The 72,089-nt window shown below is 36.1% G+C and overlaps 3 protein-coding genes across 3 annotated transcripts; 1 reads left to right on the forward strand and 2 right to left on the reverse strand.

Moving 5' to 3' along the window:
* Positions 1–30,086: 30,086 nt before the first annotated feature.
* Positions 30,087–35,952, forward strand: LOC131649304 (uncharacterized). The gene is made up of 7 exons (XM_058919074.1): positions 30,087–30,648; positions 30,741–31,182; positions 31,274–32,190; positions 32,282–33,502; positions 34,138–34,356; positions 34,438–35,295; positions 35,375–35,952. Exons 1-7 carry the CDS (start codon positions 30,087–30,089, stop codon positions 35,950–35,952), a joined length of 4,797 nt encoding a protein of 1,598 aa, XP_058775057.1.
* A 620-nt stretch (positions 35,953–36,572) lies between these two features.
* On the reverse strand, positions 36,573–37,541 carry LOC131651222 (uncharacterized). The gene is made up of 3 exons (XM_058920889.1): positions 37,433–37,541; positions 36,980–37,330; positions 36,573–36,889 (listed from the first exon to the last, which is right to left on the reverse strand). Exons 1-3 carry the CDS (start codon positions 37,502–37,504, stop codon positions 36,635–36,637), a joined length of 678 nt encoding a protein of 225 aa, XP_058776872.1. The 5' UTR covers positions 37,505–37,541; the 3' UTR covers positions 36,573–36,634.
* Positions 37,542–38,059: 518 nt separating this feature from the next.
* On the reverse strand, positions 38,060–42,319 carry LOC131651221 (uncharacterized). Its single transcript, XM_058920888.1, has 6 exons — positions 40,731–42,319; positions 40,124–40,456; positions 39,825–40,004; positions 39,463–39,702; positions 39,210–39,345; positions 38,060–38,626 (listed from the first exon to the last, which is right to left on the reverse strand). The coding sequence occupies exons 1-6, from the start codon at positions 40,772–40,774 to the stop codon at positions 38,372–38,374; spliced, it is 1,188 nt and encodes a 395-aa protein (XP_058776871.1). The 5' UTR covers positions 40,775–42,319; the 3' UTR covers positions 38,060–38,371.
* Positions 42,320–72,089: the final 29,770 nt, after the last annotated feature.

Below are 72,089 nucleotides of genomic sequence, written 5' to 3' on the forward strand. Positions count from 1 at the left end.
GCATATAATATGTATCCTATAGTTTCTATTTTTTTTTAATTTAAAATGATGATAATAATTAAACACAATTTGATCATTAAATTCAATTTAAAACAAAAAATGAAATAAAAGAAAAGCTAGTTTAATTTATTAAAAAAGAGTAAATAAGAAATTCGAAATGACAAAAAAAGAACTCAATATGCAAAAATGTGATTATGAATTATTTTAATAAAAAAAACAAAATTAAATTAATTACTAATTGAAAAATATGACAAATTAAAATCACGAATTTTATACTAATTAAAAATGCAATGCGCGGAGTCGAAACTTAATATGGATGCAGATGAATTGACCAATGCTAATGTGAATGAATCAGATGAAAAAGTTTAGGGCAAAATTAGGGGTATGACAGTCTCCAAGTGACGTTATCATGCATTGTGCGGTCCAGGTACCCACGGTATGGTCCCACTACATTGTTCCCCCTCTGGAGAACGTATCTGGCGGCCTTGGGCATGGCATCATCGTACTCAGGATCAATGTGGAAGCCGTGGATGCGGGAGAAGTAAGAGATGATCCCGCTCTGAAACACAAACACGATAATGTATTAAAATAAATACGAAACATAAATAAATACGAAACAATTAAAATGAAACATACCGTAAGTAGTGTGCAAGATCCGGTCAACTGCCTCGTCCTCCAGTTGGAGGCCTCATTCAGCTTTTGGTATAGGTATGCCAGAGTAGCTGCCCCCCAGTTCCACTGGTGAACGGTGGTCAAGTCCATGAAGTAGCGGAGGTAGGTCACGTCGACGTACCTCGCACTCTTGTCCACAAAGATCGCAGCGCCTACCACAAACATGTACCAGCACCAGAGAGCGCAGCCACGGTGATACTGTGTAAATAGGTCGTCACCCGCATCCTCGGATTCGGCCGCCGACACCAGGTGGTGCTCGAAATATGCGCTCAGTGTGGTGAACCGGATATGAGGCCCAGATGTCGTGATGAACTCATAGTCAGCAACTTCGGGCTCCATACCCAAATAGAGCGCCATCCACTCACCGGCTTCGACCCTCTGGATTCGGGAGTGGGTCAACAGCGCCCCCCTAATCGGCAGGTGGTGAAGACACTGCACATCATGCAAGGTGATCGTCATCTCCCCAACCGGTAAGTGGAAAGAAGACGTCTCCCTGTGCCACCGCTCCACAAAGGCCCCCTGCATGCCGTGGCTGATGGTGGTATACCCCATCATGCAGAGCCCACTAAGCCCTGAAGCTCTCACCGCGTCGTTAAACCACTCAGCAGTTGGTTTAAACAGACTAAAAACCTTCCGGGAGTGGTTCACCATTTTCAAAGGCTCTCTCTCCTGTTACAAAAAAACAAATTAAAAAATATGTTAAATAGACCGTTAAGAAAATATTGAATAAACAGCTAAATTATAAACGGTTAAATAATATAGTCGGGCAAATTATAAAAAATACCTCTCCCTCCCAGATACGCCGAGCGACGTGCTCGTGGTAGGTAAGCAGCACGGAAGTGTCACTGGGCCCTCCCGGGTAGCCCTCCTCTTGCTCATCCTCCTCCCTGAGTGGAGGGTCAACATCCAGTACCTCCTCCGCCTCGTGGTGTGGCACTGCCTCCTCCTCCTCCACCTCCTCCTCCTCCTCTCGCTGGCGGAAAAAAGATACCCGAGCCAGACGACTCCTCGATCCAGATGTAGAGGTACCCTCGTCCATCTGCACGGGAACTCGCACACGTCCCCGGCCCTGCCCTCGTCCCTGCGTCGACGCCAGTTGCGCCACCCGCTCGCGTCTAGCCGACGCAGTCTGGGTCTCTCTACCCTGTCTGGTGCGTGCTTGGTTGCCTGACATGTTCCTGAAAACAATTGAAATCGATTAATATGCGAGACAACAGAAAAAACTAAAAAAAATTGAAATTCTGATACACTTCGAAAGTTCATTTCTGAAACTGGGAATGGAGGTGTTTTCGGAAATGAACTTCCGAAACACCCCTGCGAAGAAGTTTTCTGCAACTTCCATGGCAGACCCCAAAATCCTAAATCATAACAAATTTTATTCATTCTAAACAACCTAAATAGCAGTTTAGAGTTTGAGTAATGGATCTAAACAACCTAAACAACCCTAATAGAGATATAATAATGGATCTAAAAATTGAAAAAAATTGATAAACTTACCACTAATAGAGTTTGAGATGATTTAGGTTGAGATTGGAAGAAGATGTTGGCAATCTCTGATACTTCACACTTGCTTTTTGCAGAAATTTTGAAGAGAGGCTGAGTTTGGAAGAAGATTAGGGTAAAATGAATGGGGGGTTGTTTTGCTTAATCTGCAAAACGCGCAGTATTTCGGAAATGAACTTCAGAAATGCTGTTTTCGGAAATGCATTTCCGAAATAAGACAAATTTTGAAAAAAAAAAGGCGCTTTCGGAGATGCATCTCCGAAAACACCTTTTTCTTTCATTTCGGAAATGCATTTCCGAAGTCAGGGGTATATGTGATTTTTCACCAGAGGTGACCTAGAAGGTTGGGAGTGGGCAAAGAAATTACCAAAATTAATTGAAGAGTAGAAAGATAACTAGCTGTAAAACAAATAAAGACTTAAAAACAAGTGTAAGGAACTTGTAAAACAAATAAAGACTTAAAAACAAGTGTAAGGATTTAAGAGCACTCGTCTTAAATTATTTGGAAATTCTGTTTTAATTTTAAAAATTGATCTTAGTAAAAAAAAATAATTAATAAAAAAAATTATATTTTATTAAAATTGTAAATAACATTAAAAATTAGAGAAAAAAATAAATAATATATAAATATTTCAAATAAAATTTAATTTATTTAAAAATAATTTTTTATTTTTTATGTGAAATTCCTTCGCTTTAAGAAAAATTATTATCATTAGGTAAAAAAAAAGTAGTTCATTGAATGGTCAACAAAAAATAATAATGAACTGTTTTAATTAATAAACAACAATAAAAAAATAAAATTGCAAAATGTGTATTCTGTCTTTTTTTTATTTAGTTCTCACAATCATGATCAAATGTAACTATAAGTCAATTCATATCGATAACAAATATAAACAGTAAAAAATTCATATTTTTAAAATATTTTTAAAATTATGACATCTTTAAAATTTTATTATATTGTGTTAATAGTTTCAATATTGTAATTAGAATTGGTATAGTAACATCAAGAAACTTAAAATAATTAAAAAAAATTATAAAAAATATGCTATATGCTAGATTAATTCGGAAAATTTTTTTTAATAATCAAATTTTAAAAAAAATATACATAATTAACCAATATTTCAAAAAAATTACCCCAATAAGGCAATAACCTTGTTTGGGGGTATTTCACACGTTGGCGCCACTCTATATGGCGCCTCCTATTTTTTTTCAAATTTTTCCAATTACTTTAGTGTTACCTGCGGAATTACCTGCGAATTTACATGCAGAAAATTTTAATGTTTGTTCTGCATGTAAGTCCGCAGCTAAATTCGCAGGTAACACTAAATCCGCAGGTAACGGAAAAATATTGAAAAAAAATAGGAGGCGCCATATGGAATGGCGCCTACGTGTAAAACACCCCCAAACATGGTTATTGGGGTAATTTTCTTGAAATAGGGATTTGTTATGTATATAACTCTTAAAACTTGGTTAGTAAAAAAATTTTCCGATTAATTCATGATAGATTGTTTAAAAATACCTTAAACCTAATAATTTACTTATCTATTTATAATAATAACTTAAATAAAAATAATTCTAAACTTACTAGTAATTTTTTAAATTTTGATTAAAAAATAAAATATAACTATAAATTTCTACAAATAAAAAAATAATGATTAAACAACATATAAACTATTATTTTTCATCATAATGGTTTTGATGATAATTCAAAAAATGGACTTCTAAGATTTGATTAATTAACCTGTAATGGCATCACATCAATAGTTGTTGTTGGTGCATTTGATTCGATTTAGATGATTGGACACCAAGCGGTTCATTTATTTATTGAAATATTTCGGCAATTTTTGTAAAATAATTCATTTAAATAAAAAACTAGTCTACATGGTTGGAACTCCCAACCACATTGTAAAAAATCAAAAGCTCTACCATTGCACAGCTAAATAAACTATGATATTTTCCCCACTCAAACTATTAGTATAATATTACTAAAACATTTATAATTATAAATTTTTTTAGGCCCCCATATTTTAGAGGTCCTGTGCAACAGGCCAAAAATCGGCCCTGCTTCAAGCAAAACTTCTCTAAAATTTGACATTTGAGCTCTTATAGCTTTGACACTATTTATGTGACTCTCCCAACAAGTGGATGATAATGATTTTGGAGTAAGCCCTTTTACATTAGTTTTCAAAATTTGCCATCTCTTAGTAGAATTTGTAAAAATTGTATAAATGCGTTGAACAACTCCAAAAAAATCCTTAGCTTTAATATACGAGTTAGCCATATCATGTCAAATTAAGACTAGGACAACCACAAGGAGTATAAAATGCTCTCGGATTCATGTCTACAAATTTCTTCTGTACACATTGATGTTTTCCTTTCATATTTGACCCATTATCATAATCTTGTCCTCGCACATCAAATATGTTAAGATCAAGATTTTTCATTTCATCTTGCAAAACATCAAAAAATCCTTGGCCAGATGTATCATTCACATTCAAAAATCCTAAAAGTGATTCCTCAATGCTAACAGAATTTGAAGAAACGTCCACATATCGAATTATCAAAGACATTTGTTCTTGGTGACTAACATCTAGAGTACAATCAAGTATCACTGAAAAATACTTTGTTTGTTTGGGTTTTCTAATGATTTCATTTTTTATTGCAGAAGAAAGCAAAAGTATTAATTCGTTTTGAATGTTATGTCCAAGAAAATGAACATGAACATTATCATTTGTAATACGTCTAACATGTTCTTGGACAATTGGATCAAATTCTGCCAACATTTCAATTAAACCCAAAAAATTGCCATTGCTATTTTGATACAATCTCTCATTAGAACCACGAAAGGCCAAATTATGTTTGGCAAGAAATTTCACTATTGAAATAATTCTTTTTAAAACACTCTTTCAATGATCATTTTCTTTGTTAATCAATCGTTGAGATGTTTTATAAATTGTTTGATAAAACACTTCTCTGCATTTGATAAAACTCTAGTATACAAATTAGCCGTAAACTGCCTAGATTATTTATCTTTAGGACCCTTCACTATAGAGAAATATCTTTTAGGACCTTTTGATCGGTCACCATTTCTACTTAATTTCTTCATAAGATCGTCATACTTGGTAACACTTTGTGGTTGTTATTAAGAGTTTTTCTTTGACTCATCTAGTTCTAGTTAATTTGTGTGCATTTTGTTTTTGTGCCATTTATCTTGTCTATTAGGTGCTTTTGATCTCGTTTGGTAATCGTTGTAGGTTGGCTTTGGATTGAAGAAAGATCTCAAGTCCAAGTGGTACACGGAAAGGAGAAGAAGGGCAAAAATGGAGTGGATAGGCAGAGGCTGACACGGGCAGCCCGTGTCACCTGACACGGCCGTGTCAGACCTCCTGAAGAAGCCTCCCCAAAGTGTCAGCTGGTGCGGACAGAAATTCTGATTTTTTCTATTTTGATATTTCTAAAGCACCAGGGGCATTTTGGGTGTTCTGTCTTGGACCTGAAAACCTAGAGAGATTAAAAAGTGATTTGGAGACAAGGAGAAGGCACTTTTTGCATCATACGGTAGAATCCAGAAAGTGGAGAAGATAGCTTCATCAAGGGTTTCGGAGACGGAGAGATTCAAAGGTGGACACCATTGAAGATCAAAGTTCCCAATTATCTTTGTAATGTCTAAATTCCTTGCTTTGTGTTTCTTGAATATTATGAGAGGCTAAACCCCCCAATGCTAGGAGTGTCCCTGATTTGATCTGTGATAACTCTGGATTTGGTATTTCGTTAATCAAAAGTTTTTATTATTCAATTCGATTGTATAATGTTTTTAATGTTTTCTTTATCGGATCAATAAGAATTATTTTGTGGTTAACAATTTGTAGGACTACGATTGTTAAGGTTTGTATACAATTGAACCTTATAGTTATCACCTAGGACCAAGGATACCGTAAGGTTATTTAGAAATTCTTGATTAATCACAGATTTGGTTTTCTCCTATTTCTCTAAGGACTTAGGTAATAGGATTATAAACCAAAAGGTTTTCACTAAGGACTTAGGAAAACATCCTTAAGAATAAATAATTGAATTCCATGAACTTGTTAAAGAGATCTTAATCCAGAGGAGTTATAGATAAATCACACACCTTACCTTGGCATTATTCTCATATTATAAAAAGCTCAACTTTAATTTCAGCTTATTTATATTATTTCAACTTATTTCATTGATAAGCAAAAGCACCCCTATGCTCTTTTGTTTAAATGACTCATTATAATAACTTATATTTTCTACGCAATCCTCGAGATCGATACTTAGGGTAAAACCCATTATAACTACGTCATTGAAAATAGTACACTTGTTATTTTTCCGATCACCTTTTGTAGCTAATAAACCAATCATTTCAGACTCAAGAGAATCCCAAATTCTTGGATCAAGTATATCTTCACGATTGTTATTAGGGTTAAATACGTTTTTAGTCCTTATAAATATGCGACCCTGCATTCTTAGTCCCTATAAAATTTTCCTTTAATAAATGGTCCTTCTAAAATTTTTATGCATACAATTTCAGTCCATGCTATTTTCTAAAATTTTAAAAACTGTTTAATTATCCTTTAATTTTTAAATTTTTGAATAATTTTTTTTATATATGTGTAGAATATAGTAAAATATTTATTTACCAAGTTTTAGAATTTTTTAAAACGAGAAAAATTAAATATGAATTTTTCGAATTTCAAAAAATAATGATAAAAGTAATGAAAACCTCAACTTAGAAATTAAATTCTGAGTTTCTTTTTTTTTTTTCAGAAACTTTTTAAAACATTATGAACATGTCTGCAAAATACTCATTCTAAAATACACACTGGTTTGATAGTAAGGACAGAAACTAGGTGCATAACAATTTTATAAGGAGTTTTCATTGAAGTGAAATTTTATAGGGACTAAAAATGCAGGGTCGCGTATTTATAGGGACAAAAAACGTATTTAACCCTTGTTATTAACACTATCAACATTTTCATCATCTAAATGACCAGTTTTAGTAGCATCATTTTCAGCATATAAATGATCAGTTTTAGTAGCATCAAAATCAATATTATCTTCCATAGTTTCAGCAGTAACTAATTCTTCAAAATTTCTTAAATTCACATTATCAACATTCATCGGCCCTGACCCCAACCATAATAATTTTTGGTCTAATTTTATGCAAAAAGTTGCAATCCTCCTTCTATTCCAATTCAACAAAACAACTCATATTTTGAAAATGCATCTCATAACCCAAATAAACTTCATAACCAAAATTTTGAAAATTCTTAATCCAAATCCAAAAATTAACCCACATTTTAAAAGTTACCCATATCTTACACCACCTTACCCATATCAATATCAACAATTTCCTTCTCAATCAACCAAACCCACCATGTCTCATAGAGTTCAAATGGTTGGTAGTGACATGCAATCTAATGATAAAGAGATTGAAACATCACAACTTCCCACACAATGAGGGTTGGAAACTTTTAATTTTGGTGAAGAAATTGGCTATGTGCTAATACGAATACACTGATCCGCTGTCGCACGGGAATCAAAACGAGTAATTTTTAAACTGTAGTATAGCGACAATGGCTTGAGTCGTATTACAAGGATTCTTGTACTTTCAACCAAATTAAATTGAATTGGGGGGGGGGGTTTAATTCTTGAAGGTTATGAAAACACTTAGAAAGGGGGGTTTGAATAAGTGGTTTCTTTTTCGGTTCGATAAACTAAAAATTAACACAATAATTTTATCCTGGTTCATTATAACTCAACTACTTCAGTCCACCCGCCAAGGTGATTTCGCCTCTCTCAATCGAGGACTTAATCCACTATAATCAACACTGATTACAACTGTACAACCAATTTTCGTGACTAACAATGCAAAAACTATATGCTTGTGACTAACAACCTCGCACAAACCAACTGCTTGTGACTAACAACTTCTAAGACTAAAATAGTCCTAGAACTCTTGATAAATCTGACCCAACTGGTCTCTCAAGCAACTAATACAAGTTAACAATAGTGTTTAAAATTTACTTCTTAAAAGCTTTAATCACAACTCTGATATTTCACTAATTGTTAAGTACAGAAATTGTGAACTCAGGATAAAGATAAAGTTCTTCAGCGTAAGAGTTCTTTGAATATGAGCAGGTGGTCTTGCTTTTGTTTCAACTCTCTTGTGTTTTGTTATTGTATGCGTGTATCTTGTTTGCTCAAATGATCTTCTATTTATAGCGTTTAGGAGATTCCGTCCGATGCTGGATAATAGGCTACCGTAGCCTTTCATGTTTGCGTGTTATCTTGGATAAACTTGCTTTCCATGCTTCTTGAGACTTATAACTAATTATGCTTTTAGCCGTTAATAATCATTATGTCTCCAACGGTAATCTTTCTTCTGTTAGAGTATTTTATCATTGTATTCCTTCAAGAAAACTTCTTTTCTGACTTGTAAAGATAACGTCTATTAGAGTTATGCTTTAGCGGTTGGTGCTTAACGAGGCTTCTTCATTAGAACTTCTTCAGCATGACTGTCTTTTAGCATATGTATTTTGTCCAAGTTCTGATGGTACTAATTTTGTTTGATCTTCAGCATACGATTAGAACACTTTCTGAAATAAGAGATACATAATTAGAGTATCATATTCACTTATACAAAATTTACTTAATTGTTATCATCATACCACACTAAGATAAGATTAGAACCAAACTGTGTTCTAACAATTCTGAATCGATTTATAATAAAAATTGATTGACAAAAGTGATTATAAAATAAGTTGTTATGAAATAAGTGATTATAGCGTAAGCGGATTCACTGCCTCGGGTTCTACTTATCATCGATTGCCACAACTACAATCTCTATCCTTTTTGAACATAATATCATTCAACAAGCGTGATCGACATCGTAAGATATATATTCCTATTGCCGGATTAAGCATACAGTTAAAGATATCACAATTTAACGGTTAAGCAGAGTTGAATTGCAATCAAAAGTCAAGAACATATATCAATCAAATTTAATCAACAATATTACATGGAAATTGAATTAAGAAAACAAAGATCATATAATATTATTGAAAGGAATAGAATTCTAGTTGCCGTTATACAACAAATCCATCCAGAAGGTATTAGTTCTCCATGAGTTATACAAAGCGTATAATTTTTCTCGTGAATAGTGAAAAACGTGACGATGAACAGTGTGCGACCGCCTAGGTATGCATGCACACAAGAGAATTCGGGTCAAAACCCAACTGGGTCAAAAACATAAAATGAACGAGCCCAATAACTAAATTATTCTAAAGGCAGAAACTTCAACGAAATAATTGATACTGTTTTACTCTGAATCAGCTCTCAACTTCAACATAAAAGTTGTAGCTCTTTCTCTTAGCTTTCCAATGGTTACTAGAACGCCTCAATCGGATTCTTGTAGCTCCAGTTATGACCTTTTCCGTGAAAGCTGCTAATGCTGAAAATTAAATACGAAAATCAAATAACAATAAAAATAAACTCAAATATAAAAACATAATAAAATAGAAAAATAAACAAAGCAAAGTATGGATATGCATAAGTATAAACATAGTGGAATGCGCATCAAAATGCCCTGATCAAATTCCCCCACACTTGAACTTTTGCACTCCGAGCAAAATAAAGTGAAAACTCAAGAAACACACAACATCAGTTACTCATTCCAGTCTACAAACTCTTCTTCGGTTAAGGTTGCATCAATAGGTACTAATTTTGCACACTAAGGATATTGTAGGAACACTAATCCACTATTGTGCATTCATAAGCCTCCTGAACACACAAACCATTTCGAATCATGTTATTATGCCAAAGCCTAACATACTCATCCTCCTTTTTACTCTTTTTCATTCTGGCGCAATCACATTAATCCCACTATCTCCACACACTCATAGTATGGCTACTGGTTAGTGACTTTGATCCTTTTTTGTATGGGGTTTTGTTACCTGAGTGGTATAACCCTTTGCTTCTCCAATTGTAGTTGCGGGGGATCGAACCGTAATCCGCCCTACCAAGTTCAGCACCAGAAACCTTTGAACTAACTAACAACGAGTTTTACAACCTTTGGGTTAAGTGACCGAGTGAGGGTCACCAAACTTAGAAGGTGCATTCCTTTTCTTTCCTTTTTTTTTATTTCAAATAAAATTTGGATCACTCACTTATCTTCATCAGCTTCCTTACGTAGAGCATGTGTGAGATGGTGCCGACTCCAAAGATAAACTACTCAAGAGCTATTAGAGATTGAGAATTCAAGGCTATGTCATAACAAGGATTCAAAATAATTTCCATACTTAGGAGACTTACGGTGTTAAGACAATACCGACCTTGCAAACTTTTCCCAAGTCTCCACAATTAACCTCAGATTAATCTCTTGCCTAAAACTTTCAAAAAGATGAATTTTTTTATATAACTGAAAACAAAACAAAACAAAACAACGAAACAAAAGTAAAGAAAACAAAATGATTCCCTCCCCCACACTTGAAAAAAGCAATGTCCTAAATGAAAGGACATAGTTATTAAAGTAGAGAGAAAGGAATAAGAACTCCTTGATCAAGTTGCAGCGTAGCTGGGTGCTTCCAAAGAAATCTCCTCTATGCTTGCATCTTAAGGCGCTAAATTTCCATGAAATAGTTTCAGGCGCTGCCCATTGACCTTGAAAACTTTTTCAGTACCTGCACTTTAATTTCTACTGCACCATGAGGGGAAACATTAGTAACAACAAAAGGACCAATCCATTTGGATTGAAGTTTCCCAGCCATGAGCTTAAGGCGGGAATTAAACAGTAAAACTTGTTGGCCCACAGAGAATTCCTTCCTATAAATCATCTTATCATGGAAGTGCTTAGTTTTCTCTTTATAAATCCTAGAGCTTTCATAAGCCTCTAGCCTAAGCTCTTCAAGCTGTTGTAATTGGAGTTTTCTTTCAATACCCTCTTGTTGCATCTCCAAATTACAACTTTTCACCGCCCAATAAGCACGGTGTTCTTTCTCTATAGGAAGATGACATGCCTTACCAAAAACAAGTCGATAAGGATACATCCCAATGGGTGTCTTGAAGGATGTTCTTTGAGCCTAGAGTGCGTCTTCTAGACGGAGGCTCCAGTCCTTCGTGTTTGGTTGCTCTATTTTGTCTAAAACTTGTTTGATCTCTCTATTTGAGATCTCAACTTGCCCATTACTTTGTGGGTGATTGATCAGTGCATTTTGATGCACGTTTTTCCATGTTTGTACTCAATCATTTCTTCGGTTTGTTTTATTTATTTTTATGTTTTAATATGTTTTTATATTTTATTTTATTTTTGCACTTATTTGTTTTTCGTATTAATTTTTCAGCATTAGCGGTCTGCACGGAAACGATCATAACTGGAGTTCCAGGAGTCCGATTGAGGCATTCTAATAATCGCCGAAAAGATAAGAGAGAGCTACAACTTTCATGTTGGAGTCGAAGTCAGAATCAGGCTGTAGTAGGGCCCGAAAATTCGTTGAAGTTGCAGCACTAGTTTTATTTAAGTTTCGGGTCATTAGTTTTGGGCCTGGGTCGTATGTTTGACCCAGTTGGATTGTAAAACGTTTTTTTTTTAATTTTCCCATAGGGGAGAGCCGCAGCACTGTTCATACGGGACACTATTCACGAAAATACACTATTCACGAATTTGGAGAGTTTGCTTTGTATGATCATGAGGAACTAATTCATCAAGGATCAATCTGTTGTGACTCGGATTCCACTTTGAGGTTTTTATAATTCCAATTATTTGTTTCCTTTGATTTCTTCCTATAATTCCAATTATTTGCTTAATTTGATTGTTGTTATAGGATAGATTTCTTAAATTCGATTGTTGATTGATGATTGTGAATCAATTTCATGTTAACATAGCTTTTATATTATCACGAACGATCAAAGTTGCGTTTGCTTAATTCGTAACAGTTTTTAATCCGTTTGCTTAATCAAGAATTCAGGAACATCTGTCGTATAATTTCTATTGTGCTTGTCTGTAGTTGTTATAATCGAATAGGAACGAACGAACCCGTTAGGGAATTGGGATTTTATAAATCGATGATAAGTTGGGGGTTGATACAGTAGGTTGATTCGTTTTAGCTTAATTATTAATCACTTATTTTCATAAACAAATTATTTCCAGAATCACTTATTTTAAGAACTTTTTCTAATTCGACCACCAAACCAAACCCCCCGAATTCGAATTCAATTAGTAATAACCAAGAGTCCTTGAGAGACGATACTCGAGTTACCGTTACCGTCGTTACTACAGTTTTGCAAATTAACTCATTTTTGACCCGCGTGCGACAACGGATCAAATTGGCGCCGTTGCCGAGGAATCTTGTGAATATTAACTGATTTTATAGTCTTAGGTTTAGTGTTTGTGCGTTTTGGCCATAGGTTCCTCGCGGTTTCGGCCATAACGCCTTTTGAGTCGAAAAATCGGTTTTTGGTAAAATTACATCGTTTCAAAAATCTGTCCCGACAGTTAGGTGTAAAATAATTTAATGATTTATTTTCTATTTTTACTATTTTTAAAGTGTACATACTCTTTATTTTTTTCGGTTTCTACCACATCAGAAGAAGGTGCAAGTCAAGAAGGTTTAGATGTTACCTCAAGAATTTTTTATTTTATTTTTTCGGGGGCTGGTTCTGTGACCTTTTCGGACCTCAAAGAAATTGCACTCACATTGCCATTAGGACCCTTTGGATTCACAACTTCATGGGGACAAATTTGGTTCGATCCTTGGGCTTGCATGGTATTAATTGAAGTGGCAAGTTGTCCAACCCGTGTCTGCAAGGCTTGAATGCTAGATTTTGTTCTTTGTTGAAACTTAATATTGTTAACAGTCAATTGCTTGACCAAGTCCTCTAATGAAGGGCTATAAGGTGTAGGTGTCGTGGGTTGGGGAGTGTTATGTGGTTGTGGTAGGGGTGCAACTAATTGTTGTTGGGTGGGTTGCTGGTTTCCATATCGAAGGTTAGGATGGTTCCTCCAATTGGGGTGGTATATGTTGGTGGAGAGGTCATGAGTGTTGTTGTACCTATTCTGGTTATAAAGATTGGCTGCATAAGCTTGAGGCAACTCAATAATGGACTCATCTTTCAGGATAGGACAAGTATCAGTCAGATGAACATGAGTAGTACAAATACCACACACAGTTGTTGTTTGAGGTTTGGCTACTGCCAATTGTTTGACTAAAGCAGTGAGCTCTTCAATTCTGGTTTCTAAAGCTTTGTTGGAAAAAACTTGAATTTGATTCACGCCCTTGGTCTGGACATAATTGCCTCTAGTAAGGGCTCTGGTAGCAGCTGGAGTTTTATCGACAAGTGCTCCACCACTAGCAGCATCAAGAATGTTCCTATCCATCGGTAACAAACACTCATAAAAGAACTAAATAAGTAGTTGCTCGATAATCTGGTGTTCAGGACACCATGAAACTAACTTCTTGAATTTGTACCAGTACTCAGCCAATGACTCATTATCTTATCTAATACCACAAATTCCTTTTCTTATTGAGGCAGCTCTGGAGGCAGGGAAATTACTCTCTAAGAACACCCTTTTTAGAGCATTCCAGCTTGTGATTGAATTTGGTGCAATGAAAAAGGAAAATCTTGAAGTTTGATGTGATCTTCAGGGATCCCTTCAGGCTTCAATGGTGTAGAACACACTACCTGGAATTATTTCAAATGTTTGTGCGTATCCTCACCGACAAGACCATTAAAATTTGTCAACAAGTGTATTAAACCCGATTTTAATTTAAAAGGAACAACAACATCAATATATTCCATACACAAGCCATTATAATTCACATCAGGGGCAGCTATCTGCCTTAAGGTTCTTTGGTCATCCATATGAAAGAAAATTTCAGAATCCGAATCAAATAAGTTATGTAAATAATGCGACTCAAAATCATACTCAATTAAGTGTGGTGAACTATTGCTAGCCTTAACTGCTCTACGTCGTGTGTGTAAATTTCTCTCTACCATAGCATCGAAATAAAAAAGGTCAGAACAAGAAGACCTAGTAGCCAGGACTAGTGCATAGCAATGCAACAACAATTGTGAAAATGCCAACAATGTCCCTAATAGTCAAAAAAAAATTAATCTAATTAGACAAAATAAGAATTTTGAGATTTTTTTAACACTATGAAAACAGTAAATAATTCATTAAAAATAGAAAAAAAAGGGGTTTTTTTGGCGATTTGAGGCTGGAGACCCGTAACTACTCCGTTGTACGGGATAAATAAACAAAGAATTTTTCTACTCCTAATAGGCGAAACAAATTTTCGATCGAACTCAATTTTCCAAAGAAAAATGATTTTTTTACTCGAAAAGGCGTAATGGTCGAAACTGTGAGGAACCTATGGCCTAAACGCAAGAACACTACACCTATGACTCTAAAATTAGTTAATAAAAATGGGGGGGGGGGGGTGTCATACCCCAAATTTGACCGCCCTATTTCTAACATTCAGAATTTTTGAATTTTTTTTAATTTTATAAATATTTTTGCTCAAATTTTACTAACATTTTTAACATTAATTAAATTTTGCTTATTGAAAAAATATACAATAATTTACTTTAAAGTATTTGTGTTTTTTTAATAACAAAGATTTGTGTCATCTTTATATATTTTCAATTAGCTTTTTATTTCGAATGAATAACATAGCACAATTGACAAAACACATGTGAGAAAACCTGAGTTCAATTCCTCCCTTTTTGTCTTTATGTTTCTTTCTATTTTCTTTCTAATTGTTATTATAGTTATTAACTATTTTATTGTGCTATTTCGAGGATATAGTTATTATTACTTCTAATATTTTAACTGTTAATATAATTTATTTATTTTTATTTTTGACATTAATAACTATTATTTTTTATATATTTTTTAGTATAGAATTATATTTTATTAGTTATTACTAGATTTTTAGAATTATATTAATTTTACTAGTTTTTTAATCACAGGATTTGCACCCAGTTAAGTTTTAAAATCATATTGGTATATTATTATTATTTTATTTTATTTTTTCTTTTAATTCATCTTAGGTAAAATAATGAGAAAAATTAAATGTCGATGTCACGTTTTTAAGTATTTAGAGTTTTTTTTAGTGTTTTTTACTATTTAATTTTTATTTCATTTTATTATTATAGTTATTATTATCATTATTATTATTTATATTAGTATTCAAATCCACGGTTTCTCATCCTTGTCATGTATTAGTATACAAAATTTCAAATTGGTAAACAATTAAACCTCTTCATCACTTCTAAAGATTTATCCGACAAAATTATTCATCCTTAAAACAGCATCATCAAAAAAAATTAAAGAAAAACACACCGTAAAAGGGAGGAAACAGTAAAAGGAGAAAAAAAACCGAAGAATAGCAGCCACGCCCAGCCGATGCGACCCCTCGGATTCGCCTAGTTCCACCACTCGCAACCGTTATCCAATCTCCAATCGAGACCCTCATGCGAGCTAGCTGCAAGCAGTGGCACGCATAGCCTCTCCCTCTCCAGCCGCGGCCAGATCCAGCCACTCAACCCAAAAACCATCACCGGCATCATCGCGTTCAGCCCAACAGCCGCGGAAACTTACCACTTTTGACGAACCTCCACACCACCACGAAACGGCCGACATCATAACCGCATCGGTGCCGGAAAGTTACCGCGCGGGATCCGACCCGTTACTCTGTTCCTCTGGATTCGGTATTTTTCTCGCCATTTGTTTTTTTCACTTAATCTTTCCATTGGAAGTTGATTTATACTTTTTGGTGATTTTGTTTCATGGTGTTTCTTTTGACTGTGTTTAAGAAATGAAAAGAGTTTTGTTTTTTTTTCTTCAATTTGATGTTGTTGTTGTTACAGTAAGGAGAAAGAAGAATGACGAGAGAGAGAGAAGGATTATTTGCTTTTATTTCTAATTTCCTATCTTTTTTATTATTTATTGTTTTTCCTTTGAATTTATAATTTTTTTTTTTGTTAGAGTGAACATTAATAAGGTTAGTGGGATTAGTTTTTAAAAACTGAAAAGTAAAAATCAAAATACAATTTAGCCATTTCAGTTTTTTGATTTTTAAAAACTGAAAAATTGTGAAGAGTTTTTAAAAACACATTTGTAAAATATTATATTCAAACAAGTTTTTAGTTTTAAAATTTTCAAAAACTAAAATAGAGTTTTTAAAAAGCTTTTCAAACCGGCCCTAGCTTTTTAGGTTATTCAATATACACCCCTATGTCGAACTGGACCCCAAATGTACATTTGGGCCAGACTCTCTTACCATCAGACACCCTTGTATTACTTAACCGTTAACATGATACACCCTTCTTATATTTTTAATAAATAATTACAATAATTAATTAATTTAATAATTTTTGTTATTATTCATTAATTATTTTTCTTTACCCAAGAATTATTTTATTAAAAAGAAAATAACATTCACAATAATTAAATAAGTACATATGATGTAATTTAGATAAATAACATAATCGTATTTATAATAATTATTAAACTTTCTCTTCCAAATGCCTAATCTTATCTTAAATGTTTTTACAAACATTATTAGAGTTTTTTTTATATAGAATTTTATACATTAAAATAGCTAACCAATTTTATCTCCTTTTTTAATATATATATATATACTAACTTAATTATCAATTCAAACTCATTTCAAAAAAGGATTCTGAATTTATTTTCTAAATCAACTATGAACTATGTCTACGATTACAACCAATTCAAACTTAGATAAATTCAAAGGAGATTTTTAAAATATTTCGCAATCCCTAGAAAAACAAATAACCAACAACTTTAACGTGAACTACGATTACTCTGACTTCTTCACTGCACTAGAGGATATGTAGGCATAGGGTTTTGAAACCCTAGCGAGTATAACTATAAAAAATACCAACATATTTCTTTTTTATATTAATATAATTATTTTTGATACGGGTAATGTACGTTTACTGTATCTCAAGTTTAAAACCATAAAAAAATAAACATTTAACTTAATTCCCTTTAAATATTAATAAAAATCATTTTTATGATATAGGTGAACGTACGTTTACCGTATCCTCAATTTAAATATATAAAGAACCTAAACCTAAAAGGGGTCCCCTTGAATACAAGGGAAACAAAGGGTGCCTAACACCTTCCCTCCGTCTAACAGACTCACGAACATAGAATAATCCGTTTAATTCCCTTCCTTTAGGATAAAATAAATGGTGGCGACTCTTTTCCTTAAAATTTTAAGCCGGTTGCTACAACTGGCGACTCTGCTGGGGAATTGTTCCTTAAACTTAGAGTCGACCCTACTTTTAGGTTTAGGTTTTCTATTTGGGAATTTTATTATATTGGGTTATTTATTTATTTATTATTATTTAATTTATTTTTCATACTATTCATCTTTTATATTTATTTGTTTATTTTTACGTTTATTATAATTTTTACGGGATGACTATTGTGATGAGAAATAGGGGTGGCAAAACGGGCCGCCCGCCCCGCCCGCCGCCCGCCCCGCCTTATGCCCGTCAAAAAACGAGCGGGGCGGGCATGCCCGCCAAGTAAAATGGGCATCAAAATCATGCCCGCCCCGCCAAGATGGCGGGTTGGCGGGCGGCAGGCTTACCCGCCTATTTTTATGTATATTTTTTTAATAGATTAATATGCTTTTTTTACCTTTTAATTAAACTTTTCACTTATTTTTTAAAACAATTTTTTATAAAAGTAATTTTTTAACAAATTTACTCTAAAAAATATTACATATATTTATGAATAAATGTTTAAAATAAACCATCAAGAATTGCAATTATTAGAATTAACTAAAAAAAGAGTGAGTTTTGGAGGAGGAACGGGTTTTGGCGAGCGGCGGGCTTTGGCGGGGCGGGTATGGCGGGCGGCAGGTTTTGGCGGGGCGGGCTTTGGCGAGCGGCGAGCCTAAAATCCCAACCCAACCCGCCAATTTTTGGCGGGTGCGCGGGCGGCCCGGCGGGCTCCGGCCCGTTTTGCCACCCCTAATGAGAAATATGAAAGTAACCCTAGAAAATGAAACGTCAAGTGGCCACGAGGGCTAATCTGCCCCCTGTGCGTTGTTGCGACTATTTATCCTAGAGTCAGTCTTATCCTAAGAAATACCTTTGGAAAGAATATTCTTTCGGAGGTAGGACTTGGATTTGACCTACGACTCTTTGTAAAGCCAAAACAAAAATTATGGTGAGACCTTTGTACGACCTAAGAGACAAAATCTCAGTCTACAATGAGGCTCCACTTAAGGGAGGCCCTTGTGCCTTTTCCTTTGGTGTTATCCATAAATTCCTTAAGAAAAAACTACCTTTATAGGAGGGTAGATTGCCCGTAGAACTAACTTATGCACTTACATACTAAGGGATACTCTTTAACTCATCACTATAAATAATTTCATTCACTTGAATACAATTTAAATATTATTTTTGACTAAATCAATTATTCCTTTCCTTTTTGTGTTTCTATTTTATTTATTGGTGTTATTTCCATACTCGTTTTAATTGTTTATTTTATTAATTTATTTTATCAATTATTATATATATTGGTGGGATCTTTTGGTGTGAAAAAATGGAAGGAACCTTAGAAACGAAATGTCAATTGGCCACGAGGGCTAATCTGCCCCCGTGCGTTGTTGCGACTATTTCACCTAGAGTCGGTCTTATCCTAAGAAATACCTTTAGAAAGAGCACACTTTCGGAGGTAGGACTTTGGATTTGACCTACGACTCTTTGTAAAATCCAAAACAAAATCTCACGCTGAGACCTTGTACGACCTAAAAGACAAAAGTCTTGGTCTACAAAGAGACTCCGCTTAAGGGAGGCCCTTGTGCCTTTTCCCTTTCGTGTTATCCATGATACCCTTAAGAAAACCACCCTCATGGGGAAAGGTAGAATATCTGTAGGACGGACTTAAGTGCATACATACTAGGGTTACTTTCTGTCTATTTCTTTTTCAAGAAACCCGCAAGGTTTCTCTTTTGTTATCCATCCCAAAACCGGTATAGGGAATTATTACCCTAGCCTCTTTAGGGTATTCACTACCATAAACTCGTATGAGGAGTCCTTGTTTCTATCTCAAAGTTCGTATAGGGTATTCATTACTCTAGCTTCTTTAGGGTATTCATTATCATAAACTCGTATGGGGTGTCCTTGTTTTTATCTCAAAGCTGGTATATGATATTACTACCCTAGCCTCTTCAGGGTATTCACTACCATAAACTCGTATGGGGTGTTCTTGTTTCTATCTCAAGACTGGTATATGGTATTGGCTACCCTATCTTCTTTAGGTTATTCACCTAAAACCCATTTAAGGTGTTCGCATTTCAACATATTTCAAAAAAAAAACTGGTATAGGGTATTACTATCCTAACTTGTATATGCTTCAGTTTGTCTGTCATACTCCTTAGACTGTAGGGATTCCCTTTCATATGTCCTTATCCCTAGCCTATTAGGGTTCCCCTTTCTATATTATAGTCCCTAAGTTCTTTTTATATAACATTTTCCAAAAAAACAAATTCTTATGTTTCTTTTTGAGTCGAACTACGAGGGCTCTAACTTTCTCTTTGCACAACGAGAATACGTAGGCACAAGGTCCTGACACCTTGGCGAGCTCACCTAACAAAAATAATGTTTAGCATAGACCCAATGTTTTTTTAAATATTAAGATATAGGTGGATTTTACATCTACCGTATCCGTGAAAAATTAATGGATTAACTTTACATATTTCGTGGATTATGTAAATTAAAAGGGGAGGAGAATGCACGTACTCCCTTCATAACTTCATTTGGTCTGCAACTTGTCGCCATCAACTGGCCGCGTGGTGAGGTTGCTGTGGTGCAATCCTTTATATATCTCTACGGTATTCCCTAGCAAAAAGAGCTAAATCATATACTCTTTCTGTGTGTATCATCCGTTTTGATGGAGATTACTGAACTGTAATCCCATGCAGGCTCTCCACCATATTTTTCAATATGAGTCATCTGTCTCTCTGCTTCGATCAAACGCCTTTGAATTGACCTTAGGGGTCCACACGATCACCATCGAACGATGGTGGCGTGCTAGTGTACACTAATTTCTTTGTCTAATTGTCCTTCAAGCTAGCAGATTTTCGATACTCCCATATGAACTCGAGAAGAAAACTCAAGAGATACAAGTCTTATTGGAGAGAGGGGAAACCCTTTATCATACAAGTTAAAAACATACAATGTCTCAGATGCAACTACCATTGGGGATCCCCTATATCAAAAGCAACAATATCAACATCAATTGTCTTATCAACAAAATAGGTATGCCCAAGAAGAGTCAAAGATCACTCCTTACTTTGAAAAAATACAAGAACTAAGAAGGTATATCCTAAGATTGGTGTATCAACAACGAATCCCATCCATATGATCATTAGACTTTATCAATTTCGAATTGTAATTTCTTTGTTGCTAAAGTTGTATTTGGTGTAAACTTGTATCTTTGGATTAATAATTCTAATAAAATAATCATGCATGTTTTGAAGTCCATCCACTCATATCCATTATTTCTTATGCCATCAATTTCCATCTACAAAAAAAATCAAAATTCAAAAAAAAAATTCAATCAATTTGTTTTTTGCCTTTAACAAACTTCGAGGGAGAATGATGTAAATAATTTTTTTTTTGTTGCTAACATATGCTTTCAATGTAAAACCGACCTGATGATGTAAGGCATTATTTCAAATCCTAAACAGTGGAGAAATAAGGAAGTTAATCCGTAGTCAACCCCCCCGAGCCAGGAGTTGGAGTTTTATTCTATTTTCTAAAATAACCTTAATTTCAACTAGGGGCAGGGTAGATTTCAATTAATCCAATGGTACATTCTATACTCAGGAGAATTAGCCAATCTAAGCAAAAGTTCAAGCACATCTTTTTCCTTGCATTCATCAAAGATTGAGGAAACAATGAAGGTAAAGCTTATAACATCTCCTTCCTTAGTATATCATTCAAGATCAATGAAGAAATAAAGATGAAGCTTACAACAATCAACATGGCAGTCACAAATGTTCAAAGATCGAAAAATAAAAAGAAACTCAAAAATAAAGAAAGCCTGCTAAAGTCAAGTAAAAATCAAAAGAAACTTGACTTAGGCAAAAGATAGGGCATCCTGATGGACCGCAAATTCAAAAGAGTTGGCCTAATGCAAAAAAAAAGGGATTGAAAACAAAAAATTGTAGAACAATCTTGTGACTGCCACCTCAAAATCATTAAAGCTTCTCATCTTATAAATGATGTTGATGGGCGCTTGGATCTTATCAATGCTCTTCATTGGCGCTTGGATCTTTATCAATGCTTATTATCATCATCGCGACTACATCCATTGGATTAATTGAACTTAGGACTGGAGAACATCAAGGAGAATGGGGTGGATTTAAATAAAATTTGAGCCTTATATCCTTTGTTTCTTAAACCACGAACCATGGCCACGATACAACCCTCAAAAGCCCTAATTGAAGTTAGGTTAACTATGAAAGCATACTAAGGAAAATTTGTATTAAAAACTGACTCCTAATATTTGTTAAAATTATCACCACGTTGCCACGTCTTCATCTCTAATCATCCATTTCTTTTCAATAATCAATTTCGATTTCAAAACTTACATGTGCATCATTAAGAATTACTTTTCAAAATGTACAAATTTTTACATACGAATCAATACTTAGCATTAAGGAGATCTCAAAACAGACTTAATCAAAAGTGGCCCATTTCAAGATGTTCCTGACTAGGGGCAAAACATATAAGAAGAGCCCTATAATCAGGGGAAAATCCTAATGATCCTAGGGGCATATCGCATGGGGTGATCACTCTAAGATTCAATCAACTTGGGTCACATTTCAAAGCACCAGTCAATCATGGGCATACATTTCCAAGACCTTAATAATCAAGGGGCATCCTTCTAAGACTCGTAATTTGGGGCAGAACATATCAAATTCATCTTACGACATGTAGGATCTAAGTTCCCTTTCAAGCGAATTCAAAGAACAAACTTTTCAAGATTTGGATACTTGGGGCAAACTATATCAAATATATGTCACCCTGACACTTTTCAGATCTAAATATTGGGGCATACTTTTCAAAATTCAAATATTTTGGCAGACCATTACGAGGCTCTTTCAAAGAAATTGGGTAAAAAAAACCATTGGGGAAAGTCGTTTCAAGAGTCCATTAATCAAAGGCATAATGCCCTCAAAATACAAAATAGTGGGATCATTCATATTATGATCAAACTACATACGAGATCATATCAAGGAGAATCTATATAAATCAACAAATTGGGGCAAGATCCTCCACAAATGGGCAAGCTCTCTTCGTATCTTCTCAATCCCTAGTGAATCTCTTTCCTACGACAACAATCTCCGAGTTCAAAAAGAGTATCGAGAAATCATGTCAGCATAGGGACACTGGTAAAAAAAATCTTGAGTCAACTTCAAAGGTTTTAAAATAAATAACACTTATAACACTTAGTGCATCTACATATTCGTAACACCTTCGTTAAACATTATGCATAAACATTTCGATCATGACATGGGCCCAAGAATACTTTGACAGAATTCGGGACCTATTTACTAAGCAAAGCTAATTCAGATGCATAAACTACAAATTCAAATCTTAGCTTTCACACTAGTACAAATAGAAACCTCAATTAAAAATGGACATAATTATTAGAGGCGTTACAAATAGAGGTAATACTAGGCAACATACATGCAATTCATATCTAAAAACCTAGTCGTCATCAGCCTACAGATGTATTATTCAAACTTTTTAAGTCAAAATCATTTTTTTCAGATTCAAACTCTTTGAATTGTAAAATTTCATACTAGGTTGAGAACAGACACAACCGTCACAAACTAGTTACACTAGATAGCATGTCTGCGATCTAATTGTTCAACTATCAATTCAAACTTCAAACTCACATTATCTACCCCCTAGGTTGTGGTAGAAATATCTAATTTGCGGTAAACTTTATATGTTAGTCCCACTCCAGACATTAGTATGTCCTTTTTCAAAAAAAATCTTATCCCATACAAAATATATATTTTCCATTCTTATCATGTTAGTCCCCTAGAAGTGACCAATTTGGTAAACTACTTGGTGCAAACACTTGGTAAGAACAATTTGGGGAACATTTGGTGCAAATACTTGGTGAGAACAATTTGGGGAACATTTGGTGCAAACTCTAGGTGAGAACAATTTGGGGAACATTTGGTGCAAACACTTGGTGAGAACAATTTGGGGAACATTTGGTGCAAATACTTGGTGAGAACAATTTGGGGAACATTTGGTGCAAACTCTTGGTGAGAACAATTTGGGGAACATTTGGTGCAAACACTTGGTGAGAATAATTTGAGGAATATTTGGTGCAAACTCTTGGTGAGAACAATTTGGGGAACATTTGGTGCAAACACTTGGTGAGAATAATTTGAGGAATATTTGGTGCAAACTCTTGGTGAAAATAATTTGGGGAACATTTGGTGTCAACTCTTGGTGAGAACAATTTGAAGAACATTTAGTGCAAACTCTTGGTGAGAACAATTTGGGGAACATTTGATGCAAACATTTTGTGTGAATCATTTGGGGAACATTTTGTATAAACACGTGGTGTGAACAACTTAGGGAACATTTGGTGCAAACATTTGGTGAGAACGTTTACCAGTTAGCATAGGTATGATTATCTACAGTCACTATACTATCTAATCTTGGTTAAATGTAAACTTTATCTATCCTCTAGGCAGTGATAGATAAAGAATAGATTGGCGACTACTTGCTCTCTAGGATGTGGCAAGTCAGTTCTCCATCTTTCCTCAACTCTACTTGGATTAAAATCTAAATTAGAGTTGGAACCCGTTATTTCTTATTCTCTAGGTTGTGATAAGATATAAAGGAATCCATGATAGTTCGCTGAGCAGCAGTGGGTTATTTATTATGTGCTAGTTCTCCTCTAGGTTGCGATAAGTACATAGTATAATTCTTTGTGTCAGTCCTGAAACGACAATGAACTATTTGAACTTGTCTTATTTGTCTTTATGACGAATACGCAAAATCTATGACACAATCTGATGTGTTAGTCTCGAGTCTTTAGCAGGTTATCCTTTCCAAACTAAAGTCAAATTTTGGGGTCTTCTAGTATTTAATAACCCTTCGATTCGAATGTGCGAGAACTACGTATTCTCGCACCCTTCAATCAAAGAGTAATTAAATAGGGGCAGCTGCCATACCCCAAATTTGACCGTCCTATTTCTAACATTCAGCATTTTTGAATTTTTTTTAATTTTATAAATATTTTTGCTCAAATTTTACTAACATTTTTAACATTAGATAAATTTTGTTTATTGAAAAAATATACAATAATTTACTTTAAAGTATTTGTGTTTTTTTAATAACAAAGATTTGTGTCATCTTTATATATTTTCAATTAGCTTTTTATTTCGAATGAATAACATAGCACAATTGACAAAACACATGTGAGAAAACCTGAGTTCAATTCCTCCCTTTTTGTCTTTATGTTTCTTTCTATTTTCTTTCTAATTGTTATTATAGTTATTAACTATTTTATTGTGCTATTTCGAGGATATAGTTATTGTTACTTCTAATATTTTAACTGTTAATATAATTTATTTATTTTTATTTTTGACATTAATAACTATTATTTTTTATATATTTTTTAGTATAGAATTATATTTTATTAGTTATTACTAGATTTTTAGAATTATATTAATTTTACTAGTTTTTTAATCACAGGATTTGCACCCAGTTAAGTTTTAAAATCATATTGGTATATTATTATTATTTTATTTTATTTTTTCTTTTAATTCATCTTAGGTAAAATAATGAGAAAAATTAAATGTCGATGTCACGTTTTTAAGTATTTAGAGTTTTTTTTAGTGTTTTTTACTATTTAATTTTTATTTCATTTTATTATTATAGTTATTATTATCATTATTATTATCTATCATATAAGAAAGATAGATGTTCTTTAAAAACCCATTTTACCCTTTTCCTAAATTCTCTTCATTTAACCTACCCACGTGGACACTCTATTTGCATTTTCTACTTTTCCCAATCTCATTTTAATTTCTTTCTGCTTTTTTTGGCTTCTCTATCACTCAATTAAGCTCTCTCCCAATGAATGAACGCCGTATTCCCCTGTTCACACAATGGGACTCTCTCCCAATGAATGAACCTGCATACACACTCAACTTTTCTCTTTTCTTGCAGCTATGGTTTTGCAAATTTCAATACAAATCTTATGTCTCTTTATTTTCCTTCAGCAAATTCAATCTCTTCACTTCTTCATTTCTTTCCGTCTCTCTCTCTCATCTTCTCTCTCAAAAACCTTTCTTCCTTTCTCCTCCTCCATTTCTTTCCTTTCTTCGTTTCTTTTTCATACCAAAACTCTCATTTCTTCCTTTCTCCTCCTCCCCCATGGCAAGACCGTTAGAGCGTGTTGCTGACATCAGCGACTGTAAGGAGTTATGGAAGGTTGCGGTTCGAGTTGAGCACAAATGGAGTGTTGTTTCCAACAACAAAGAACACTTTGAAATGATTTTCATTGACAAGGATGTATGTTCTACGGCCTAAACCGTTTCGTATTTTCCGATTTATATTTTGTTGTTTTTTGTTCTGTCAGTTTAAAAAGTAATTTAATAGCTTTAATATTGTTGATGTTTTGTAGCTTTCAAAAGGTATCCATCGTTTGTTTGGTAGCTTTCATAATGTGTGTGTGTTTTATATATTATAGAGAGGTCATAACAGTATATGGTACCATTCACAGTTTGTGTGTATTCTATATATTTCAAAAGCAATTTGTTTTATTTGGTATCTTAGCTTATTATGGATTTGATTCATATTATGTTCATAAATTCAAACTTTTGGGTTATTACATATGCTTCCATGAGTCACAAATCTTTAACCATTGTCATAACAGTTGCATAAGATTGTTTATAGCTCCTAACTTGGTGGATTTTAATATATTGGTCAGGGATGTGATGTCCATGTTGTTGTTCCGCCTGCACACAAGGCTGCATATTACGAGAAATTTGCTCTGAATTCAACCTACACCGTGTCCAACTTTAAAGTACAGCCAAATAACTTGCTCTTCAAACCATCCACACACAAGTATCTGGTAAAGTTTACGGGAGGAACATCGGTTTCGGATGTTAACAAACATGAAATACAACCTAAGCAAAGGAAGTTTACCAGCTTCGCTGATATCATCACCGGGAAATATCGGAAAGATTTGCTGCTCGGTAACATTTTATTTATGACTTGGAGCATGATACACTTTTTTAAATGTTTCCTTCGTTTTACTTATGTTGTTTGTTGTTATCCTTTTTGCAGATGTTATTGGTATGGTCGAGTCTATCGCATATGCTCAGACACAGACTGGAGGCAAAAAACTGCAGGTCAATTTGGTCCTTAGGGATGAGAGGTAATTAGCTCCTAACATGCACCCTATGTTTGTCTTGCTCCATGGCCATATTGTGTTTCTAATCCTTCCATTTTATTATGCCCAGCAACAACACGATTAATTGCACATTATGGGAGTCCTATGCTGCTCAATTCTTTAATTTTAACAAAGAGCGGGGTGACGCAACTAATCCAACAATCTTGGTTCTTCAATACGCAAAAGTTAAAGAAGAGGGTTAGACAATCGAAACACTTTTACTATATTACGTCAATATACGCAATTTTGACTATGAATTTGTAATTTTAGGACAATATCCACTGTCGGTTACCAACACCTTTCACGTGACGCGGCTCTGTATCAATGAGGATTTGCCGGCAATGAAAAACTTCTTAGATAAGTAAGGAGATTTTCTTGTATTGACACATGCGTATTCAACTTTTTTTATGAACATACTCAGGTCACTCTCATTTTTTTACTTATCGTTGTTTCTTGCAGGTGCCCTAAGGAATCTTTGGTTACCGTTTCCAGCCAATTAAGCTCTCAGTATCAGCGTTACTCACAGAATTCTAATTCTGATACCGGACGACAAACCCCAACCCAAAAGTTGCTCGAACGTGCTGTTGTACTACCGCTCAGTGAGATTAAAAAACTGCGCGCGGTCTGTTATATGACTTTTTTTTATATATGCATTTTCTACGGTTTGTTAAATCCTATGCTTTACAGTGTATATTGTTTGAATTGAGTGCAGACGACATTTTGTGCAACGGTTGCTGAAACCAAAAAATTGATAGCTTCTTCATTCGGATGGTATTATCAGGCTTGCTATGCATGTCCAAAAGCTGTTCGTGGTGATCATCCACCGTACAAATGTGATAATGACCATAAAACTGAAACCGAAATCTATAGGTGCTTATATGAATTTAATTAAGCCCAATTGCCCTTTTCTTTATTATATTCTAACTTCAAATGTCACTCCTAAACAGGTATAAGATTGAAATTGAGGCTGTCCATGCGGGCGTGGCTTGCAAATTCATTTTCTGGGATAGGGAATGTAATGAGATTTTGAAACAGTCTGCTGCTCAGATGCGTGAGACAATGATTAAGGTTAAATCTACTTTAACGTCGTTATCCGTTAGCATTAGAATTAATCATAACGTAGGCTTATCTAACCTTTATTACCCTGTCAATAATTCTGCGTTGTAATGGTACGTCATTGCATATGGGTATAAGTAGGGTGTTATACTATACTTATTTATCATATACACACAACTCACAATCTGTTTCAAAATAGAATGTTACAGGGAATGGATTCTATTAACTACCCGGTTAATTATTCTGTGTGTCAATTTTACGTAGGCTGGCATAACGGATCCCTTAGAGTTCCCTCTAGCACTTGATAAAATGGAAGGATTAAAGCTGGCTTTTAGAGTAAAATGGCAACCCAGTTGGGACAGTTGCTCCGTTGTTATGTTCATTAAAGATGATGCATTCTGTAAACAATTACAGGCGCCGTGGGAGACCTCAAAGGTACTATTGAACCACCCTGAGTAAGAATATTTGTTTTGCATTACATACACCTTTTTGTTGATGATGGATTGGTTTGTTATTGCAAATTAGGTATCCACTACAACAAAACTAGAAACCCAATCGCTGCAGGTATTGTGATGTGTTCTCGATATAATCCTTCATATATCTGCTATGCTATTAACGATATCCCAGCTAATGTATACATGTTGTGCAGATTAAAGAAAGCGTCGATGAAGCAAAAACCGATGCTGGAGAAGAATGTGAAGTGCATGCGGTATACTTCTCTTATTTCCCTTAACATGTCTTTGAATCATTCCATGATGTTGTATTTACGGGTTCTGTGCATAATGTTTGGTACAGGATCTAGAGATTACATCAAAGCATAACCCTGAACCCTTAACACCAACAGGAAAGAGACATATACATGGTGCCTCAACTGAATCTACAAGTGTGGAAGTTGTGTGTGATGGAGAACTTTCTTCCACAAAACAGAAAAAGATCATTAAGTTGGAGAAGACAAATTAGTTTTAGATATGTTCTCAAATTGTTGGTGACAAATGGTGTAATATTTTTTGATACTTCTCATGGCATGTATTATTTTGGTACTATTATTATTTTGTGTTAACGGCATGCCGGAATACTATTGTAATCTTATGTTTAATATATGCCGATTTCTTGAGGCTAAACACAAATGGTTCTAATCTGTTATTAGTAAGTAGACAAGTTATTCACTGGTTTTCAACAATTGCTTTTGGACAAGCTTCAATATGCAATACAAATAACGATTACAATAAGCAGCTTAGATAATGTTTTCTTTGTTTTCTATAGTTTGTATCAGGATGCTTTTGGCTTTTACCTACTTAATTGATTGCATGCAATCTGTCCATGGATAAAATTAGGATGCTGTTGGCTTATAGTAACTAAATGGTTTTCATGCTTTTTGTAGTCCTTACAATTTTACCATTATATATCTTAATTCAGTTCTGCATTTTATGCTGAAACAAAACAAACCAATTAAAGCTTTAATAAGATTAAAGAAGAATATAATAAAAGCCCAAATTTATCTCCTTCCAAAGAGGGTATCTGCACTGTCATTGTTTACATCCTTTTCTTCAATTAAATTAATAAAATTTCGCACACACATTGATTGATCTTAGAGTTTTATAATACTTTTGGAAGCCATGCATGTAAAAAACCGTATGTGAAACACCTTTTCACATGCTGCAGTCTGAAATGAATATATTAAGCATTTGATTGGATCAACAGAATAAAGTAACATCTTCTGCAATGATGTCACAGTCCATGTTCTCTTTTTTGTTATGTTACTTATATCCAAGTAAAATATAGCCTAAAGGTGAACAGTACACGCCACCATTTTCATAGTCATCATCATTATTTATCTTTCCAATGCTATTTTCTATGCCTTTCAATTTAAAATAACTCATTTTATTATAATAATATAATTTCAAATGTTTGTAAAAAAGTGTTAGTTTGTTTTCACTCTTAGATGCTTTCTACGCGGGAATTTAATTATTTTCAAGGTTGCCCTCCAAAATTTTGAAAACATCTTGCATATCATTTCACCTACTGCATAAGTTTCAACATCATATTTTGCAAGTTCTTCACTTTTTGTGTTCAGTACAAATTGTTGTTTTTATTCTTTTCAGTTTCCACCTTACAGTTTCTTATTATGTTTTGAACCTATTTGATCAACGCCTACCTTGCATCAATGGAGTCTGATCATGCAAATACCGTCGCAGCTTCTTATTTTGCCCGACGAAGGAGAATGCTTATACTATCCGCAAAGAGACGCTAACGTCGTAATACTTGGCAGCAACGTCCTACCATCAGCACACAACCAACTTCTCTTCAACATGGCAACTTATATGCTGGTGATCACTCTGCGTTTTATATGGCTCCACACACAGCTACAAATGGAACCCCTTCTACTTCTAATAATCAACCCATTTTACCCGTTTTGACTGGACCTTCCATGGCTAGAAAGAAGAGGAGGATAATCTTATCTAACAAAAGAAGTGCATCTAATATGTCAAACAAGGAAAATCTCAATGACACCAATCCACCAGTTTTAATCCCTACCCAAACACCGACATCCCGCCAGCGTTTACCACTTACCGCAAATCTATCTAACTTGATAAACACTGCACCCTCGCATAGACATGTATGTCAAACAAGTTCAAATAATAAAAAATCCAGGCTCAGGTTCAATCCTGGACACAACCTTCTCGCAAGTTTCAACCAAACAGTTCGACCTTTCCGTAACACCGACGAGCCGTCTACTTCTAACGCCCCCATCACATCTCATACTGCATCAAGGACATTGCCAACAGCGCCAACAGCGGCTTATCTTTCAGATGATTCAGATTCAAATTCTGAAGATGAAAACTTGTGTCATAGTTCTGACGGTGATGACGAAGTTGATAACGAACCATTGGTAGATTCACATTTAGAAGGTATGTGTAACTTCCTAACTATATCATTTATGTCACATTTTATCTTAAACTATATAAATACTCTGAATATTCACATGACCATTGCAACACAGAATATTCTGACATAGGCGATCGGGTTTGGGAATGTCACTCTTGCCACGCCGTAATGTGGTACCAGGAACGCAAAGCAAATACACGTCATAGCACAGTTCCAAGATTCAGTCGATGTTGTAGGAGTGGCAAAGTTGTGTTGCCGTTACTAAATGATCCGCCGCAACTGCTGCAAAATCTTTTATACAACGGGACATCTTCGGAAAGTCGAAACTACCAGGCCAACATCCGGACTTACAATGCAATGTTTTCATTCACGTCACCTGGAATGAAATTCGACACAACTTTAGCTGATGGAGGAGGCCCCCCTACTTTAAGACTGCACGGTCAAACTTGTCATCGAATTGGTACATTGATACCAGAAGATGGAGACTCTCCGCAATTTGCACAACTTTATATTTTTGACACCGACAATGAGGTAGAAAACCGAGTGAAGTGTTTCAGGTATTTGTATATGGTCATAGCTATATCTTTGAACATTCCCCACTATAACAGAATAATAACAACACTTTTTATATTTCTACTAAACATGCAGTGACAACGACAACATAGACAGGGATATTGTATCTAAGTTGAAGATTATGTTGGACGACTGCAATCCACATGCTAAGGCCTTTCGAATGGCACGAGATCTGTTAAAAGCCAACGCTTTCTTAGACTTGAAGCTACGGCTAATTAGCGATAGACCGGGAGATGGTCGGGTCTACAACACACCGACTGTGTCAGAAGTTGCTGCTCTTATTGTTGGTGATATCGACCCTTCAACGCCGAGAGACATCATTATTCACGCACGCAATGAACATTTGCAGCAAATTACTGAGTTTCATCCTGCATACTTGGCATACCAATACCCTCTAATTTTTTTGTATGGTGAGGATGGATACAGAAAAAACATCCTACACAGATATGAGCATGAAAGGGAGGTGACCAGAAAGAATCGTCAATCGATCAAAGATTGGCTGTCATTTAGATTGCAAGAGCGCCCAATGGAGGCAACGACTTTGCTTCATTCGAGACGTCTTTTTCAGCAGTTTTTGGTTGATGGATTCGCAATGATGGAGTCGGAACGACTTAACTGGTTGAGGACTAATCAATCCAAATTACGCGTTGGCAAGTATAACCAGCTGCAAGCGGAGGTCAATGGTAACCAAACAAATACCCCGTCAAAGAGAGGAAAACGTGTCGTCTTGCCATCAACTTTTGTTGGAAGCAAACGATATATGGATCAGCTTTATTTTGATGGTATGGCCATTTCCAGCAAGTTAGGATTCCCTGATTTGTTTGTTACATTTACTTGTAATCCGGCGTGGCCTGAAATAGCACGTGCACTCGCAAACACAACGTTAAAGCCACATGATAGACCTGATCTCATTTCCAAAGTCTTCAAAATCAAATTCGACGAGCTCATGACTGACATAACTAAACGACATGTGCTCGGGAAGGTGATCGCATGTAAGTGTATACGCATAAACACCTAGATGTAACTATTGACACTGCTTTTTGTTTCATATTTTTTATTTTAACTAAATATATTTTGTCACAGTTATGTACACGATTGAGTTTCAGAAACGTGGACTGCCACATGCTCACATTTTGGTCTTCTTACACCCACAAAGCAAATATCCAACACCATCTGACATAGATAAGATAATATGTGCTGAGATTCCTGACCCCGCTCTTCATCCAAGGTTATACAACTTGGTGTCGGCACACATGATGCATGGACCTTGTGGTAGATCGCGGTTGAGGTCACCGTGTATGAAGAATGGAAAATGCTCTAAATATTTCCCCAAAAACTACCAAGAGGCTACGGTTGTTGATGCTGATGGGTATCCTTTGTACAGAAGACGATCCAATTCCCATGTGATTCTAAAAAATGGTATATCTATGGACAACCGACATGTTGTACCTTACAACACAAGATTGATTCTAAAATACCAAGCACATATTAATATGGAGTGGTGTAACCAAATTACATCTATCAAATACCTCTTCAAGTACATACACAAGGGATTTGATAGAATCACAGCAACAATTACAGCCTCAAACTCCAGTTCGGGAAGCAACAAAGAGCCGGTTGATGAAATCAAACAATATCTAGATTGTCGATATATGTCTCCGAGTGAAGCGTGTTGGAGAATTTATTCTTATAAGATTCATGGCAGGAGGCCCGCAGTGGAGCGTATGTTTTATCATTTAGTAGGTGAAAAAGCAGTTTACTACGCCGACCACGACAGAATGGAAAATATATTAGAAAAGGCAAGTGTTACGGAGTCGATGTTCACTGCTTGGTTGGTTGCTAACGGGAAATATGAAGAAGCAAGAGAACTGACATATGGTCAATTTGTCTCCAAATTTGTTTATGACAAGAGGAGCAGAACTTGGAAACCGCGGAAAAAGGGGTTCACTATTGGCCGTTTGATATGGGTTCCTCCCACCACAGGAGAACTATTTTACCTACGAATGATGTTGACGGTAGTCAAGGGACCTTCAACATATGATGAAATTCATAAAGTCGGCGGCACTCAGTTTGATACTTTTAGGGATGCTTGCTTTGCAATGGGATTCCTCGAAGACGACCGGGAATATATTGGAGCAATAAAGGAAGCAAGTGAGTGGGGTTCGGGTCACTTTCTCCGCAAACTCTTTGTGATCATCCTCTTGTCCGGTAATGTTAATAGGCCTGCTCATGTTTGGAACGAGTCATGGATACTGTTATCCGATGGTCTGCTGCATGATCAAAGATTGCTGGCTCACAATAAAGGTTGTACCAACCTATATAGTTATTGCTAAATGTTAATTCAAGTTCTTTTATTTATACTTCCTCAGACATTTTTATCTAAAATATATCTTGCAGTTTATGTTAAATATTAATATTGCAGATTGTTCTTTCAACAACTTAACTGAAACTAAATGATCCGCTTGCAGCATAGATTAGAGAAGTTGCGAAACTCACAACCATGCTTAGATATTGTTTGCATATATATATATATATATATATATATACATGTTTTAATAAATACTCAACTATTTCTATCCATAGGTTTTATCTAAACTATAGCTGTGATTAAAAATCCAACTATTTAGTTTCTACCACCATGTTCATGTATTTTTTCAATGTCAAAACCATGCTTATATATTGTTTGCATATATTAATACATGTTTTAATAAATAATCAACTATTTCTATCCATAGGTGTTTTATCTAAACTATAGCTGTGATTAAAAATCCAACTATTTAGTTTCTAAAACCATGTTCATGTATTTTTCAATGTCTGTTCAATCTGTGGCAGTAATTGATACTTCTATGCAATTGGGTTCTACATGTTATTGTTATGTACTTCATGTATGTGAATTATAAAAGTGATCTGACTTTTGTATTGTGCCATGAATGGAGCAGATTTGGTTCTGGCTGACGAGCAGCTGATGAATTTGACTTTAATTGAAATTGAAAAACTGCTTCAAGCAAATCGGCGTACTCTTCATGATTTTAAACCTATTCCATATCCAGACGGATATGTTCTACAACAATTAGGCAACCGATTAATTTATGATGAACGAAACTATGATGTGGATGCAATGCGAACGGAGTTCACGCAACTTTTCAATGCTTTCACAGGTTTGTACTCATTATTATTCATGTGCTATTGCATTATCAACTACATAATTCTGTTGACTAATTGTTGCTAATTTTCATCAGCTGAACAAAAAACAATCTTTGACAAAATTATGGCGTCTGTCCATAGTCAAAAGGGTGGGGTGTTCTTCTTACACGGTTACGGCGGAACAGGGAAAACTTACATGTGGCGAACACTTGCAAGTGCTTTAAGGTCCAAACATGATATATGTTTAACCGTCGCGACCAGTGGAATAGCTTCTCTTCTGTTGCCCGGCGGTAGGACTGCACATTCTAAGTTCAAGATACCGGTGCCAACAATGGAAAACTCGACCTGCAAAATTCTATACAACGATGAAGTTGCAGAACTACTAAGGCAGACTAAGCTTATTATATGGGATGAAGCTCCCATGGCACACAAACATGCTTTTGAAGCACTTGACCGAACATTGAAGGATGTCATGAGTACGTACAGTAATTCAAAGGATGTGTTTGGTGGTAAGGTAGTTGTGTTCGGTGGAGATTTTAGACAAATTTTGCCTGTTGTTCCCAGAGGTAGTCGTTCCGATATCGTACACTCTGCAATAAATGCTTCGTACATATGGCGTTCAGTCCAAGTTTTAACTTTAACACAAAACATGAGACTTCAATCTGGGCCAAATGAACATGAAAAGAAAGAAATTGCTGACTTCTCAAAGTGGCTACTGCAAATAGGCGAAGGCAAACTCTCTGAACCAAATGATGGTTTCGCCGATATTGAGCTGCCACCTGAACTGTTAATTACAGATTATGACGACCCTATTGTTGCTATTGTCAATAGTACATACCCGGATTTCATCCTTCATTACCAGTCCAACGACTACCTCAAAAGTCGCGCGATACTTGCTTCTACATTAGAAGTTGTTGATCAGATAAACGATCACGTCCTTGATTTGATGCCAGGTTGTTGTTCTCATCCCATACTTTCTTTTACATTATTAATAATATTTGTATATTGAACATTCACGTGTCTGTTGCATAGGGGAAATAAAGGATTACTACAGCTCTAATTCTGTAGATAAATCGGAAATTCACGACACCAATGTAGTGGACATCCTGACACCCGAGTTTTTGAGTTCACTAAGCACTTCAGGCTTGCCTAATCATCACATTAAGCTGAAGGTTGGAACACCTGTTATGCTTATGCGAAATATAGATCAGTCAGAGGGTTTGTGTAACGGCACTCGGGTTATGATAACTAAGATGGCCAACCATGTGCTTGAAGCAAAAGTTATGGCAGGAAAAGGCGTTGGAAATACGGTCTATATCCCTCGAATGGACATGTCACCCTCGCAATCCCCTTGGCCTTTCAAACTCAGCCGGCGTCAGTTTCCAGTTGTGGTCTCATATGCAATGACGATCAACAAATCGCAAGGACAGTCGCTGGATACCGTTGGACTCTATTTGCCAAGAGATGTGTTCACTCATGGGCAAATCTATGTTGCAATCTCGAGAGTGACGACTAAAAAGGGTATCAAAATATTAGTATACGATGAAAATGATAAGGGGAAGTCGACAACGGCCAATGTTGTTTACAAAGAGGTTTTCCACAATATATAAAGGGTACTACAAAATCATTGCAGGTATAACTATTTTAACGTCGAAGCCTTAACTACTATTACCACCTACAACTTCATTTACACATTATTTCCCATGTATGCAATTTTGACGGTTTGCTATGCAGGGAAAAGTTGGTCCGCTGCAATGCATATGTTGTATGAGAAAGATAGCACAAGGAGTTTGAGAGGTCTCCACACATCAGATAACAACATATGTAAAGTTCAGACTCTCCAGATATTCTCTACTGCCGCAACCAAAATTGCCACTGTCTTAATTTTGATTTTTACGTCTGTTTCATTGTCCGCAAATCCGGTACACTGTAATATTAAAAAAAAATGAATATCATGGACTGCATCATGTTTCTAAAAATCTGGATTACATGTTTTCACCCAATCTTAAGGTTGGCTCTATTTCAACAAATTGTGTGTTGCTGATAGTTTATAATAATGTGTTAATAAAGATTGATCATGTTATGAATTTGAAAGTCCTTATTTATTGTTGTGAAGTTTGATCATGATCTGAATATAAGTAGTAATAGAAGCATACAAAATGTGGTTTTCGCTTATATGCTAAAAATTATTTATTCTGACAATGAGTAATTAAAAGATTCAGATTGAGGAATGTTCATAAAGACCAAATTGAAGTTACATAGTTTGAATTGCCATGACACACACCCATATATTTAGTAAGGGTACGAAAATAAATATACATAACACCTTCTGTTCAAAGAAGTTACATCAAATCTAAATTGTAGTCTATCGCCAACCTTGAAGTTGTTGGCCTTACAAAACTCATCCCATCCATATCCTAACTTCATGCGCATAGGTGCTCCAAATTTTAATACCGACATCGAACAAGGCTTCCCGTTGTCACCACACAACACAATATGTTCGTATCCATGCTCTATCAGTGTGGTTGCAAAATCCTCCTGCAATTTCTATAATAAAATAATTTATTAGTTGCTGACATTCTATTATATTTTATGTCGAAATACAAATAAAAACAACTTAGAAAACAAGAACTCAACAAATTTTGGCAGATCTACGCCGAATGGAGGCAAAATGACGTCAAACACACGTATATCCTTGTGCATAACATATCTACTGTGAAATCGTGGTAAATCCTGATCTCTCACAACCTCCTTAATTGATAAAAGACCATAGTTGTTGTTACCATAATAACCCACTTTCAAAACAACATCGGCAGGTAGATCGTAATAACATTGAAGACAAGGCCAGCCACTAATAATGAGTGGGTGAAACGACTTTTGGTTATATATGAGTTCGTGGTGAACACCTTGGTTATTCAAGATTGTCCAACTTTTAGATATTTCATCTCCATTCCTTTCAATAAATGCCGGATCAATTTCTGGATACAACTACAATTATATTGCATAATCATTATTATCAACATTCAAATATAAAGTTTAAACTAAATTAATGTTATAAAATAATAAAAACAACCAAAATAATTCATGAACCTGTGAGGCAACTTTTGCAATTACAAAAGAGCAAATCATTTCTGAATGCATAAGATCTCCACACAGTTCCATGTTATAGCTTCCTCCAAAGAATCTGTTTAATGTAAATCCTCTTCCTGCTTGCTTTGAAAAAAATCTGGTGGGAGAGAATCTATTTATTACCAATTTTTTTCACCAAAGTTAACTTGATTCACGTGTGAATAGTATAGCAACACAGCTTTTTACATGAACATGTGATATCTCCCACGTGTGAATAGTCTAGCAACATAGCTTTTTACATCAAAATGTGATATTTAATCTTTTTAATAAAGTTTTCATTTATTATGGCTTTGTCTTATAGTGTAGAGGAAAATGGTAAAAGAATCATTATGCATTCTTTTTCTTCCATCTATCACGTGAAAACAGATAGTGGTAACACATATATGGACAAACATGCAAACACTTTTTCTTGCATGTGCTTACTTTTTTGAAATGGGTCCACCTTTTAATCTATGCTTCTAACAAAAAGAAAAGTGTATTTTCTTTATAATATCCAATTATAATAACTATCATTGTACTTTCTCCTCATTTTTGTAACAAAAAACATTGCTCCATGCAGCTCATGCATGTACACTCATAAACGTGATATTGGTTAAACTTCATAAATACTTATATGATATTGTTTAAAAAAAGACAGCAAGACAAAGGATAACACACTTAAAAGACCATTCCCTAAGCACTTGCGTATATACAATTCAGATCATTTGGTGAAATGTTTTACCAAACAAACTAAAGTCAAAACTAACTTTAAGTTAACTAACAAGATAAACACATAAAACATCAATACAATATAGTAGATAACCATTCATTGCCATCAAAGCCTCATAAACATCCATCACCAACAATATGACATAACTTTCTTCAGCAAGCAATTACAAGGACCACGTGCGTTCTTCATTCTCACCGGTTCAATATACTGACGACAATTTTTGAAGTCGGAGGCACCCTTAGTGAGAATCCAATTCTGTCTCCTCTCTTAATGTCCCTACTCTTTGCAAAGTCGTACCAACCTTCCCCAAGAAACCTCTCCACACCATACCGTCTAACCGCCCGGTGCAACACACAGTCGTAATCTATGCCAGTATCAGAGTCGGCTATTTGAATCCGTTCATGACCAGTCATTAAACACTTCTTAATCACTTTCTGGGGAAGTTGCTGCAAATAACATGTTAACAAATATGAAGTTAGTAAAGATAAGTAATTTCTAGCATAGTTGAGATATATTACTTTACACTCAAAAGTGAGAGCTCAATTTATAGAAGTTAAATAAATCCAAAGAAGGCTAAATGACAAATGCATTTACCATTCGATTAATGGTCACAGTGGTGAGAATACACTGCAACAAATATGGAGAACTATGGCTTAGGTATACTAGAAAAATGACTGGTAGCTGAATTTAGTCAAGCACATAAAAAGAAGGTGAACAACATTTGATGAAAAACAGAACAGAAAAACACCAGGTTGAAATCAAAATCAAATGGCACCTGAATTTAGAAGTCTAATTATTTTAGTTACTCATTGACAAAATAAGTAATTTTTACCATACAAGCGGAAACATGTGTTGCATGTACTTGAATATGCATCTGATTTATCTTAATAGAATAATAGAGTAAATTCATTTAATTAGAGGGTCTTCAGACAACAATGTTAATATGCTACAGATTTCGCCAAAAAAATGACATAGTGAATGTGAACAAACCCGTGCGTCAAAAATAAAACTACAACTGGAATTACTTACAAGTACATTTCTCTGTACAACTCTCCCAGACATCTTCCTTCTCCATTGAAAGACAGTTCCATATATTCCATCATCTTCCTCTATGACTTCATCGTATTTGACCACCTCTTCTTCTTCGGCATTTTGTGTGTCACAACTGAAAGACAATTTTTATATCAAAATCATAAAATACCATAGAGTTTTCAATATCACTAAACTAAGTTATTGTAATAAACAATATCCGTGAAAAACTATCAACACATGCAATTGTTACCTTTCACTGTCGGAAGATAAGACGACAAGGGGACGCTTTCTACCCCGTTCAGACACAATCACCTGTTCCTCGCGACGACGAACACCTTCAGCAGCTACTCCTTTTCCCTTTTCCTCCAAAACATTTGTTGCAGGGCCACGCGTATCGTCTTCCTCAACAACAGGTTCTGTTTTCACCTTCATTCCAACAACTTTTGCTTTCCCTTTCACCTTCTCCAAATATGTGTCAGCTCCTCCATCCCTACAACAATTCAATAAGAAATATGAGTCCTTAATGTCCTACTTTTTACATTTGTAACTAATACTTCAGCGAAGTATTTAGTATTACACGACTATGTATAGAATATTATACAACAAAGTTACCTTGAAGCATTGGTAACTCCATGATACTTTCTTTGCCGGGTTCGCCTTTCACCGTTGCCAGCAGTTCCAGATATTGAGGCTTTCTCCTTAACTTCACGCCGCATTCTGCCCCCATCATTACTCATTGCAGCGGCGGCTCCCTTTCCGTTTTGTTTGCCTAACCCCGAATAAGATTTAGTTCTGCCACACAATGTCCAAACAAACTACAAATGCTTAGTCACATACTAGGGTTTACAATAAAATTTAACTTTGTTACTAAAACCCTGGGTTTTAACTATTAAAAACGACGAAACAAGTACCTTCTGGTTGCAGATGATTGAAAGGACGCACGGTAAACAGATGCATGATAGGTTTTTCTTCCATGCCCACCAGCACTGACTTGAGCCTGTTCTTTCCGTTTCCCTTTCTTACAACGTACTGCAATCTCCTCACGCTCCAAAGCATCTCTTTCCAATCCATCAGGAAGTTCTTCCTCAACATCTGCTTCTTTTTTCACCGTATATTCCTCGATTTCTTCAATCGCAGCCATGCTCTCTTTTTTTACAGCACGTAACTCTTCCAGCATTTGCTTGAGAACACAACTCCGAGTGCGTTTCGAAATGCCCTGGATTTCAACACGTTCTTCCTCGCATCTGCACAAAGAGAGTTTTTCGAGCAATCAGAAACCGGCTCATTCTTTAAACATTACATTTAACTTTTTTAACCCATTTATTTTTCCTAAATCACATCCAGGGTTTGAAGGTTCATCAATATACATGCATGGAAATCAAATTACAAAAACTTTAATACAATCCTATGGCCACTATAACTACATGCAACAATCTTTAGAACAACATGTCGTCTGTTACTTTATGGTTTTCGAGAAGAGGTGGGTTCGAGGACGACAACAGAAGAACAACATCTTACCTTGAAACGGTTGTTCGAGAACGCTTCACTGAGCTACCTTCCATTCTCTGACACAGATATGCTTCGATGAATTGGGATTATTCGTACAGGTGCTGCTATCTAGAACAAAATAACCTTTCAAAGTAACTATGAAACAAAGACCCAGACACCGAGACTTTGCTATTAACGTTTTCTCTAGAAAGTTACGTTTTCCAAGTGAAAATGTTTAGGTTTCCAAATATATTTTTTATTGAAATCAATTTCCGTCCTTTCAGTTATTAAATTTATTTCCAAGTTTTTTTTTTTATATAGTTCAACTTCCCATTACGGATAATATATTTTTACAAATATATATTAAACAAGTTTCTTAACAGTTCCAATATTCTATTAATTTCTTTTTTTTATGGTTTTGATTATACTTTTTTTCTATTATTCATTTATATTAGTAGTTCTACTTTTTAATTATTGTTTCTTCTTAGTCTTCCTCACCATCTTTGGGCTTATCTTATCATAATTATTTCTTTAAAATTAAAATAAACTCTTACTATTTAACTATTGCTAATTAAAATGCTTATTATCAAAATAAATGTGGCATAATACCTGTCATCTGATGATAATCAATCATGCTTTTTTACTCTATATTTACTCTTTAAATTTTTTTATTATAAATGCCTTTAAAATTTGTATTTTCACGAATATTTTTTCTATTGGATTATGCTAATTTTTAAATAATTATCCATGTAATATAAACAACAATCTATTTTTAAAAAGATATATACCTTAAAAACAAAATTATACTAGAAAAACGAATTCGCGTCACATACCAGAACCCGTGCAACCGCACGGGTTTGTTACTAGTTTATATTAGTATTCAAATCCACGGTTTCTCATCCTTGTCATGTATTAGTATACAAAATTTCAAATTGGTAAACAATTAAACCTCTTCATCACTTCTAAAGATTTATCCGACAAAATTATTCATCCTTAAAACAGCATCATCAAAAAAAATTAAAGAAAAACACACCGTAAAAGGGAGGAAACAGTAAAAGGAGAAAAAAAACCGAAGAATAGCAGCCACGCCCAGCCGATGCGACCCCTCGGATTCGCCTAGTTCCACCACTCGCAACCGTTATCCAATCTCCAATCGAGACCCTCATGCGAGCTAGCTGCAAGCAGTGGCACGCATAGCCTCTCCCTCTCCAGCCGCGGCCAGATCCAGCCACTCAACCCAAAAACCATCACCGGCATCATCGCGTTCAGCCCAACAGCCGCGGAAACTTACCACTTTTGACGAACCTCCACACCACCACGAAACGGCCGACATCATAACCGCATCGGTGCCGGAAAGTTACCGCGCGGGATCCGACCCGTTACTCTGTTCCTCTGGATTCGGTATTTTTCTCGCCATTTGTTTTTTTCACTTAATCTTTCCATTGGAAGTTGATTTATACTTTTTGGTGATTTTGTTTCATGGTGTTTCTTTTGACTGTGTTTAAGAAATGAAAAGAGTTTTGTTTTTTTTTCTTCAATTTGATGTTGTTGTTGTTACAGTAAGGAGAAAGAAGAATGACGAGAGAGAGAGAAGGATTATTTGCTTTTATTTCTAATTTCCTATCTTTTTTATTATTTATTGTTTTTCCTTTGAATTTATAATTTTTTTTTTTGTTAGAGTGAACATTAATAAGGTTAGTGGGATTAGTTTTTAAAAACTGAAAAGTAAAAATCAAAATACAATTTAGCCATTTCAGTTTTTTGATTTTTAAAAACTGAAAAATTGTGAAGAGTTTTTAAAAACACATTTGTAAAATATTATATTCAAACAAGTTTTTAGTTTTAAAATTTTCAAAAACTAAAATAGAGTTTTTAAAAAGCTTTTCAAACCGGCCCTAGCTTTTTAGGTTATTCAATATACACCCCTATGTCGAACTGGACCCCAAATGTACATTTGGGCCAGACTCTCTTACCATCAGACACCCTTGTATTACTTAACCGTTAACATGATACACCCTTCTTATATTTTTAATAAATAATTACAATAATTAATTAATTTAATAATTTTTGTTATTATTCATTAATTATTTTTCTTTACCCAAGAATTATTTTATTAAAAAGAAAATAACATTCACAATAATTAAATAAGTACATATGATGTAATTTAGATAAATAACATAATCGTATTTATAATAATTATTAAACTTTCTCTTCCAAATGCCTAATCTTATCTTAAATGTTTTTACAAACATTATTAGAGTTTTTTTTATATAGAATTTTATACATTAAAATAGCTAACCAATTTTATCTCCTTTTTTAATATATATATATATACTAACTTAATTATCAATTCAAACTCATTTCAAAAAAGGATTCTGAATTTATTTTCTAAATCAACTATGAACTATGTCTACGATTACAACCAATTCAAACTTAGATAAATTCAAAGGAGATTTTTAAAATATTTCGCAATCCCTAGAAAAACAAATAACCAACAACTTTAACGTGAACTACGATTACTCTGACTTCTTTACTGCACTAGAGGATACGTAGGCATAGGGTTTTGAAACCCTAGCGAGTATAACTATAAAAAATACCAATATATTTCTTTTTTATATTAATATAATTATTTTTGATACGGGTAAATGTACATTTACTGTATCTCAAGTTTAAAACCATAAAAAAATAAACATTTAACTTAATTCCCTTTAAATATCAATAAAATTATTTTTATGATATAGGTGAACGTACGTTTACCGTATCCTCAATTTAAATATATAAAGAACCTAAACCTAAAAGGGGTCCCCTTGAATACAAGGGAGACGAAGGGTTCCTAACACCTTCCATCCGTCTAACCGACTCACGAACATAGAATCTCTGAAACTTAGGGTAATCCGTTTAATTCCCTTCCTTTAGGATAAAATAAATGGTGGCGACTCTTTCCCTTAAAATTTTAAGCCGATTGCTATTGGGGGGGTTAATTCTGAATCGATTTATAATAAAAATTTATTAACCAAAGTGATTATAAAATAAGTGTTGAAATGGTAAAGCGGCAAACAACAAAAGATTTGGAAGTATTTATCCGGGAAATTATCGTCTCCACAGGGACTAGTGCTTAAAACTATTATTCAACAGTTTCTAATGTTATGAGTTTGGATTGAATTGTTTAAAGCATAAAAACAGAAAAGTAAATATCAACACAAAAAAATTCATTCTTCGGAAAGATAAGACTTATCAAGCTTTACATATAATCTACTTATCACAAACTTACACTTATCGACCAGTTACACTCAACCTACAATACTCGTCAATGTCATCCGACATCGCTCACATCCTAAGTCATTTCTAACCCAAAGTAGAGAGGACTACTATATCATCTCGACGACGATATCTCAACCACCTCAACAACACATCAGACATCCATGTTAATCGTATCGATGATCTCTCAACCGACACAACCAACACATAAGCATTAAGCTTCGTCACCCATAAAGATTGTTAGCTCTAAGTCTATCTCTGAAATCCAAAAGCTAACAGATAATCATCCTAGATAAGGATTCAAGAAGTCTATCTCTACAATAACCCAAATCCCTAGCACAGAGCAAAAGTCTAAGACAACAATCAACAAAGATTTGTAAAGCAAATTTTATATAACGCCATGGGCGACAAATACACATGAATTCAAAATAAAATCATATACAAAACCCAACTAAGAGAAATAAATAGAGAGAAAGAGAGACAAAACCACAAATCTCTCGGTTTGTCAGCGCTGGTTAATGAGCGATTCGCCTCTGAATCACCGAATGCAAGACCCAAAGTTGTTATCTAAGCTAATCCTAAAGAAAAATGAGGTTGATGAAGTTGGGAGAACAAAAATCACCCCCAAACAACATAACCCTAACAAATGAAATGAAATTGAAATATATATATATATATATATATATATATATATATATATATACAAAAACGATGTCCTGATGCATTCGCCCGATGAGCCAATTGCTCCACATGGCGAACGACTTTATTCTGGTCACACAGCATGCGCCATGTAACATCCCGAAAATTATTATTTAATTAATTTAATTAAGTTTTAAATTAATTATTTAAATTAGCATTTTATCAAATTATGTGGAAAAATATAAAATGTTAAGTTGTTGGGCCTTGTGGTGGAATTAGTAAGGTGGGGGTGTAATTGTGAAGGAGCCCATTTCTAATTTTATGTTTTTCATAAAATAAGGAAAATAAGAGGAGAAAGAAATTAGAACGTGAAAACAAGAAGTTGTGAAAAGAGGAGCTGAAGAACGTGAAAGAGAACCAAAGAGGAAGAAGACCCATTCAAGAATTTGGCTAAGGTAAGGGGGGACTTATCTGATTAGCATCTATTATCGGGTTAGGGGTTGATAATACTGAATATATGTAGAATTCGGGTCGATTGAATCATATGATAGATTTAGGGATTGAGTCAAATTATATGATGTTTGATCCCTATGTTTGAATCCATGATGTTTGTGTTGTTATGGTCTCAATTGATGCGTAATTGGTGTATTATGATGTGTATTTCGTGTTGTATGTGCATTCCATTCCCTTAAGTTTGTACTGGTATGAATTAAGTGAGTTTGGAATGTGTAGAATGCTGTTTTCTGCGATTGGGGGTTTCTGAAAATCGCCAGTTGGCGCCGCGTCCCAGGGTTTGCGCCACAAAGTGCTTGGCAGAAAGCTAGGAAGTTTTGGTTCGCTCAGTTTGCGCCGCGAACACATATTTGCGTTGTGAAGTGCTTGGCAGAGAGCCAAGGAGTTTTGAGACGCTCAGTTCGCGCCGCGAACCTATGTTTGTGTCGCGTGCTGTTAGTGATAGACCATTTTTTAAAAGTTTTAAAGATGCATAACGTTTGAACCGTTGGTCTGTTTCGTGTGCCGTTTCGAGCTAAACGACCCTTGTGAAATAATTTATTTGATGATTAATGATGTGATTGAATGATGCATATATATATAAACATGCTTGATGGTTATGATGATGATTATGATTAAATGAGTATTTGATGATGTTACTCATAGACTTGACGATGATATAAGTATGTTCATGTATGTTTTCATTCATTCATATTCATTAATGATGTTGTATCCATGATGATGTGTTGGATCAATAAAGGGCATGATTCCCATTGTGTGGAATCTGTGCTGGAAGGGCCGTATCTTGATAATGTTGGATCGGTCATGTCGCACGCTCGCGAAAAATGAACAGAGTCGCCACCAATATATTTATCCCAAAAGGGAAAGGAATATCAGAAAACCTAGCAAAGGAAGGAACAGGGTCTTGCGACCAGAGAATCTAGGTACGGGAGTCGGTTACGCGAGGGGAAGGTATTAGCACCCCTCACGCCCATCGTACTTGATGGTATCCACCTATGTTTGTTTCTATCTAAAGGGTGTGTACTATGTCTATGTCTACATGCGAATGAATGCAAAAGAAAATACGGGGAAAAGAAGGAATATTTACAAATGTGCTCGTTCAAGCGCCGCGACTTGATGCCTACGTATCCCTTTCAGGAATCAGAGCGCCGTAGTTTGGCTCAAGATTTTCTGTTTGTTTTTGTGTTTTTTAGTTGGGCGGAGTTAACGCTCGCGCTCTTGCATAAGGGGACAGCCTAGGATGCAATAGAGCGGAGATAACAATGTCCTTAAGAAAGGAGAGAAGAAAGAGAGTTTGAGTGTTTCGAGGAAATCCCTAAGGCAAGGGAAACTCGAGTTACTCTTTGGTTTGTGTCTTTTAGAATTTGGGAACTTACGCCCGAATGGTTCCCTAAAGCAAGGGAGATCCAAGCACTCGAATGATTCCCTAAAGCAAGGGAGATTCAAGCTTCCATTCCCCTTTTAATGATTTTCACTTTTTTATTAATGTTTTTTAAGTGTTTTCTTTGTATTTTTTATAGGGGTTTTATTTTGAATATTTTTAGATGTTTTAATGTTGTAAAAGAAAAAGAATGAGAAAAGAGGAGACTATCCTATGTTATAATCCTAATTATTGTTGTTTTAGTCTAAGTCTAATGTTAACATACTAATGGTATTAACAAAGTGGGCCTAAAATGTGACCAAAAGCTAGCAACAAAATCACACAACAATTATATAAAAATAACATGGAAGTGGTACAAAAACAATTCAAGCATTAGTGCAAAATTAAACTAAAAAATACTACTATTTTTGTGGGTTTTTAGGTGAAAAATTCAAAGGATTAACGTCGAAATTAAATCCTAAAAATCTACTAAGAAAACTAGCATTTTTATTAGCTTAAAATCTAACCTAAATGGTGATTATTTTTCTTTTATCACTAAGGAAAAAAAAACTATGTTTAAAAACCTAAATTCTAATAAGGAAAGGATGGGCTTAGGGAGGTGTAAATGGAATATGGTGGTATGATCAGCAAACAGACGCACAGGCCCACTTAGATTGGCCCAGAAGTTTTTTATTACACAGAATTTTTTGAAAGAAATCCATAGGCCAGGGGTGTATGAGCAACATGATGGTGCAATAAGCAGAATGGGCGCAAGGCCCAGGGGATTGAAGCCCAAACAGAGTTTTTGTTTAATAACATGCCCAAAAAAGAGAGGACGTGGGCCTAGGGGTGTGAGAAGTAAATTCGGCCCAGAATATTTTCCATTTTTGTTATTGCTCATGAAAACTATGGGCCATACGGGGTGAAGGATTAGTGGATCAGGCCCAAGAGTTTGTGATCCCATTTCCAGATTTTTTGAAACAGTTGTTTTCAGATTATTGCTCAATTCAAATTCTACTAATTAAACATCTGGATTTTGTTATCAATTAATCACATTAAACCTATTAAACCTCACTTTAATTACCAAATTGATTTCAATTAGACTCACTTAATCACACATCAGTGACATCACACATTAATCAAAAAGGAAAATTGAAAAGGGATAGGGTTTTACGTGTGACCATTGAGCTTATCTGATGAAGCTTTCTCCTTCTCTCACGACGCGTAAACGGCGGCCTGAGATCTTCCTCGCTCCACCGTCACCGATCAACTTCTCCAGCTCCCTCTTGCTTTCGTTCCACTCAGTCTCTCCCTCCGATTCAATCTCACACTCATCGCGATTCAACTCTCAATCTCTCTGTTCGCTCTCGATCGCTCTCTCTCCGATCTTCTCTCGTCATGAACCTACATGTTTCACCTTCTGCTTAAAATTCTGAACAAAACTTCTTCTTCTTTCTTCCGCGTGCGGTTGTTGTTTGCAGATGAAGATGTGTTGTGGAGTGATGAAGATCGAAAATGTGGAATCTCGATTCAGAGGATATGCGAGGATGCGGTTATTTGCGTGACTATGCGGAGATTGATGGAAGATGATGAATAAGAGAGAAAGATGAAGGTGAGTTTTTTCTGTTACGATTTCCTTTCTCTTCCTTTTCTTCAGACCTTTTTTAGAGTCTCTGTTACAAAGTGTGAATGGTTCTTGTTGTTGATTGTTTGCAGAGAGTGTAAAGACTGAAGAATGAAGATGAATTGATGATTATGTTGAAGAGAAGAAAAGGGAGATTACAAGTTGTGATTTTGTGGATCCGTTGAGAGAGTTCGAGATCGCTCTGAGGATGAAGAAGAAGGTTGAAGTATGAAGGTCGGGGAAGAGAGAAGAATTGATGTAGTGGTGATGATGAAGAATAGTGTCGTGAGAGATGAATTGGTGAGAGGTTGAAGAAGAGTGGATTGAAGTTGCAGTGTGAGTGAGGCAGTGAAGATGGTGAGAGAAGAAGATGATGATGGAGATGAATGAGAGTGGTGGAGGAGAAGGTTTGAAGATTCTGAATGTGAAGTGAGAATGGTGATGAATGAATGAATGGAGAGCTTGCAAGTGATGAAGGTGTTGACTTATATAGACTCAAAGGTAGAGACTTCAGGTTTATTCCTTGTGATCCTTTTCTCTGTTGAATTCTGTTAGTGTTAGTTAGGGATTCTGTTATGAATGTTTTTTCTGTTATGGAATTGGTTAAAGGTTAGTTATAGGTTAGAAGTAGTTATGAATTAGTTAGAAACTGTTAGGATATGGTTGAAACAGTTATGCAGTTAGTTGGTTAGGAGATTCTGTTTGGTAACTGTTTATATTTGGAAGTTAGTTTATGCTGTTGGAAAGTTTGTTATGGTTAGTTATGATTATGTTATTGAAGTTGGTTAGAGAATGGATGCAGGGCTGTTGTAGATATATGCGGGGGGCTGATTTCTGTTATGAACCTTTTGTAGAATGAGTTTAAAAAATCAGTCATAGGGTGGTTTCTTTTCTATATGAAGTATGTATGCATTGCTGTTGGCACTGGTTTTTTTGTATTGCAGTGCTGGTACAGGTTAATGGTGTATGCTGAAAACAAATAGAGGCTGAGTTAATTTGTGTTTGAATTGGACTTTTTCCTTTTTTACAATATACTGCAAGTTTGGACCTAGTTTGGACCTAGTGTATGTGGACTGTCTTGGTTTATGCAGGGGGTTTATTTGAGTTGTTTCTGGTTTGTTTGTGTGTAGTATGGACAAGATAGGAGATTATGAACTGTAGCTGATTCTTTTTGTATTTTCTGTCAGCTTCTCGTTTTGAGGACTATGCCGGTTTCATCTGCTATTTTGATTAGGGACTTCGTATGAACCATGTACTAATCCCTCTTCTCTTTCTTGTTTGCAGCATAGTCATGATGGGAGCCTAAAGCAACATTGGGGCAGCAAGTGATCCGTAGATGATTGAAGTGGAAGCATGAAGAAAGCAAAACTTTAGAACATTAGGATTGAATTTCTTCTTGTGTAAATTTCCTTTGGTAATGTACTTGTGAGGTTGTAATGGAATCTTGAAATTGAATGACCATGGAGCCTTGTAATTTTTTGAAATTCGATGATAAATTCCATTCTAAAACAAACTCTTTTTTCTGAATTGTATGCTCCTTCTTTTGGTTTTGTACTCTATATTGAATGGTGATGAATTTGTGAATGTAATTTTGTAATATAACTTTGAATGATGAATGGTGAATGATATTTGCGACTTGGCCCTTTGAATGGTCTTGAACTTGTAATAGCTTGAATGTAATGGTTCTTTGGGCTTCAATTTGTAAGCGAAATAGACCTTTTTTGTAATGGATTTTTGTTGATGTAATGATAGACTTGGATGATAATGGTTGAACATGAATGATGTTTAGACCTTAGTAGATGATCCCAATTCATGAATTGTTAAATCGTGTTTGAGTCACCTTCTTCCAACTTTTAAACCACAGTCGGGTTGCTTTGAGTATTTGAACCTCAGGTCACTTTGCAATTATTCTTCCAATTTGTAACACAAACCAACAAACGAAGGCATTATGTCACATCCACCAATTCAACCGTGATCCACATGATGACTTGTGCTTGAAGTATTTGGGGATTCATAATCAAAGGAATGAGCACAACCTAATTTAAAAATCTCAAAGAAACCCTCAGATGAAAGGCCCTGATCCCACCTTGATGAAATTGGATGAAGACTAGCCCTCGTAGATTAATGAGAAGGAAATCTATACTGACTATTAGCTAAAACCATAATTTCCCATCTGATACTCAAAGAATAGCCAGATGAATTAGACTTAAGTGAATTAGAAGCCCTAATTTCCAAGATCCTTGATCCAATGCAAAGTTTTTTGATCAATGAATGCATGAGTTATGTACAATATGATGATGACCTAACGGAGGTATGTACATGAATGCAAAGCCTAAGCCAGTTAGAATTAAAAAGGGTAGGACAAATTTGGGGTATGACAGGTCATGGTTGTGATGATGAAACTTGTTTGAGTGTCTTTTTATGAAACGATTGGGTGAACGATGCAACTATGATGTGTTATTGATTTATAACCTTATAACATTTGTTAACTATGATGAAAACTCACCCTTACATGTTGTCATTTTTAGATTGAGGATAGCGGTTGTTCGACTCGGTGAGGATTAGCTAATGAGTTAGTTATTTAGTTAGCGTCAGGTGTCATGTAACACCCTTATAAACCCCACGACAATTAATCAAATTAAATCAGAGTAACATGCACAAGGGCGTCACAATTAATAAATAAAAATAAACAACTTCAGTCACAAGTCATGCATTCACTGAAGAAACATCCTAACATAACTCATAAATAAACGATCTCATGTTTACACAGCGGAATAACTCATCAAACTAGCATTACATCGTCAATGCTGTAATCCTCAAATAAAATAAACAAAACAGAGTTAATGTCATAAACTTAAAACAACGTTCCCCAGTGTTACACCTATTAGAGCATGACCCGACTCTAACCGACACATTGACTCATGAGCTAATCCTTGTAACACCCTTCTAAACCCCAGCGGAAATAATATAAGATCAGAGTAAATATACAGCAAGGATGCTACAATTAATGAAATAAATAAATACCAAGTCGTTTGTCATGCTTTATTAGAATTATACCAAATATCAAAACATGTGTTTAGCACAGCGGAAACTCATTTTAACAATGTTAAGAAACATATCCAAACAAGTCAACATTACATAATCCATAACCAATAAAGGAAACAATGTATATCAAGTAACGCTAAGACTATCGATCCCAATGTTACAATCAGAGCATGACTCGACACGAACTACGGACTAGCCTACGAGCTATCCTCACCCAATCAAGAAGCCTCTACATCCTTAATCTGAAATCATTAAAGTAAGGGTGAGTTTCATTCGAATTAATAAGCATTATGCAGTCATAAGCAATAAAATCTCATAGTAATTATCACCCACTCAATCATACATATGATCAGAATTTATTATAACAAGCAAGCATCAGTACATAAGCGTCATCTATCACGCCACACAAACATTCAGTTATATCAGACTATAATGCAATGAATGGACTAACACTAATGCATGTGGTACCAAAATTCGTGAATCACATTCACAGGACTTCTCTCTTTGATACTGCCCTTTAGTCGCTCACACCCCACATGGGCACACGACTAACCTCATCGCTCACACCCCACATGGGCACACGATGACTGCCTGCTAATCTCCGCACAATGAGAATTATCCGTCAAGGATCCGTTCATCAACGAGTCCAATGCAAATGATTTATGAATGAATGCACACATGTCATATACTTATATCATCATCAATCCGATGCTTAACATCTCTTTATCACATCTTACCAATAACGTCACAACAAGTATGTACATGTACAAGCGTCATTCAATCATTTATATACGTACACCACAGCAACATAATAACATATACATCATGTTAATGTTAATATTTACCATAATTCAATTCATCAACAATTTAATCGAATAAATAAAATAAAGTCGGCCACTGCCCATTTTATCACTTTATCAAATAAAGCATCTAATTAGCTTCGTAACGCCTAAAACGGCACATAAATCGGATACTCGGATCAAAAGTTATGGGTTTTTAAAAATAAAACATTTTTAGAAAATATGCAGCAGAACCCGGTTCGTCCCTACGTGGGAACCGGTTCCTGGCTGCTTCCCAAAACACGCCTCGGGTTTTTAATATGGGGAACCGGGTTGTCCCTATCTGGGAACCGGTTCCCAGCAACCCAGAATCCTCACGTCTCTGTTTTTATAAGGGGAAACCGGTTCGTCCCACATGGGAACCGGTTCCTACATACCTGCACAACCAAATTCACCATTTTGATAGCAAAAACCCTATCCCATTTCCCCAATTTCATGTATATACGAACATAACACACAATCATCATCAATTTTTACACCATCACACATTTCAAACAAGTTTTAGACATATATTAACAGCATATATCATAGGTATTATCAAAATCATGCTAAATCATGCGAGTTCATCAAAACCTAACAAAAGTTTCCAAACCCGACACGTACGATTGAACTAAACAACAATCCTAATCAATCCTACTACCTACAATCGCATAAGGTTCACTAACCCAAAGAATCCCCCTTACCTCAGAGTCGAATCTTCGAAGGTCTTCTTCTCCTTTGGCTCTTCTCTCTTTCACGTGCTCTTCAGTTCTCAGACTCTGTCCATTTTTGCTTCTACCTCCTCTTTTCCCAATTTCCTTTATTTTATGAAAAATAAAATATCTTAATGGGCTTGCTTAGTTAACACTCCCCTCCTGCTAATTACCACACTAAGCCCAATGCCAATATTTCATCATTTTCCAAATAATTCCCAGAAATGATTAATTCTAATAATTTAATTAAAAAAATAATTAAATTAATAAACAAGAATTAATGGGGTGTTACAACTCTTCCCCACTAAAAGAGTTTTCGTCCTCGAAAACATACCTCAAACGAAGAGTTCGGGATAGGAGTCCTTCATCTGACTCTCCAGCTCCCACGTAACATTTCCACTTGCAGCTCTGCCCCAAGCTACTCGGACTAAAGCTATCTCTTTACCCCGTAGTTGCTTTAACTTCCGATCTTCAATCCTCATAGGCAACGCCTCAACTGTCATATTATCTCTCACTTGCACATCATCTACCTGGATTACATGAGACGGATCCGCAATATATTTCCTCAATTGAGATACATGGAATACGTCATGTAGGTTTGCAAGTGTTGTTGGTAAATCAATACGATAAGCCACCTCTCCTACTCTTTCCGTAATCTGAAACGGACCTATAAAACGCGGTGTCAACTTCTTTGACTTTAGCGCTCGAACAACACCCGTCGTAGGAGTTACTCTCAAAAACACATGATCTCCCTCTTGAAACTCAAGTGTTCTCCGCCTCTTATCATGATAGCTCTTCTGACGACTTTGAGAAGCCTTCATCTTCTCCTGAATCATCTTAATCTTTTCCGTCGTCTCTTAAACAATTTCTGGTCCAATCACTGCACTTTCACCAGATTCATACCAACACAGTGGTGTCCTACACCTCCTACCATACAAAGCTTCAAATGGAGCCATACCAATACTCGAATGGTAGCTATTGTTGTAAGTGAACTCAATCAACGACAAATAACTATCCCATACACCACCTTTTTCCAATACACAAGCACGCAATAGATCTTCCAATGATTGAATCGTCCTTTCAGTTTGACCATCAGTCTGCGGATGATAAGTAGAACTCAACCTCAATTTAGTACCCAAGGCCTTCTGCAACCCTTCCCAAAATCTGGATGTAAATCTTGGATCTCTATCTGACACTATACTCGAAGGAATACCATGCAAACTTACTATTTTCTCAATGTACAACTGTGCCAACCTTTCCATAGAATAATCCATTCTCATCGGTATGAAGTGACCAGATTTCGTCAGTCTATCCACAATAACCCAAATGGCTTCATAGTTCTTAGCTGTTCTTGGTAACCTAGATACAAAGTCCATGGATATGCTATCCCACTTCCATTCAGGAATAAATAAAGGCTGCATAGTTCCATACGGCTTCTGATGTTCGATCTTTGACTTCTGGCAAGTCAAACAAGAATAAACAAATTCAGCTATTTCCTTTTTCATTCCAGGCCACCAGAATAACTTCTTCAAATCATGGTCCATCTTAGTAGCACCAGGGTGAATACTCAATCCACTACGATGTCCTTCTTCCAAAATACTCTTCTTCAGTTCGGTAACATCAGGAACACAAACACGGTCGCCAAATCTCATTACGCCAGTCTCATCAATTTTGAATTCACCTCCTTTTCCTTGGTTAATCAAAGTCAATTTGTCAACTAGTCCCACATCATCCTTCTGCCTTTCTCTGACCTCCTCAAGAATTCCACTTGTCAGCTTTAGCATACCTAACTTGATGCTATTCGAAGTGCCTTCACATACCAAGCTTAAATCACAGAATTGCTCAATCAAATCTAGTTCTCGCACCATCAACATAGACATATGCAAGGACTTCCTACTCAAAGCGTCAGCAACGACATTCGCCTTACCCGGATGGTAATTCAGTCCAAAATCGTAATCTTTAAGGAACTCTAACCACCTCCTCTGTCTCATATTAAGATCTTTTTGATCAAATAAGTATTTCAGACTCTTATGATCACTAAACACCTCGAACCGTGAGCCATAAAGGTAATGTCTCCATAATTTCAACACAAACACCACTGCTGCCAACTCTAAGTCATGAGTCAGGTAATTCTTCTCATGCACTTTAAGTTGTCTCGACGCATAAGCGACTACCTGTTGGTTCTGCATTACCACACCTCCAAGTCCCATCAATGAAGCATCACAATACACAACAAAAGATTCTGCCGGATTCGGAAAAATTAAAATAGGAGCACTAGTCAGCCTCTTCTTCAACTCTTGGAATCCTTCTTCGCAATTCGAGTCCCAAACGAACGCTTGACCCTTCCTAGTCAACTTCGTTAATGGTAGAGCTAACTTTGAAAATCCTTCTATGAACTTCCGATAGTAACCTGCAAGACCCAGAAAGCTACGAATTTCAGTAACGGACTTCGGAGCTTCCCACTGAGACACGGCTTCTACCTTTGTCGGATCTACGGCAATACCGTTCTTGGAGATCACATGACCAAGAAAACTCACTTCACTTAACCAGAAATCACATTTCGATAGTTTGGCATAAAGATTCTTTTCTTTCAACAACCCTAGTACAATTCTGAGATGCTCTGCATGTTCTTCTTCACTTTTGGAATATATCAGGATGTCGTCAATGAACATCACGACGAACTTATCAAGATAAGGATGAAAAATCCTATTCATGTATTCCATGAAAACGCCAGGTGCGTTAGTAACTCCAAACGGCATCACAGTGTATTCATAATGACCATACCTTGTTCTGAACGCAGTCTTCTGAATATCGTCCGTCTTCACACGAATCTGATGATACCCAGACCTCAAATCAATTTTACTGAATATACTAGCTCCGACCAACTGATCCATCAAATCATCAATCCTCGGCAATGGATACCGATTCTTGATAGTAACTTTATTCAGTTGTGTGTAGTCTACACACAATCTCATAGATCCTTCCTTCTTCTTTACCAATAACACCGGTGCACCCCACGGTGATACACTTGGACGAATGAACTCTTTCTCCAAAAATTCTTCTAATTGACTCTTCAATTCAGTCAATTCAGATGCCGGCATTCTATAAGGTGCCATCGACACAAGATTGGTTCCAGGAACCAACTCAATAGCAAACTCTACTTCCCTTTCAGGTGGTAGCTCTCTAACATCTTCTGGAAAAACTTCTGGAAATTCTCGTACCACTGGTAATTCATTACTCACTATCCTTCTCTTCATTTCCATCAACGCAATTAGCATAAACACGGCTGCCCCATCTTGAATTGCTTCACCCACTTGTCTTGCAGTCATTGCCAACTCATCGACATTAACCTCTTCAGGAAAGATGACCGTCTTCGTAAAACAATTAATATGAACTCGGTTAAATTGCAACCAGTTCATCCCCAAAATCATGTCAAGTTGTTTAAGTGGAAGGCACACTAAGTCCATTCCAAAATGTCTACCAAATATATCAATAGGATAGTTCAAACATGCAGATGAAGTGGTCACTGAACCCGACGCAGCAGTGCCAATAACCATACTTCCATTAATCTTTGATATCTCTAAATTTAGCCTCTTAGCACAATCCAATGAAATAAACGAGTGAGTCGCACCAGTATCAATAATCGCAATTAAAGGTGTGTTATGTATGAAACACGTACCTTTAATCAGTCTATCCTCCGGAGTAGTTTCTGATCCAGACAAAGCAAAGACTTTCCCTCCAGATTGGTTCTTCTTTGGCTTGGTGCACTGCGGACTGATATGACCCTCTTCGCCACAGTTATAACAAGATACAGTTCTCATTTTGCAGTCAGCAGCAATATGACCCATTCTATTACACTTGAAGCATTTCCTTTCCTCGCGCTTGCACTCGTTCCTCTTATGCCCTGGTTCACCTTCAGATTTTATGCACAATCTATCACTCGGAAGATCCTCTCGATCTCTTTCAACCATTTCTGAGCACCATCGGGGTCATGGGTGCCTTTGAACAGTGGAGGGTTATTCCTCTGAAAGCTGTTCAACTGCCTGTCAACACCAATCATAGCCCCATTAGCATTTCCTCCCAGTACACCAGCGATCATGCCCAGAGCCTCTGCAATAGCGTCATCGTTCCTTCCACCTCTTCCAGCCATTGTTCTGCTAATCAAAAAACAATCTCGTTAGAATAAAAGTATCGACAGTGTTTACCTTACACTAGTCGCATACCAGGGAATATTGACACTAAGACTCTGACTCTAACGACCGACTATGCTCTGATACCACTATTTTAACACCCTTCTAAACTCCCGCGGAAATAATATAAGATCAAAGTAAATATAAAGCAAGGATGCTACAGTTAATGAAATAAATAAATACCAAGTCGTTTGTCATGCTTTATTAGAATTAAACCAAATATCAAAACATGTGTTTAGCACAGCGGAAACTCATTTTAATAATGTTAAGAAACATATCCAAACAAATCAACATTACATAATCCATAACCATTAATGACAACAATGTATATCAAGTAACGCTAAGACTATTGATCCCAGTGTTACAATCAGAGCATGACTAGACACGAACTACGGGCTAGCCTACGAGCTATCCTCACCCAATCAAGAGGCCGCTACATCCTTAATCTGAAATCATCAAAGTAAGGGTGAGTTTCATTCGAATTAATAAGCATTATGCAGTCATAAGCAATAAAATCTCATAGTAATTATCATCCACTCAATCATACATATGATTGGAATTTGTTATAACAAGCAAGCATCAGTACATAAGCATCATCTATCACGCCACACAAACATTCAGTTATATCAGACTATAATGTAATGAATGGACTGACACTAATGCATGTGGTACCAAAATTCGTGAATCACATTCACAGGACTTCTCTCTTCGATACTTCCCTTTAGTCGCTCACACCCCACATGGGCACACGACTAACCTCATCGCTCACACCCCACATGGGCACACGACTAACCTCATCGCTCACACCCCACATGGGCACACGATGATTGCTTGCTAATCTCCGCACAATGGTAATTATCCGTCAAGGATCCGTTCATCAACGAGTCCAATGCAAATGATTTATGAATGAATGCACACATGTCACATACTTATATCATCATCAATCCGATGCTTAACATTGCTTTATCACATCTTACCAATAACGTCACAACAAGTATGTACATGTACAAGCGTCATTCAATCATTTATATACGTACACCACAACAACATAATAACATATACATCATGTTAATGTTAATTTTTACCATAATTTAATTCATCAACAATTTAATCGAATAAATAAAATAAAGTCGGCCACTGCCCATTTTATCACTTTATCAAATAAAGCATCTAATTAGCTTCGCAACGCCTAAAACGACACATAAATCGGATACTCGGATCAAAAGTTATGGGTTTTTAAAAATAAAACATTTTTAGAAAATATGCAGCGGAACCCGGTTCGTCCCTACGTGGGAACCGGTTCCTGGATGCTTCCCAAAACACGCCTCAGGTTTTTACTATGGGGAACCAGGTTGTCCCTATCTGGGAACCGGTTCCCAGTAACACAGAATCCTCACGTCTCTGTTTTTATAAGGGGAAACCGGTTCATCCCACATGGGAACCGGTTCCTACGTACCTGCACAGCCAAATTCATCATTTTGACAACAAAAACCCTATCCCATTTCCCCAATTTCATGTATATACGAACATAACACACAATCATCATAAATTTTTATACCATCACACATTTCAAACAAGTTTTAGACATATATTAACAGCATATATCATAGGTATTATCAAAATCATGCTAAATCATGCGAGTTCATCAAAACCTAACAAAAGTTCCCAAACCTGACACGTACGATTGAACTAAACAACAATACTAATCAATCCTACTACCTACAATCGCATAAGGTTTACTAACCCGAAGAATCCCCCCTTACTCAGAGTCGAATCTTCGAAGGTCTTCTTCTCCTTTGGCTCTTCTCTCTTTCACGTGCTCTTCAGTTCTCAGACTCTGTCCCTTTTTGCTTCTACCTCCTCTTTTCCCAATTTCCTTTATTTTATGAAAAATAAAATATCTTAATGGGCTTGCTTAGTTAACACCCCCTTCTGCTAACTACCACACTAAGCCCAATGCCAACATTTCATCATTTTCCAAATAATTCCCAGAAATTATTAATTCTAATAATTTAATTAAAAATAATAATTAAATTAATAAACAAGAATTAACGGGGTGTTACAATCCTCACCGAGTCGAAGCCGCTATCCTCAATCTAAAAAATATAGTGTAAGGGTGAGTCTCATTCGCAATTAAAAAATATTATTGCATTATAAATAACAGTACATCAATAGTTACATTATTCACCCAACTCATCTATATCCAGATCATCCATCAACATACATACATACCATCACAGCAATACGAGAGTATACATATAGTCATGTTATCAAATCCATGCAAATGAATGCAACTGACTCTATGCATGTGGTACCAACATCATCAATGGGAATCACCCACCGACCGATCTATCATCATCCAGATACGGCCCTGCCAGCACAAATTCCACACAATGGGAATTCTGCCATTCACTGAATCCTCTCATCATCTAGGATTCAACCCTCATCAATGCTTATGAATGCATGCAAACATATATATAACATACTTTCATCATCCCCATTCTATGAGTAGCATCATCTATACTCATTTCATCATCATCATTATTAAGCCTGTTCATATATACATTAACATCATTCAATACAATCAATTATATGTAAAGCACAAAATCACATTACAAGGTTTACACAGTCTCAAACAGCATACAAAACAGACCTACAGATCGAAAGTTACACATCATTGAACTTTCCAGAAGAATCACAAAACAGAATTTTCACACACAGCGACCATACGCGTATCACCAAGTTCATACGCGTATCGCCCTATTCCATACGCATATCATACGCGTTTCACCAGAATCAAAATGGCCTAAGAACAACCTCATACACGTATCAGCCTTGCCATACGCATATCACCAGAATAAATTTCCTCTTTTAAAATTCCCATACGCGTATGAGCATCCTCATACGCTCCTCATACGCAAATCACCACTACATGGTATTTGGGACAGGGCAGCTGCGTATCATACGCGTATAGCCCTAGGGAAATGTCCCTCATACGCGTATGACCTCATCCCATACGCGTGTGACACTGTTCCATACGCGAAAAACCAGAAAATGCCCAGAATTCAACAGTTTTCGTAACAGTCCAATTCTCACTCGTTTCTACTCATACCAGTCTACGATTTTGAGTCTAAACAGCCATATTTCACATTTTCATACATAGGATTCGTTCATATAGATTAATCTATCATCCTATATCAATTCATACATCAAAATTCCAAAATCTAAATCAATTCGTAGGACTCAAAACCTAACTCTGACATACAAATCGAATTGACTCAACAACATAACTATTCATACACTATTCATCTATAATCACAATAAGAGATGATAATTGGAAGAGCCCCCCCTTATACGGGTGTTACAACTCTCCCCCACTAAAAGAGTTTTCGTCCTCGAAAACATACCTCAGGTAAAGAGCTCTGGATAGGAATCCTTCATCTGGCTCTCTAGCTTCCAGGTAACATTTCCTTCAACCGGTCCTCTCTAAGCTACTCTGACTAAAGCTATTTCCTTGCCACGCAATTGCTTCAGCCTTCGATCTTCAATCCTCACAGGTAAAACCTCAACTGTTAAGTTGTCTTTCACTTGTACATCATCTATTTGGATCACATGGGACGGATTCGAAATGTATTTCCTCAACTGAGACACATGAAACACATCATGCAAGTTTGAAAGCATCGGCGGTAAAGCGACACGATATGCCACTTCTCCCACTCTTTCAGAAATTTGAAATGGTCCAATAAAACGCGGAGTCAACTTCTTTGACTTCAATGCCCGACCAATTCCTGTCATAGGGGTAACCCTCATAAACACATGATCTCCCTCTTGAAACTCAAGTGTTTTCCTCCTCTTGTCATGATAACTCTTCTGACGACTCTGAGAAGCTTTCATCTTCTCTTGAATCATCTTAATCTTCTCTGTAGTCTGTTGTACAATTTCTGGTCCAATCACAGCACTCTCACTAGATTCGTACCAAGACAACGGCGTCCTACATCTCCTACCATACAAAGCTTCAAATGGAGCCATACCAATACTCGAATGGAAACTATTGTTGTAGGTAAACTTAATCAAAGGCAGATAACTATCCCAAGCACCTCCTTTTTCTAGCACACAAGCACTCAACAAATCCTCTAATGACTGAATCGTCCTCTCAGTCTGTCCATCGGTCTGCGGATGATAAGCATAACTCAATCTCAGCTTTGTACCCAAAGGTTTCTGCAAACCTTCCCAAAACTTAGACGTAAACCTCAGATCTCTGTCTGACACGATACTTGAAGGAATACCATGTAGACTAACTATCTTCTCAATATACAATTGATTCAGATTTTCCATTGGATAATCCATTCTCACCGGTATAAAATTTGCAGACTTCGTCAACCTGTCCACCACGACCCAGATAGCTTCACAATTTCTGATAGTTCTCGGCAAACCCGAACCAAAATCCATCGATATGCTATCCCACTTCCACTCAAGAATAAACATCGGTTGCATAAACCCAGATGGCTTCTGATGCTCAACTTTTGACTTCTGGCACGTCAAACAAGAATACACAAACTCAGCAATTTCTTTCTTCATTCCAGGCCACCAAAACAACTTTTTCAAATCATGATACATCTTAGTAGCACCAGGATGAATACTCAGTCCACAACGGTGTCCTTCTTCCAAAATACGTTTTCGGAGTTCAGCAACATCAGGAACACAAACTCGGTCACTAAACCTCAGTATACCATTCTCGTCGATTCTGAATTCACCACTCTTTCCTTGATTAACCAAAGTCAACCTATCGATCAATTCAACATCAGCTTTCTGACCCTCTCTGATCTCTTCAAGAATAACACTAGTCAGCTTCAGCATACCCAATTTGACACTAGTAGGAGTACCTTCACACACTAAACTCAAGTATCTGAATTGTTCAATCAAATCCAATTCCTTCACCATTTGCATACATATGTAAAGTCTTCCTACTCAATGCATCAGCAACTACGTTTGCTTTACCCAGATGGTAGTTCAAACCAAAATCATAATCCTTCAGAAATTCTAACCACCTCCTCTGTCTCATATTCAGCTCTTTCTGATCAAAGAGATACTTCAGGCTCTTATGATCACTGAATACTTCATATCTCGAACCATACAAATAGTGTCGCCACACCTTCAAAACAAAAACTACAGTTGCTAACTCTAAATGATGAGTCGGATAATTCCTTTCATGCACTTTGAGTTGTCTCGACGCATAAGTGACTACTTGTTGAATTTGCATCAATACACCACCCAGACCCATTAACGAAGCATCACAATAAACTACAAATGATTCTGTCGGGTTCGGCAGAATCAAAATAGGAGCACTAGTCAACCTCTTCTTCAGCTCTTGGAATCCTTCTTCACATTTTGCATCCCAAATAAAGGCCTGACCCTTCCTGGTTAACTAAGTCAACGGCAAAGCTAACTTCGCAAATCCTTCAATAAACTTCCTGTAGTAACCTGCAAGACCAAGAAAACTACGAATCTCTGACACTGACTTCGGAGCTTCCCACTGAGACACAGCTTCTATCTTTGTAGGATCAACAACAATACCATTCTTAGAAATCACATGTCCAAGAAAACTGACCTCTTCCAACCATAATTCACACTTCAATAGTTTGGCAAAAAGTTACTTCTCTTTTAACAGTTCCAATACCATTCTGAGATGTTCAACATGTTCTTCCTCATCCTTAGAGTATATTAGGATATCATGGTTAGAACAAGATTTGTTCTGATCAATATTCTTAGTTTTGATGATATTAATGTATATGAATTTTGTATGAGATAATGTGATACTCTAATACTACGCAATTTCCATTTCAGGAATTACATAAAGAGTATGCACAAAATTAGCGCAAGAAGCACTGACTCAGAAGGTTAAACATGCAACATCAGAACATGGTCTGGCAAAAGATCAGAAGATGGTCAAGCAGAACATGGTCTGGCAAGACATCAGAAGATGGTCAAGCAGAACATGTTCTGGCAAGACATCAGAAGATGGCAAGACATCTTTTGTGTTTTTGATGTTATGACAAAAAGGGGGAGAAACTATGATAAATGATGTGATTTATTTTATCAGTTGCTGGGAGTAAGTCTTTAAATTTCTAACAGAACTTGCAAGTTCTATGTCTATTGAGTGTTTTGCAGGATTGAAGACAAATCTTAAAGCTCAACATGATAAGCAAAGACATGAGGAAAAGCAATTTTCTATGGAAACAAGCTCATGGAAAATTGAAGCAAGCTGAGTGCTGTGAAGCTTCAAGATCAGAAGCAAGAAGGAAGAATGTTGTGATATTCTGATGATAGAATATGCTCTAACACATTCTTATTCCTTATATGTTCTGATGCATGTTTTAGTTCTAAATATGCTCTGAAACGTTATTTTTTTTTGCTCTGATACATATTATATGTTCTGATACATATTTTATGTTCTGATTCATTCATGCTCCAACTTTTATCGTTTAGTTTGTTCTGTAACATTTCAGGATGTAGAGATGCTCTGATGATGCTCTAGTACATTCAAAAATGTTTTGATACAATCTAGCATGCAATGATTCAAGAAGAAATTCAAGCTCTGAAGCTGTCCTATGGAAGCAAGAAGCAGAAGCTATGAATGTTCTGAAGATCTAAGCATATGTGATCGTCTCAACTGAAATGGAAAATACTCAGGGAAGTCCTTTATTTATAAATTTCTTCCAGTATTTGTTTCAGGGGGAGATTATTTATCTCAGGGGGAGATTGTTAATCTCAGGGGGAGACATATTCACACACTATGTTTATATGCTTATGCTATAGCTGTGTAATTGTCTTTAGCCGTCTGATATTCTGATTGCAAATTCATATCATTTATATATGTTTTTGTCATCATAAAAAAGGGGGAGATTGTTGGAACAAGATTTGTTCTGATCAATATTCTTAGTTTTGATGATAACAATGTATATGAATTTTGTATGAGATAATATGGTACTCTAATACTACGCAATTTCCATTTCAGGAATTACATAAATAGTATGCATAAAATCAGCGCAAGAAGCACTGACTCAGAAGGTTCAGCATGCAACATCAGAACATGGTATGGCAAGACATCAGAAGATGGTCAATCAGAATCAGAACATGGTCTATGGAAGCATCAGAAGAACTTGAGATCAGAAGCAGAAGCACTGAAGTTCTCATGGTATCACGCTAAGAAGCACTTCAAGGTCAGAAGACAAGAAGATGCTCTTCACCAACCTGTTTGACTCTGATGATATTCAAACGTTGTTTACAGAAACATCAGATCAGAAGCAAGTACAAGATGGCAGGCTACGCTGACTGACAAAAGGAACGTTAGAAGCTATTAAAGGAAACATCAGTAGACACAGCGAAAGCAAGGCTCGAGGTAGTTGACAAAAGAGTGAAACATTAAATGAAATGCTGTACGGATTACGCAAAGCTTTAAATGCTCCCAACGGTCTTCTTCTCAAACGCCTATATATTGAAGTTCTGATGAGAAGCTGAATACAACACTTGCGCAAAAATACAGAAACGCTGTCAAATTCAAAAGCTCTCAAAAACTTCATCTTCAACCTCACTACATTGCTGTTGTAATATATTAGTGAGATTAAGCTTAAACTTAAGAGAAAATCACATTTGTGTTAATAGCTTTTTAAGAAGCATTGTAACTCTTAAAAGAATTTGTTTACATTAAGTTGTAAGAATTAGAGTGATCAGGGTGTTGATCAGTATACTCTAGAAAGTCTTAGAGGGTATCTAAGCAGTTTGTTCCTAGAGTGATCAGGTTGTGATCAGTATACTCTAGAAGACCTAGAAGTTGTTTAAGTGGAAAACCATTGTAATCTTATGTGATTAGTGGATTAAATCCTCAGGTGAGGTAAATCACTCCAAGGGGGTGGACTTGAGTAGTTTAGTTAAAAACGAACTAGGATAAAAATCATTGTGCAAATAGTTTTTATCTTACAAGTTTTAAAGATACACTTATTCAACCCCCTCCCCTTTCTAAGTGTTTTTTTATCCTTCAATTGGCATCAGAGCGCCGGTTCTAAGGTGCAAGCACTTAACCGTGTTTAGAAAAGATTCAGGAAAAGCGAAACGCTTCAGTACAAGATGGCTGGTGAAGATCCAACTCATACATCTACATCTGGCTCTGTCGAGCAACACAATGGAAATGGTAACAATGGTTATACTAGACCACCAGTATTTGATGGTGAAAACTTTGAATACTGGAAAGATAAACTTGAAAGTTACTTCCTTGGTCTAGATGGTGACTAATGGGATCTTCTGAAGGATGGTTACAAACATCCAGTGAAAGCTACTGGTGTAAGGCTTACAAGACAAGTAATGAATGATGATCAAAAGAAGCCATTCAAAAATCCTCATAAATGTAGGACTGTTTTGCTGAATGTTATCTCTCATGCTGAGTATGAGAAGATATCTAACAGGGAAACTGCCTATGATATATATGAGTGTAGCAACCTGCCTTAAAAATTAAGATTTAGAGTCGCCACCTATTCTACCAAGGCGAATAGGAAACCTCGCGCAGTTAAGAGATCATGGTAAGATACTATATTCAGGTCGAGGGAAGGTGTTAGGCACCCTCAACCCTTTCCTAAAGGCTAACATTGCAAAGATGAAGGTTTATAGCTAATATAAAGAAAGATGACAGACAGTTAATAGGGTTAAAGCTTAATTATGGAATGATTAAGATTTGGAGGAGGGGGACTCGCCTTGTTGCCAAGTGCCTACGTACCTCCTTATGGAGGATCAGAGTCAACATAGTTCGGGCACAGGATTGTACGCCTTAGAATTTGAATTTGATTGTATTTGAAGTTGTTTTGAAATGCGAATGTTCGAAGGTATTTTGAATTACCTTATCTCAGTTGTGAACATCGCAGTGTTGAAAAAACTGTAGTATCGTGGTTTAGTGTTTTTTTAGATGTTTTGGGCGTACAACCCTGTTTTTAATTTGTTACCATTAGTTGCAATAATCAATAGGTTTGATTACCACGGCTAACGGATTAAAGGGAGGATTGCTAACCACTATAATCGATAGATTGATTATCGCGAATAGCAAATGTGCGTATTTTAATTAATTATCGTTACACCTCATAACCAATAGATTCGATCACGAATAATAACGAATTTGATGGAGGGAAATGCTAATCATCGTAACCAATAGCTTTGGTTAAAACCATTTAGCAGAATAAATTGTTTTAATTTATACTTAAGAATTAAATAATTATTTGATTATTACCCACCGCGATCAATTGATTTAATCGAAGCGAATGATAAATTAAATTGTTTGGCTAAATACCTAAGGCCATTGGGATTGAGCATTGAAGGTGTATCGTATTCCCCTCCTCTGTATATGCGCTGGAATATGAATGAGAAAAATCTCGTAAAAAATAAATGGACGCTGGGGTTCGAACTCAGCCCCTTTGTATTACCAACACATCCTCTTAACCATTCTTGCTGCACTTTTCCTTTGTTAACAACATGACTTAAAAAGATAAAATAAGAAAAATAAAGAGACGCATGGAATTCCACCCAGCAGTCAACGTGGGGCCCAGTCTGCGCCTTCAGCCAATTAAAAAAAGAGGGAGAAGAGCAGAATGTTTGACTGCCCAGTAAGATGCGGAGAGAGACAAGAGATTGCTGACCACCCAACCACGTTTAGCCACGCGTGGACGCTCTACTGTACATCATCTTCAACCTTGCTATTTACGAAATTACCTGCGGATTCTTTTGGGGGCTTTGCTACGGATTTTGTTGCCGTTTTTGCATCAAGGTTTCAGCTCTTCAAACCTGCAAAAAAGAACAAAATAAAACGAAAAAGAAGACCCTACCCTCATAATTTAAGGGCTGTGAATCGATTAAGAGTAATTGTTTGGCCTAAAACGGCCTGTATCGTGAGCTTTGACGATGAGGAGGCTTTATGCCCTAGCCATGGCAATCCGAATCTCCCACGTTAAAGGTTCACGAAAATCATCCCCATCTCCTTTAAACAACCTCAGGAACATGATTGAATGGTTAGTTTGCACAAAAACACCATGCAGTAAGGATTACGAAATTTTAAAGAATGAGTATGAATATGGGAGGCTTGGCATGCGTACCATGGGCATTCTGCAGGGTCAAAACCAAGTCTAACTCACCTTTCCTTACCTCAGGGACGGCATGGTGTGGATGTTTCGCTTTGCAAGTGATTGCAATCCCGATATGGGATTTTACCTTTTTTTGAATCTTTTTCTTAGAACCCTAGCCTTTTCTTTAGTCCCTCCCCCTGGCCCATGAATACATTGCATATATATAGAAGAGACAAATAAGGTTTTAAGTTTGGAAAAATAATCAAGGTTTTGATTGAAAAAGAAATTTGATTTGATTTTTGTGTCCAAACTTTCTATTTCAAGTACAAACTTATTTTATGCATTTTTCCACATTTGGATGTCCTTGGATTGATCTTGAAATTGATTATGATTTGTAAAAATCAAATATATTATCTTTTAATATTTAATCATGACTTAATTTGATTTATTTTAAATTTAAATGAATAAATTCCAAGATAAATTAAATAAACCATAAAATAAATAAGAATTGATAAATGGGCCTCCCATGACCTTGTATTCACGTGAGAAGTTCAATCTTATAGGCCCAATACTCAAAGTTCAAAATTCAACAATTAGGGTTTCATTTATTTCTCCAAAAATCGACCAACTTGTACCAAGCCTATATCTCTCAATTTTTAAGATATGAAAGTGTTTTAGGACTTTTTGGAAAGCTGAAAGAGTCCTCTAAATGACCCTTTTGGTTTCATCTCAATTGAAGCTTCCATGCTCAAGTTATGAGCTTCGACCCAAAAGGTGTTTTTGTTGACCTTTTGGAGGGACCTGTAATCTCTTTGACCATATCTCCCAAATGGTGCATTTCTTGATCTTGGGCCCAACATCAAAGTTGTAGAGGATAAAATTTCCTTGAGAATAGGTTCAAATTTCTAATACTCCATGTAGAAGTTATGGTCAGTCAAAGTTGAGTTGACTTTTCCTATGAAAAACCCTAATTTGAACCTTTGCATTTGTTCATCTCTGAGCTTTTATTAATGGATCATAATCAACCTTTGATCAAATGATGGATATGGCCTCACATACTTGATGTTGACCAAAAATCTCAAAGTTTGACTGTATTTTGATTATAGTTGACTTTTGGGTCAACATAGTCGATTATTGGTCATCTGAGCCATTGAGCGGGAAATCCTTGGGATTGAAGTTTGATAATTGACATGGAGACACTTTGAGACATGTGAGATACTTTGAGACATGTGAGATAACTTGAGATTCATTTGAGGCCTCAGAGATTCAAACACCCTTGATAAAAATACAAAACCCTAGTCTTGGATATGAGAAAATGACTTGAGAACACCTTTGAACCTTGAGGTATTGGAGATGAAAAGAGGAAGGCAAATTTTGGGGTATGACAGCTGCCCCTGTTCAATCTTCTTAAACCTGAAGAGTCAGATAGGCACGTCTGCCTATCGTGATCTAAAGGTAGAAGATGATTGGACACTGAGAATGCCCCGAAATTTGCATTTGTTGGGAATAAGTTCTGTGGGAGATGGGCTTTAAAGATGCCATCCAAGGTGAATACCATTCTTTCTCTCTCTTCTCTTTCTTCTCTCTTTTTTTTTACTGTGAAGCATACGCTCTCTTTTTGAAGGAGCTACGCATTTAGATCGTAGCGTGGCCTAAAAAGGCAATCTTGACTTTATGCAATGTTTATGATGCATGCGATGCATGATGCAGTGAGCTTCTCAAAATAAATGAGAGTGGTGTATGTATATGCAATATGTATGAATGAGGTATGTTAGTTGAATGATGCATGATTGTTAGTTATGTTAGTTGCCTTGGAAAAGAAAAAAATATAACCTTGCTTGAAATTTTGAAGAAGATCACTGCCGAGGGACTAACGTGATAAACCCAATCGAAGAATTGTTTGAGAAACCTTGTGATCAGGGAAAATAAATCACTATTTGCAAAGAGACGTAGTTTCGTATCACTTCCAGGGGACTAATGTGATGAATGACCGTAGCTAGTAACAGCGAGGGTTCGCCGTTTGCTGTGTAGAAGATAGTTAACTTGCTATGGTGCTAGCAAGGGTTTGCAGTTTGTAGGTAACCCACTTACTATAGTTCTAGTAAGTCGTCGCGGTTGGTATACCCATTCACTATCGTAGTTGGAGTAAGTCTGTCGTAGATGGTATGACCCACTTACTATAGCTCTAGTAAGTCGTCGCAGTTGGTCACACCTACTTACTATCGTAGTTTCAACAAGTTTATCGCAGATGGTGTGGCCCACTTACTAGCTCTAGTAAGTCATCGCAGTTAGCCATACCTACTTGCTATCGTAGTTGGAGTAAGCTTATCGTAGATGGTATGGCCCACTTACTATTGGTCTAGTAAGTCGTCGCAGTTAGCCATACCTGCTTACTATCGTAGTTGGAGTGAGTTTATCGTAGATGGTAAGGTCCACTTACTATTCAGTAAGTCGTCGCGGTTGACCATACCTACTTACTATCGTAGTTGGAGTAAGCTTATCGTAGTTGGTATGACCCACTTACTATAGTTCTACTTCTAGTAAGTCGTCGCAGTTAGTCATACCTGCTTACTATCGTAGTTTTGAGCAAGTTTATCGCAGATGGTGTGGCCCACTTACTATAGCTCCAGTAAGTCGTCGCAGTTAGCCATACCTGCTTGCTATCGTAGTTGGAGTAAGCTTATCGTAGATGGTGTAGCCCACTTACTATAGCTCCAGTAAGTCGTCGCAGTTAGCCATACCTGCTTGCTATCGTAGTTGGAGTAAGCTTATCGTAGATGGTATGACCCACTTACTATAGTTCTAGTAAGTTGTCGCAGTTAGTCATACCTGCTTACTATCGTAGTTTTGATTAATTCCCAAAAGGATCACTTGCCATAGCTTTAGCAAGCTCACCTGGACCAATGGGATCTACTTGCCCCGTTGTGGACGAGATTACCTGCACAGAAGATTGTTTGCTAAAGTTCTTACTCGTTTGCCTGCATGAAAAAGGTTCACTTGTTTGGAAACTCATGACTCAAGGGTCGGAGAAAATACATTTATCACAACATGAGGGTTGGAAACTAGGCTGTTGTAACAGTAGACGGTAACTGACTACCAGATGGGAACTGGATTTTGATGTAACAGTCAGACGGGAACTGACTTTGTAACGATTTACCAGGACGAGAACTGGACTTTGTTAGGATTTGGATGCGCTAGATGATATGCATATGCTAGTGCGTATGTATGTATGCTGATGCATGAAATGGACAACAAGATTGTTATCATCGGTAAGGTTACCGGGAAGCATCAATCAGGTGATTGGAGAGAATACCTCAATAAGGTTACTGGCATTGGTAAGGTTACCGGAAAACAGCTGGACAATGTAGCTTAGCACCAGAGTTTTGAATTGGATGTTTGGATGTATGGGATAATGCGTATGCTCATGCATATGTTGATTGATGAGTGGAACGAAATAATGTCTTCTATAAGACTACCTAAAAAGGTTTCTGGAATGGATATGGAAATTTGTCTTTAAACAAGACTACCTGAGAAGGTTATTAGCAAAGGACGAGGGACGTCTTAAAGAAGACTGTCTGGAAAGGTTGAAAGGTGTCTAAAATGATTACGTAAAAAGGTTCTTGGAAAGGATAATGAATGCCTTAGAAAAGACTACTTGGAAAGGTTCGTAGAAAAGGAATGTCTTAAAGAAGACCACCTAAACAGGTTATTAGAAATGATGATAAACGTCTTAGAAAAGACTGCCTAGAAAAGTTCTTAGAATATCTTAAAGAAGACTACCTAAAAAGGTATGGACACGGAATGTATTAAAGAAAACTACCTAAAAAGGTTTGTAGAATGTCTTAAAGAAGAATACTTGGAGAGATTCCTGAAAAGGATGCCAAATTGTTTTGAAAAAGACTACCTGGAAAGGTACTTAGAACAAAAATGTCTCGAAGATGATTACCTGAAAAGGTGCTTAGAAGAAGAATGTCTTGAAGAAGACTACCTCAAAAGGTGCTTAGAACAAGAATGTCTCGAAGAAAACTACCTGAAAAGGTGCTCAGAAGAAGAATGTCTTGAAGAAGGCTACCTGAAGATGTAATTAGAAAAAGAATGTCTTGAAGAAGACTACCTGAAAAGGTACTTAGAAAAAGCATGTCTTGAAGAGGACTACCTGAAAAGGTACTTAGGATAAGAACGTCTTGAAGAAGACTACCTCAAAAGGTACTTAGAGGAGGAATGTCTTGAAGAAGATTGCCTAAAAAGGTTTTTGGAAATGACGATGATTGTCTTAGAGAAGACTATTTAGAATGAAAATGTTTTACAGAAGACTACCTGAAAAGGCGTGGGAATGATGATGATTTATCTTAAATAAGACTGCCTGAAGAGGTTCCTAGAAAGGATGATGAACGCCTTAGAAAAGACTACTTGAAAAGGTTCCTAAAAAGGATCGTAGGATTTGTCTTAAAGAAGACTACCTAAAAAGGATTTTTAGAAAGAGAATGTCTTAAAGAAGACGACCTAAAAAGGTTCTTAGAATGTCTTAAAGAAGACTACCTAAAAAGGTTCTTAGAATGTCTTAAAGAAGACTACCTGAAAAGGTGTGGTGTAATGTATCGACCGATGTATGTAATGCGTGATTTGTATGTATTTGCATGACGCTCCAATGATAGGTTGTTGATAACCAGAGCGTGTATAGTTTGCTAATATTGTAAGGTTGTTGGATGCTAGCGCGATTTCCCAATAACTGTCTCTTGAACTTTAAAGATTGTAGTTAGGAGAAATATTGATTCGAGGTTGTAAAGTATGAAGACGCCTTTTCCTCTTGTTGTGCGTCTTATGGGTTTAATATCCATTGCCCCAATATTTTCGTGGAAAAGATGCTTATGAGGGAAGTGCCCCGGGAAATAACCTTGTCATATGCTTCGACGTTTAGATTGAAGGGTGTGCCCCTGACTTGCTAGATATGGAGGGTTATCCCTGGTTTTCTATCCATTTTGAATTTATCCCATGCTTGACATGCCCCTGATTGAGATTGCTTCGAGATGTAACCCAAGTCAATTGAACTTTAGGAAGAATGCCCCTAGTTAATAGGATGTTTGGTTGTATGCCCCTGTTTAGGAAAACCCTCTAGACGTGGTTTCCCC

Source organism: Vicia villosa, linkage group LG2, assembly GCF_029867415.1.
Source record: "Vicia villosa cultivar HV-30 ecotype Madison, WI linkage group LG2, Vvil1.0, whole genome shotgun sequence".
Taxonomy (NCBI): Eukaryota; Viridiplantae; Streptophyta; class Magnoliopsida; order Fabales; family Fabaceae; genus Vicia; species Vicia villosa.

Coding starts and splice junctions, on each gene's coding strand:
- LOC131651221 (XM_058920888.1), bottom strand. CDS start 40,774: ATGGAAGGTAGCTCAGTGAAGCGTTCTCGAACAACCGTTTCAAG. Junction 40,457..40,730: donor TCTCGAACAACCGTTTCAAG/GTAAGATGTTGT, acceptor CTCTTTGTGCAG/ATGCGAGGAAGAACGTGTTG. Junction 40,005..40,123: donor CAATCATCTGCAACCAGAAG/GTACTTGTTTCG, acceptor ATTGTGTGGCAG/AACTAAATCTTATTCGGGGT.
- LOC131649304 (XM_058919074.1), top strand. CDS start 30,087: ATGGCTCCACACACAGCTACAAATGGAACCCCTTCTACTTCTAATAAT. Junction 31,183..31,273: donor AACCGAGTGAAGTGTTTCAG/GTATTTGTATAT, acceptor CTAAACATGCAG/TGACAACGACAACATAGACA. Junction 35,296..35,374: donor CGTCCTTGATTTGATGCCAG/GTTGTTGTTCTC, acceptor TCTGTTGCATAG/GGGAAATAAAGGATTACTAC.
- LOC131651222 (XM_058920889.1), bottom strand. CDS start 37,504: ATGGAACTGTGTGGAGATCTTATGCATTCAGAAATGATTTGCTCTTTT. Junction 37,331..37,432: donor TTGCAAAAGTTGCCTCACAG/GTTCATGAATTA, acceptor ATATAATTGTAG/TTGTATCCAGAAATTGATCC. Junction 36,890..36,979: donor GCGTAGATCTGCCAAAATTT/GTTGAGTTCTTG, acceptor ATTTTATTATAG/AAATTGCAGGAGGATTTTGC.